The sequence below is a fragment of the Atractosteus spatula genome, chromosome 13 (assembly GCF_055471065.1).
Source record: "Atractosteus spatula isolate fAtrSpa1 chromosome 13, fAtrSpa1.hap1, whole genome shotgun sequence".
Taxonomy (NCBI): Eukaryota; Metazoa; Chordata; class Actinopteri; order Semionotiformes; family Lepisosteidae; genus Atractosteus; species Atractosteus spatula.
In genome coordinates, this window is record NC_142718.1 from 27384604 (window position 1) to 27445125 (window position 60522).

General features: G+C 36.9%; 3 protein-coding genes across 5 annotated transcripts; all 3 read right to left on the bottom strand.

Moving 5' to 3' along the window:
- Nucleotides 1-2538: 2538 nt before the first annotated feature.
- LOC148822000 (glutamate decarboxylase 1) lies at nucleotides 2539-25906 on the bottom strand. 2 transcript variants are annotated; one of them, XM_088931091.1, is made up of 17 exons: nucleotides 25600-25906; nucleotides 24149-24316; nucleotides 21798-21860; nucleotides 17797-17955; nucleotides 16604-16846; nucleotides 14148-14238; nucleotides 9719-9831; nucleotides 8499-8614; nucleotides 7839-7918; nucleotides 7683-7737; nucleotides 7434-7550; nucleotides 6350-6414; nucleotides 6181-6259; nucleotides 5610-5759; nucleotides 5136-5243; nucleotides 4306-4395; nucleotides 2539-4145 (listed from the first exon to the last, which is right to left on the bottom strand). In XM_088931091.1, the coding sequence occupies exons 2-17, from the start codon at nucleotides 24222-24224 to the stop codon at nucleotides 3972-3974; spliced, it is 1779 nt and encodes a 592-aa protein (XP_088787217.1). In that variant the 5' UTR covers nucleotides 24225-24316; nucleotides 25600-25906; the 3' UTR covers nucleotides 2539-3971. The 2 variants fall into 2 exon arrangements, with proteins under 2 accessions (XP_088787217.1, XP_088787216.1); XM_088931090.1 differs by having other exon boundaries at nucleotides 24149-24284; nucleotides 25600-25902.
- Nucleotides 25907-37695: 11789 nt separating this feature from the next.
- erich2 (glutamate-rich 2) lies at nucleotides 37696-53939 on the bottom strand. 2 transcript variants are annotated; one of them, XM_088931093.1, is made up of 15 exons: nucleotides 53695-53939; nucleotides 53552-53591; nucleotides 50552-50585; nucleotides 49130-49166; nucleotides 48642-48678; nucleotides 48444-48483; nucleotides 48150-48186; nucleotides 46114-46212; nucleotides 45349-45443; nucleotides 44933-45040; nucleotides 44644-44748; nucleotides 43326-43495; nucleotides 42308-42365; nucleotides 41576-41647; nucleotides 37696-38474 (listed from the first exon to the last, which is right to left on the bottom strand). In XM_088931093.1, exons 1-15 carry the CDS (start codon nucleotides 53715-53717, stop codon nucleotides 38308-38310), a joined length of 1122 nt encoding a protein of 373 aa, XP_088787219.1. In that variant the 5' UTR covers nucleotides 53718-53939; the 3' UTR covers nucleotides 37696-38307. The 2 variants fall into 2 exon arrangements, with proteins under 2 accessions (XP_088787219.1, XP_088787218.1); XM_088931092.1 differs by having other exon boundaries at nucleotides 43326-43498.
- A 2872-nt stretch (nucleotides 53940-56811) lies between these two features.
- Nucleotides 56812-59073, bottom strand: LOC148822002 (transcription factor Sp5-like). Its single transcript, XM_088930356.1, has 2 exons — nucleotides 58900-59073; nucleotides 56812-58437 (listed from the first exon to the last, which is right to left on the bottom strand). The coding sequence occupies exons 1-2, from the start codon at nucleotides 58948-58950 to the stop codon at nucleotides 57358-57360; spliced, it is 1131 nt and encodes a 376-aa protein (XP_088786482.1). The 5' UTR covers nucleotides 58951-59073; the 3' UTR covers nucleotides 56812-57357.
- Between the last annotated feature and the right edge of the window lie 1449 nt (nucleotides 59074-60522).

The window sequence follows — 60522 nt, forward strand, 5'->3', positions numbered from 1 at the left end:
TGCCCCAATATAGTAATATATTTCTATATATATATATGCATTATTGCCCTATGCAAAGTATAATTTTCATTAACACAAAAAGAACATCTTCATATTCCTGTTTGTGCAAATTAATTAGTATAAAGGAGCATATGTCTTTTGTATACATGAAGTACAAGTCACTGTCATTGACCACGTTTGAGAAATGCAGAAAAGACAGCTTTACAAAATGCATTCTATTCTTGATGTGAAACAGAAACATGCAGACAGGTTTTTGCCTAATCTTTAAACATTGACCAGAATACATTAACAATGACTTCATAGTAAGACTTATATCTACTGTTGGATTACAGTCATTCTATAGTTAAGCATAGAAGCACAAAAAGCTTTCAGCCCATGTTTATATTGAATTACATTTGAATTTGGATTTACACAGCAAAGGGCAAAAAATACATGTCCTGTGAAGGATGATGAAACGGACAGTATTTCTAGGTTGGTTTGCACAGTCATGAATGTAATGAAATACAGGAATGCAGCTTTTAAAATCAAGAACGCCACACAAGTTGCAGTCTTGCCAACTGAGTAATGCAGCGGATGTAGTTATAGCAGGGCCCACCTACAGTATCTTGCACTCCAAAGATGCTCCATTGCCATCTTTCCATGGGCTGGCAAAAGCAAAACAAACAAAACAGTTTGGAGAATGTTGCCTTTGCCCAAATCTCTGGCTGGCATGGACTGGTTTTACAGACAGCCCAAATCATGTACTAGCAAAATGTTTGAGCCATGCTTTAAGAAAGTAATTCACACAGTGGGCGCTTTTGTCAAGCTGAATGACGACAGTTCCTCTCGTGTATTGTTCACACACCACTTTCACGTCCTGAAATTAATTATTACAGCAGCCGCCTAAAGGTTCCAGAAAGCCACCCAGTTCTGTCGTATTAATCTTTTCTCTGAAGTCTTCAAGATGTTTCTTTCGAACAGAGTCATGTGTCTCATTTGAAGCTCTTGCTCCAGAGGCTCTAGGCAGTGACATTTCTTTGTCTTCTAGAGACAGTGCTGTAAGGTACCCCTGCAGTAGTACCGCTATCCTTGGCCGACCAAGTCTTTAAAGTGCAATCTGTCTCACAGTCCCTTTTCATTAAACAAGCCGAGTCTGTGACCGAAAACTTCTCTGTCTGCTTCAAGTGAGATTTAATGAAAGGTCATCAGTGAAGAAATGGGTGTCTTGTCTATTTTGGGAGGGTCATCAATCTTTATATTTTGCAGATGAAAGTCATATATATTAGTAAATATATACTGCAAACCAATGAATCTTTATTATAGACTTTCTATTTGACTACTACAAACGTTCTAATTTTTATTAAGATGAACACACCCAAGAACAAATTCAAATAAAATCAGTTAAGCAACAAACCCAGGTGGGTTTGCATTATTTTAGGACTGTTAAAATGAGTTAATTTTATTAAAGCTGTCATATAAGAGACATCATATAGCAAAGATAATCTCATACACACAAAGACAAAGAGTGTTGAAGAGATCCTATGTTCATTTGGTTTATTAAAAATGTTTTTCCACTGAAAACTGATATTTGTTAAGTATTGTACTCATGACTCATGTTTTTTCATTTGTTCTTAAGATGTGAATGACTAACAGTTATAAGAGCACTAAACACGTGAACGTTGTCAAATAAATTCTCTCAGTACGTTTGTTCAGAAAGCTAACAAAAGATAACTCTTCACGCTTCGCAAAGCCAAAAGATATGATAAACACTCATATGAACAAAATCAGTATGTCATCAGCTCTATCTTAATAAAGGCTCTAAGTTGTGATGGTTAAAGTTATTTGTAATTAAATGAAAACTTTTGTTAAAACATAAGCAGCAGAGAAAAGTCATCCTTCATCTGAGATGCTTTATTTGCTCATTTATTTAGAAGCTTATGGAGTTGTAGATATACAGTAACTATTGCCACCCCTTCTCTTAGCTCAACTAATACACCTGAAGTCTTTTATGCTACTTACCACGATGAATTTGAGTTCAATAACCTTTTGAAAGCTATGATTTATTTTATTTTATCTCATCAGACATTATTGTAACACTTAGAAACCTGCAACAAGTTCTCATTGTAAAATTAATTAAAACACAGATACGATATTGAAACTGTGGAAGTTATAATGACAGTAAATTTCAGGTGGGTCATGCAAAATATCTCTATCATGAATTTAGCATAAAGAATGCCTTTAATGCATGCAACGATAACTGTGGATTTCTGAATGGATGGACAACCATTAATGTTAAACAATATCTTTATTATTTAGAGAATAGATTAGCCTTTGCAACTACAGTATAAATGTAGTTTTTCATTCTGTATCTGTTTTGAGTAAATCCAGCATTCTTGGTAAAAACTGTTGTCTGACCTGGTCAAATGATAAATGTATTTTTTGCACTTCCAGTTCAGATAATTGAACAATGCACCAAAACCTTAAAAGACAACTAAATAAAACAGTGTTGTCAGACTCCTTCCCTACTTAAATCAAAGCAGATTAAAAAGGCTAAAAATAAAGAGTTTTAAATATATTTTATTATTACTGTAAATATGACAGTAGTGCTTTGTACATGGTATGATTATAAGTTCCTGTCTGAGCAGGTTGGAATCTTCCACATTTAATAAATTTAAGTATTTAAAATAGTAAAGCATTTTTTCTTAAAAATCAATTTCAAAGGCATATACACAATCTTCACTTTTGGGTGAAAAGGTCATCCTTCTTCCCTTCAGTTTGTGCTTCTTACTAAGTAAAGTTTATTTGCACAGGTAGCCTCCTAACTGCAACAGATCTCTGGTCTAGTCTCAGTTGTAGCTCCACTGTTTAGTGATTAAATAACATTCATACTTTGTGATAAACAATGAGTTATCACACCCACACAAAATACAGATTGCACTAATGTTAAAAGTGTTTTCATCACATCTCTTGTTACAATATCTTAAAATAATTTAATAAGTAGACACTAATATAATCCACATATTTGTTATATATTTTAAGGGCAGAAGAATAATATATATATTTGCAAATGTCACTAGTTATAATTTTCTTTGGCTCACAAATACACTAAAATACCTTAAACATCATTTAAAACTCATTTTGATCAGATAGTGTCATATAATACAAATAAAGATACATTACAAATGGGAGAAAATACTAGACAACTTTTCAACACTGGTCATTTCTTATTATAAATAAGCAAAGATTTCAGCATATAGCTATATATCATCATTATTATTTAAACGTCTCTTACTGTAAAACTATTACATTTATCTTTTTTTCACAAAGGCATTTAACAATAATGTACACAATCTACACAAAATTAATTATCTCTAAAAACACAGCAATAGTTTACCTCTTACAATGACTGTGTTACAGTGACCCCCTCGCTGACACCAAAGGGGACAAACAGCTAGAATATAATGTGGTGCATTTGGTTGTGTAATTACAATTATAACAAAAGCACCCATATTTCTTAGAATACAGTTAATGACAAATAATGTTGCTTATTTAAGGAGGTTTTGATGAGTCATTTACAACTCACCTCTGGGGATGATTCACAGCAGACACTGTCCACAGCACTTAACAGCTCAGGGCCTCTTACCACTCACTCGGTGTTGCACACATGCCGGAGATTACTCAAGTCAAGTACAGGACGGATAGTTTTAAACCTTAAAGAATTCTTAAATACAGTAGTTAATTCTTCTACAGAATAGTCACTGTTACGGAACAAACGTGAATACATATTGACAGAAACACTTCTGGATATTACGATTACAGTTCGTCCGTACCTAAAAAGACATACAGGCAAGTTTCACATCCTACGGAATTGCTTTACATACGACAGGATTATGAAACCTCACTCTAAGTCCTTTTAGAGCTGGCCACGTCAAAGCTGGTTAACAAAAAGCAAGGCCTCCGCCAGAACACTTTTCTGGAGAGACTGGGTCCTCTTACAAGTCCTGCCCCAGTCGCTCAATCTCATCGATCAGAAAGTCGATGTCCGACTTTGTAGCTGCAGGATTGGAGATAACCATTCGGAAGAAATTGACTTTGTCTCCCTGCGGCTGGTAACCCACCATGGTTGTCCCTGACTCCATCATCCTTGCTTTGATTTTGGGTGCCACCTGTAATAGCAAGAGCGATAATATAAAAGCCGCTACACTCTAAGAGCAGGCTTTCTGCAGTGGGCTGTATTTTGAAATTTGTTTACACCTAAAGGTTCAAAGGAGATGATGGAAGAACACGTTCAGTGCTCATGCCATGTACAAATGTCTGGTGTCGTACCTTGTGTAACCTTTCTCGTCTCTCCTCACAGTCTGGCATGACCCGTAGGCTTGGAGGAATGTACCAGAAGCAAACATTTGTGTGCTGGGGCTACAAAACGTGGAAAAAAGTGGAAAATATTTAAACAAACAGACCAAGGCATGGAGACACTTTTGGTTTTCTATTGCAATACATTAAACAAGATATGAAGTGTTTATATCTAAGAATTTATTTTCCAGGTGACTCTCCATGTCTCCTTATCATTACCGGTATTAAAAGAAGCTAAATAAATCTAATCTCAATAAGAAGTGTCAGATTGTGAAGATTGTTCCACGATAACACCCTCTGTGCTCTTATTTCTACCAGTCAAATGGGAGAGGATTTCAAACCTTAATGACTATTCTGTTGAGATACTCAATGTATGTAATATTGAGGTCAAGTGCCTCACACATTCTTCCTAATTTTTAGTTCTTTAGGAAATTTGTCATTGGGAGGTAGCCAGTACCACAATCAGGGACTTGGAGAATTCCTTTTCTCTCAAGCAGTGAACCCAGCTGAAGCCCTTTCGTAGTCCTAGCACTGTACCCTAGCTTCCAACAGATACAGGGGCTGCGATGTGATGAGTAGAAACAGAGCCAAAAGGCTTTATATTTGCTTGCCAGTACATTAAGCTACCCAATGCCAGTATTAATGATACACTGTGCTGGGTGGGAAAGATAATGGAATCTACTTTATATTCATTAGATATTTTCTGCTCTGATGTTTTATGGAGATAATCCATTGGTCACATCGGTTATCTTTAGAAGCCGAAGAATAATAAAAAAAAACGGGCAGTAAAAATCAGATCTCACCTCTCCGTCGAAAACCATTTCATATCCTTCGCGGTTCTTTATTTTTGTGTAGAGATACTCTGAGAGCTCCAAGCACTTGTTAATCTGTTGTTCAAACCCTACCGTTCCCTTTGAATAGAGAGAACAGAGCACAACATTAAAATATAGCAGCCATTTTTTTACAACTTAAGTAAAGCGATATATTTTATACCACTGAACGGCACGCAAAACCTAGCACTGGTGTGGCTATAACAACAGCATATTTGAATCTTGGAGATTAATAATTGAGCCTTTTATCAGTATAGCAATACGAGCACATTCAGTTCAATGTTTTACATGCTTTCTCCAGTAGCATTCTGACATGTATGCTGCCACATGAAAGCAATACTTTTTATACAATTCAATTGCATCTGTGTGTTTTACAATCTGTGTGATAATTTGTGTTTTATATAATAACGGTTATTTATATGATAAACACATTTCACATATTCCTACCTTTGCTTTCCACATCAGCCAGAATTTAAAGATGTCCACATGACGGCCGCACTGTATTGCTTTGTCACCTGTGTCATATGTGACATCATATTGTTTGTCCTGCTGGAAGAGGTACCCAGCACACATCTGATTACAGCCCTGGAGAATACCCTGAAAAGAAATGGAAGCACTTAAACCCAAGACCAGGTCCTGTAGGTCCACACAAGTAGGAGTCAAAGACATCCTCCAGAACTCATGTTACACAGATGTGACTAAATGCAAGTTCTGTCAGAATCAAATGATTCATTTAGGAATTAAAATGCTAAATAGAAAATGAAAACTACTTCGAGGTAGTTGCAGAGTTGACTGTTGGCTATTAAAAATCTCATTTATTGTTCCCAATATGTGATATACAGAATAATTTTATGAAAAAGGAGAAACCCACATTCATATAGGTGCAAGACTTTAAATATCTAATAGATATTACACAGCATAGCAGAACTATTTATGTTTAGTTGATGCAGAACATAAGTAAATCAATTTCCTCAACAAGCACCGGAGCTGGGAGCTTATATATGTTGGCACTGCTCACCTTTTCTCTGACCAGGATGGCAGAACACTGGAGCAACACCCCCATCATCTTGTGTGGATTCCAGGTCACTGAGTTGGCCCTACAACAACAATAACTTGGTTGGAAAAACAGGCCTGACTCACTGACTTTTTGTTTTATTGTTCTCATAAAAAGTGAACAAGGTGGTTACCTTTCAATGCCACTTAACTTATGACGGTGCTTTCTGGACATTAACAGTCCTCCTCCCCAGGCACCCTGTTATAAAAAAGTAATATTCTTTTAAAGGGATGCAAGGAGTCACAGCGCATTTCAGTGAAGGTACAGTACGACATGAGTTTAATTGTAAAGCAAATGGCCACTTCCAGAGAACACTGAAGGAGACGCACACAAGGTGTACTTCCTACAGTGGCCCGAACTGCAACAATGTTACAGAGGGTTTTATAGTCCAATGGCTGTTCTTGATGATGTTACCCTGCCTTTCAGCTATTTCTCAGGTGTCACGTACAACAACAGGTGCGTGTTTAAAACTCCCTCCAGCCAGATCAGGAGCAATGGCCCCAGGCCAGTGTCAGATTTCGACACTTAACAAAACAGAATCATACGAGAATACATCCCAACATCTAAGATGCTATAAGAATAATGATGCTTTCTGAGATGCTGAAGAGTTTCTCTACGGGGCGGTGCAGTGGCTCTGTGGCTAAGGATCTGCGCCTGTGGCTGGAAGGTTGCCAATTTGTATCCCGTGGCTGGCAGAGGAATGCTACTCCATTGGGCTCCTGAGCAAGGCTCTTAACCCCAACTGCTCCAGGGGCGCCGTATAAATGGCTGACCCTGTGCTCTGACCCCAAGCTTCTCTCCCTGTCTGTGTGTCTCATGGAGAGCAAGCTGGGGTCAGCGAAAAAGACAAATTCCTAATACAAGTAATTGTATATGGCCAATTAAGTGATCTTATCTTTCTGTTGGAATCTCATCTGCTGCTCGCAATATTAATGGGATCTGATGGGGATGCAACACTACTATGGAAGCCCCTGACAACTCGCTTGTATGTGAAGGTTTGGGTGGATGGAGAAAGAAATGGAGGTTCGCGCAAAAAACAGCCGCTCGCTGAATGTGCAGCTGCACTCTGTCCTTGCTCTGTATGTAACACAGTCTCGACTAATGGGGTGCTCAGTGAACTGTTTAATGACTGGTGACTTTCGTTTAGATGCAGGTGATCTGCAAGCTCATTTGCTAAAAGAAAAGAAGACTCCATCGGTCGATAAAAATGTGCTTACATCTACATGCAGCCACAGGTTGTACTTTTCACAGATGTCCGCAATCTCATGGATAGGATCGAACGCGCCATACACTGTGGTGCCAGCTGTGGCATTCACGAACAGGGGAACATGCCCCTGGGGAGAAACAAGAGATCCATATTAGTCACGAACGCAGCTTTTTAGGTCATTAGTTACGAGTGCAATACTCAGTGGGGCGTCCCACAGGTAAGCACCAGGGCTGAAGTGTAAATTTATAAGATCTCCCACCTTTTGTTTGGCATCAATGATCTTTGCTTCTAGATCAGCCGGAATAACTCTTCCTCTAAAATAAAATGCAAACCCACAAGTAAATGAGAAAACGTTTATTAAGCATTTAGGGGGCGTGAAAACAAAGCAAAGGATAACGGTTTCATTAACCCATACCTTTCATCGCATTTGAGCAAAATGACGTTTTCTGTTCCAAAGCCGAGAGCAGCACCAGCTTTCTTTATTGAGTAATGACTCTGCCGTAAAGGATAGAAGAAAGCAACAAGCAAATCTTGAATTCTAATAAAAAATGCATTTTAGCTAGACCTGGTTTATCATTTTCAGGTACAATATGTGTGGAAGGAGCTTACACTGTAGGTGCTAAGTCATGATAATACAATTATTTATGTACAAGCCCTTTATTGTTTCAAGATTTTAAAAGCAAATTAACAATTAGATTTGTGATACAGAGCCAATATCATTTCGATACCCCTTCAACATAAGGCCAATTGTTCCATACTGCTAAATCTGACAGCGTTTTTCAAAAACATTTATAAAGCTGTGGTAGAATTCTCAAACATTTTAGTTTCAGTTTTGGATTCATTTGGACAAGCTTAAGTACTAAAAAAAAGTACTGAGGATGTATGGTGTCATTGAGATTTTCTTGGTAAACAAATAGTAGGAGTAAGTCCCATTATGACAGAGAGAATGGATTTAAAGATGCTGGAATAGTTTCAGAACCAGGAGGGTTTTGTGTTTCTTTGTGTAGTTACACTACAGAGGGTTTAAGGAGTCTGCATTCATAATTATACTGATTTTAAAAGGGAAGGGACGTACATGTTCCGACGTAAAGAGGATTAATTTGGGAACTGCAGCCATTCCTTTGGTTTTGACTTCGGGAAAATACTTATAACGAGCTGCCATCACGCTGTACATATTAGAAATGGCGCCTCCTGTATAGGGATGTATAAAGCAAAACCTTTCAAAAAACAGCAAATTTCAACAGCAGTCCATAAGATATCTTCTGTAAATATTCTTTTGGTTTCTTAGGTTTGTCCCTTAGGATATTACAAAACAGATGCCTTTTTTTTCTATTTCACAGGAAATTAACAGTGTAAAACAAATATGAATTACTTGAGATTGTATCTGTTGCAGCACAAAGTAGCTGTCAGAGACCTCTTCAAATCTCTTTCCATTCTGATTTCTCTGGCGGTGCTTTAAATTGAAACACAAATGACAACCCTAAGGGGACTTCAATGTGTGTTTCAAGTAAACTAAAGCACACACTTCATTATTGCAAACCGTTTACTAGAACTTTTAAATATTCACAACTGTTTTCAAAATTTATTGTAATAACATACTGTACATTCATCTTGTTTTGTTGTCAATAAAAAGGCATAGATATTTGTTTGTTCAACAGAAAATAATTTTAACTGAAATTGTAAAGTAATTAACTTCAAACGTCTTGTCACTTCCTTCGTTATTTTTTTATATATCATTACTTACATTTAACTGCCTAGTTTGTTTTCAATACCAGTGTCAGTTTCAGAAAATGTTAGAGGTGGGGAGAAATTAAATGTTTTATAAACATATAGTTGTGTTTAAACGAATAGCTACAGTAGGTCTGCAGCTTTTTTTAAAATCAATTTTGGCTTCATTTGTTTAGTTTTATCTGAAAGGGACTACAAAACCATACGAGAGCCTTTGTTTGTTAACCAAGGGGATTAAAAAAATCACTAAAAATAACAGCATGCAAATCAAAGAGAAATTTCTGAAGTCTGAAATGCCTGAGAATGATTTTTTCCCAGAAAAACAAATTCTGCCAATATATACACTCGGTACATCTGACCATCGGACTGGAATTCATTAAAAGAATTCCTGAAAACAATTGTAAAAATTCAAACAATGTGTAAGATGTGCTTCTGCCCTCTTTTTCTCCCTGCATTGTGTTGTTAATTCTTTCAACAGCCTCTGGTTTTCTACTGCTTTAAATTACCTGTAAGTCAGTATCAGACCCAAGACGGTGTCCTAGTTTACTGAACAGGGAGCCTACTCACCCGGTGAAAATATCCCATCGCCTTCTCCGCCCGGCCAGCCAATCATTTCCCTCATTTTTTTCAGGGTCAGCTGCTCCATGAGCACAAACACAGGGGCAATCTCATAGGTGAACCTGAGTGACAAACAGCAGCCATTGTCATTCTGCAGGAATGCAAGTCGAACAGCCCTGCTGCTAATGGAAACCTCAGTGGGCTGCTCCCTTGCCTCACCCTTCACTTTCACCGCTGGGCCAGAAGCAAACTTTCACAATACCACGCTACCGAAGTACAAAAGAATTCAGGTACACCCATGGGAGACAATAATATATTTTTCATGTTACATAGGAGCTGAAATGATGCTGAAACAAGGGTGAAACACAGCCAGGTTATGTAAACACCAGTCCTGCAGTCTAAAAATATTGAACGCCCATGTAGACGGGATTTGCTGAATGAAATAAGTTCCAGGACAGGTGGGTAGGAACTGTGGTTTAATTTACGGTCCTTCTAATTCTGTGCCCCTCCAGAGACCTGGACTGAATACAATTTAATACAACGTCGGGGAAAACTAACCTCCAGCAGGTATTGCTATCCACTGTGGTGGTATAAATAGCATTACCTTGTGAACCAGCCAGAGGCCCAGCTTACAGTGCTGTTAACTCAGAACCCTCCACATGCTCCAAAAAACATCTAGAAAATGTTTAAAAATAACTTCAAAAAATCCCTTTTCTGAAAACCTAAATGCTATCAAAAGCTCTTAAAATTACTGTATAGTGTGGTAATCATGTTCTTCTTAAATGAACACAAACAACAACACCACCATAAATTGGGGCAAAATAGTTTTCGTTTTTTATTTATAAATCATAGGCAGAAGAAAGAACCTCACTGAAGTTTGATTTGAGTTCTGTCATGTTGTCGTTGTGGACTACGCAGCTAAATGAAATTGGAATAGCTGTATTTGACACGAGCTTGAGTGGAACATCCCTAGATAATATGCCTAGAAAAAAGAGGGTCACGGAGAGACAAGAACAAGGAGAAATTTGTCACCGGGCAAGTACTTTTCTGTATTCTGCAGGCTATCTGCTCTGAGACTGCTGGGCATCATAAGAGCCAGTACTTCACGCTGCAAAAGAGCCAAGAAATGGGTATCTTTGTTACGGCCAATTTGATTTTTTGAGCATTAGCTGAAGGAGGCTACCGGTACCACAGCACCACTGCTGATCAATCTATTGGTGTCATTTCTTTGAAAACAATCACATCACATTGGTGACTTCCTGAGAGACTCCTTTCTGTTTTTCCTGAGAAAAAGCAGAGTAACTAAACCTACACATACTGTATATGCATCAATATAAAATGAATGGGGAAAAAATCCTAGTTTAATATCTGTCTGTTTAAATGACTGAAAGATGATAGAACATGTCAAAGTACAAAAGAAAAGTCTTTTTTTTTCCTCCAACAAAAGTCTTGTCCTTTTTTACGTAATATTTAGGTTTTTCTTTATTTCTTCCTTAATCGGGTTTAGGAGATTCATCTCTAATACACACACAGAGAAGCACTCATGGACACCGAAACAAACACACATTTTCATCACCAGCTTAGAGGACACTGTCTGATTTGTATTAAGCTTTATGCTAATGTAACTCACATCCCAAGCATTATGTTAATATCCTTTGAGTCTGGTAATTCAATTTGGTCGCAACAGGAAAAGCAGCATACAGACAACTCCATTGGCTTGTGAGAATTTTAATTAAACGGGAACATTCTCTGCATTGTAGCTGCCAAAATAAAAAAAAAAGCAGTCATTCACTTTCAATAGGAAATATCAGTCAAAATCAGAAGCTTGTGGTTTTGAGAGATAAGAGCTCATTTAGATTGAAATATACTTCCTGAATAAAAGGATGGGGAGCCATTTGCTAAGCACTGTACATGCCCTCCCTCCAGGGAAATGAGGACTAAATACAAGGCGCAAAAGAAGAGTTTTCCTTCTGACAACAATACTCTCTTAAAACAAAAAAAGCTTGGAATGATTTTTCAATAACACCAAGAGATGTTGGTGTTTTAATAAATCTTTCTCCAAACCCCCATCCAGTATTTTAAACTGGGAATTCACGAAACAATAAGATGTTGTGACATTCACATTTTCCTACATTGTTAAATCGCTCTTGCCCTTATTATTACTGTTATCATCAGCATTTCTACCACTTCATTAAAGCAGACTGAATTAAAAAGTACCACAGATCCAGGAAGGCTACCATTTCTGGCCTCCTCTTGCTATCTGCTTAAAAGTCATTCAGCTTTTTTGTTTTAATCGCTGTTTGATGAATTGCGTTCAGTCTGCCCTTTCCACTAGTTGATCAGGGCAGAGTCTTCACATGGACAGGTTTTACAACAGGTTGGCTGTTTTTCCTTCCAAATGTAGCTGGAAACCAAAAACCTTTCAGACTCATAAGGCAGACGGGCAAAAATCATTAAGATTATTGAACAATGTCACAAACATCTCGATGCAATTATTCATGTGAAATTATCCTGATGATAACCCCTAAGGACAATTTTATTAGCACATTAGGTGCCAGTCAATATGTGTCAGGAGTAATTATAAATTATGATTTTCTAATTAGACATTATAAATAACAAGTGAGCAGTCAGCCCTCAGATTCAAGTGATGTCATAAAAAACATATCGCATGCCACTTTGTCTTTTCAGTCACCAGGAACTATATAGCTGCACATTAGCAGAGTCAGGGTGCTTTGATAAATCTAAAACTCCACATAAAAGGGAATACAAATTGTGATAAACCTTTTACACAGAAGCTATATCTGGGAAGTCTTAGATTTACATCACTGCAGGCTGTATTAAAAAACGATATAATCGAATCTGTGAGCTTAAAAGGTCAGTTCAAAGCTGTACTTTCATTTTTTCTTTTTCAGTTAAAAATCAAAGGAAATCCTTGACCTGTGTCATTGTTCTAAATACCACTGCAACGAAAAACTCCATTTAAACATGTGATCTTCTTTGGTCAGTTTGAATATTTTCATCATGATTGCAAAAATCTTCATGATGCGTTTCTCAAAATATACATGTTCAATATTAATATAGATTAGCAACGATTTCATTAAACACAGACAACAAACAACATTTGATCTCTTTCAATTGTTCAAAAAGATTGCATAAAGATCTTTCTTGATCCAATGCCTCAAATAAGCTAGGCAAAGAATGAAAAGGTGATAAGAGCCAGTCGCTTTTCCCTGGAGACTATCATGTCAAAACAGCACCATTGGTGGATTCTCAAGTTCAATTACACGTTTCTGTATGTGGATCTTATCCAGCCTGTCACATTTTTTTTGCCACACGTTCAGCCTGTGAAATGCCCTTGAAGTTGTGTTGTTTCCTCTGGGTTACATTTGCCAATCATTAACAATATTTAAGCTCGCAGCAGAGTTAATCAATGCACAGGAACAATGTGCTGAAAGAAAGACGAGCGATATTCACATGGTCCTCTCATATGCTCTGACTTGTTCTTTTATTGCTCTGGGGCACAGATTCAGCAGCTGCGTGGTCACATCTGGGAATCTGTTAATACCAGCTAACAATCAACCCGAGTCAATGGACCGTTACGCTGTATCTAGGACAAGTGGACTGCACATTATCATCCAGTCTCATCCTGTTCATATTTCACAAGGAAAACCAATATGCAATAATTATTGGATATATTCTACAGCTAACGATTGTTCTAACGAAAAGTCCCAGGGGATTCTGCTCATTTTTTTTATTACTATTTATATTTTCCACGAGTGTTGGTATCTCACACACTGTACACCGCATGAAATGAGATCACACCATTATTCGATAAACAAAAATATTAACAACAACAGATCTTTAATGGCAGTCTTTAGTTTTTAGACTGGTTACTCGTTACAAAATGATTCAAATGTGCCAATTTTTTTTTTATCATTTCCCAGTAAACAGAATCTGTCAGAGAAATTAAGAAATTTGAGATGTCCATTCCACTTGTATTATGCACCACCAATATTACTGAAGTACATGACTTCACCTAACTCAGATGAGAAATACAGTATATCTAAGCCACAGTGTCAAACAAACAACAAACCAGGTTCTTCTTTACTGCCTTTTTCTACTTATGGGACCACTTGAGTTACATCACTTTAGAATCACATACCGTACTGTAAAAGAGCTTTCATTGGTTGTCCCCATTTAATTCCCTAAAAGGGTGTATTGTGTAATCTGAACCTAGATAAATGGCTGTAGGCCCTAGTTTTGCAGCATTCCTGAGCTTTTTAAAAAGATATCTGAACTGTGAAACACTTAGGATGGTACAAACACTAATGCATTTTCCATTGTTTAAATGATGGCACAACACAATGCAAGCAACAAGAAATCTTTTTATCCCTCGTTGTTCCACACACAACAAGCGAATAGTGAATAAATAACTTACATATTAGTGTTGGCAGTTGAGGTAAGCCATTCTCCAGCTAGCCCAATTATATCCAGTCCACTGGAAAGTTGATTGAAAAACCTAGGATGACCTAAAAGAAACAGGATTATATAAGGTTTTCTTACGTTTTAGGACCAGTGTCCTTTCACAAAATTCTTTGGCTGGCTTTATAATGGCTCTATAGTCTGGAGGCTAACAAACTGTGCCTAATTACCTCCCTTCTCTCATATTCTCACTGCTTTTAGGTATTAGTCTTAACATCTTAATTGTAACAGCTCCTAAGATAAATCAGCATAGCAGGTTGAAATGGCTCAGTAACTAGCAGGTTATAATATGGCTGAACAACAGACTACCAAATATTATACTCACTTTTTTTCTATGATTATAAATGAGTTGGGTTAGAAGCTTTTTTCTGTATATGAAATTAATTCACCACAATTTCACAATTTTATCAATTTAAATTTTCTAGAAAGGAGCTGCTTTTCTTGCTTGGTGCTTTAAATCATTCCACATAATCTCAGACTGCTTTTGAGTGAATACCGAATGTTCTTTTTAGAAAATCGCTTAAATGTGTATAGACGATGGTTATATTTTACTCAAGACCAAATTTACATAGATAATACGTGCATTCAAGATAATTCAGTCTTTTAGTTAAGTCATAGCAATGTGTGTTCTGTATGTGCACCTTTGGTTTTTGATGAAAATGCAGAAAATGCGTTTGCTATGTTTGTGCATTGACACGGATTCACAACCACACCCCTTTAAAAAAATGAAATCAGTATTTCCTCGGTTTCTGGGAGCTTGATAAAAGCTGCAGTCATATTTCAGGTCTATGCTATTGCCGTGGTAATATAAATCTGAGAGAGCAATGTTATGGAAAACATTAAGGGACACCTAGATGAAGAATAATTCAGAAATATACAAATCACTTTACTTATCTGCAATTGAAATAAATATATTCAAACTAATAGAAAATGTTTGAACGTTTCTTCTTTCGAGCCTTCAACCAACACTGTTTGTGGTAGCTTTTTTTACAGCACGAAGAAATACACATACATTAGACTGACACATTAAACTGGAACGACAAAGCATCTAGTTACGTTTTTAAAGTACAATTCTCCTTAGAATAGGTAAACCGATCAGATGACTTAGCTCCGACTGCGTCCTAATGCTTTTAGTCTTGCGCGGCACGTAATTTCAGCACCACGGACAGATACCAGATCAACCACCAGCGATCTCTAAAACACAGCAGAATGACGTGTAGTTACAACACTCTGCTTTCACACCGTCATATTATCTGCATATTGAAAACAAATGGTTCTGTTTTTCGCTTTGTAGCGTTAACGTTAAGAATTTTGATGAAACACAATTATTGTTTTGCTCATTAACTCGTATCTAGTGTTCCACCCAAACCATAAATTTGTATCCCAGATTCCTAAAGGCCAGACTAGAGTTACATACAACAGGAGATAAATAGCCTGATACAATGGAATACAAGCGATTATCAGAGAGCTTTAGCTCAAAACTGCAACATTACCAAAACGCTATTGAAAAAAAAAACCTATATGTTATGTATGTACAGCCAACATATTATACAGTCTGTGGATAGGATCAGAAGGTGACTAAGAAAATCCGCTAACGTAGTAAACTATGCTGATTAAGCATAACACAGTATTTTACTCGTCGTTCCATTTTGCTTAAATCGTGTTTTGTTAGGGTAGACTATAAACATTAGGTTTTACACGTGTTTACTGTCTTGGTAACAAAAAGGGCAAGAAAATTCCTTAAATGCCTTCCTACAACCTTTTACTCTTTTCTTCCTGGTCAATGACAATAGCTCGTCTGTGTCGTAAGTAATGTGAGCTCGCTAGAAGTAATTAGGAATTTCTTGTCTGTCGTTTAAAAATGGGTTAAGGTTACACGGCTTATTACTTTCCGAATAACTGGACTGCTTCTTAGCCCTGACAAACTCTTTAATCCCTCCGCGTTTTTGCTTTTACATTACTATGCTGTGGGGATGATGGGAAATCGAGTATTCTCTTTTTTTTAATCGAAAGACTTAGAACATATTTTTTTATAATTGGGCTGTCTACATTAAATTAATATTGATATCTTTAGAAATGGATCAGCACACAATTAAGCTTTCGATCCCAGCCATAAGTCACTTTGGGATCCCTTCGGAATGAAAGGTGCTTTATAGAAGGCAAGGGATTGTTAATTATAAGTTAATTATGACAATTAGCGACATATAATGTGATTCAGTGCGGTAATAATACACTTTACAAGCAATGCTATTCTTAAAATAGCTTACCGACTTCTCTTGTACATCTGAACATATTTCCTTCTAATACAGACGGATTATAGAAAGCATTAACCTCGAAAGGTGGAGTTGTTACAGAGCTGCTCATTTGTCACTTAGTTAAGTGAATGTGTTAAGGAGATTGCGTCTACAGTACCTGTTCTTACGCCATATTTCAGGGTGTCTCTGCAGTCCACCAGAATCTGCTCCAAGGACTCGGGTTGATCGGAAAGCTCCAGGTTGAAGCCCTCCATTCCCTCTAACAGCTGGTGGGGATGGTGGAAATCCAGGACTTTTGTGGATCTCTCGAAGGTCTTCCTGACATAGTTCAAGAGAATGTCAACCACCTCCAACAAAAACTGCATGGTCGGTTCTTCTCCATTTTTGGCTGGTAACAAATCTGCAGGAGAAAAACAGGGGAATCCAGGATTTCAATCATCAACGCTGGCATGTGCGCTGGAGGTACGCCAAAGAAAGCCAGCACGACTTTCGTACCAAAACAAATTAAACAACAGTAAGAATGGAAAAAAACGAATATTCTTAAAATAACACGAAAGATGTTTTTAAAAAACTCGAAATAGATCTTGTGTGGGAGTTTGCAATCACTTTTGCAACGATATGACCTGTAACCCCACCGTCCTCTCCTGTAGAATTACATGTTCAGGTAGGATACACAAGCATAGACTGATACGCATTTGTCGCGAATCATCTTAGTTTCTCAGTGTCTTTTAGATAGCTTCATGAACCAATATTACAGAATGACATTAAATTTGAACTGAATGGCCACTTATGGTATTCTAGTGAGTTTAAAAATGAATTTATTCCATTTTGAAAATGCTTGGTGCGATCGGATACCGCAACCAATGTAATGGAAATATTCGATAACTTCACCAAAAGAGCTAACGTTTATACAATTTACAAAGTGAGAAAATTACTTCTCCCAGCTGCCTGAGTTCCAATAGGCTTTCTTAAACAGCTGGCAGGGAGCCACGAGAAAATAAAGCAGCAAAAACAATTTTGCTGTGTCCACATTAAAGTCGCTTTATGTTAGCTTGCAAATTAAAACCTTTAAACATAAAAGATCAGAGACCCCTGAATAATAACCATAAAAACAGACCTTCACTAATGTTATGGCTGGCTGGAGATTCACATGGCTTACTAATGATACAGAAGATGGTCTTGTACAACAGAAACAAATGATAAAAAAACATCATAAAATAATTGTTTTCTTTATTTCCGCTGCAGCATATACTGAAAGTAATTTAAACGGACAAGCAGAAATAATTTCCACGAACTGGGTCTGAGACTATCGACAATTGCTTACTTTAAAAACAAAGTCGGCACACTAACCTCTTGCGAAGAGATTCGAGAAGTCAGTCTCAGCGCGTCTAAACCTCGAGTCCTTGTCAGTGTTCTCGCAACTCAAGAGATTCTTGGAAGACTGGCGTTCCTTCAGTGAGCTCACAATTCGGCTCTTATCCTCCAGACTGTTGTTCCTCTGCAAAAACCCTAGGTTGTTACATGGGGTAGAAGCGGGGTGAGACGACCTGTTAGAACTGCCCAACATTGTTTCTAATGCTATTTGTTGTTTTTTTTAAACAGGGTGCAAACAACGCTTCCCACCACACCTTTTGCACGGACACAACAGTTATTTTGTTCGGAGATCCCCCCACCAATGTTGTTGAGGGAAAGTGTATTTATGGAGACGGTTTGCCTGTAGGAGGTTGAACCCAGTGACATCAGCCTCAAAACCCAGCCATGCAAAAATAAATATTCGTCATTTTGTGCAGTGGTAAATTCTTATTAAGTCCATCGGACAGATTCCACTTCGATAAGCAGCCTTTTGGTAGGAACTAAAATGAGTCAATGGAAGTCGAGCCTGCAGGCAGAGTTTATAGACTGAGCGAAGAAGGGCAATGATGTATGATCGCATCGTGAGCCATTTCATTTAATCTCCTCATACTAATATTGCACAGAAAAGTACATCACAAAATGCCACTCAAAATCCTTTCTCATTCTTCATCTTCAGATAGAATGATAAGGTGGAAATTGCATGTTAGTTTTGGGAGAGCTAGGAAGTCCTAACCGTAGTTAGAAATGTGTAAATAACGTTATTTTTTTTGTACTACATATAAACATCATATTAGCATAAAATTAACACCATACAAATGTCATGTTAATGCGAATGTTAATTTAACAAAAACGATCATGTATTAAATATGGGCGGTTTAGTTTTAAATTCCACGTACACCTTGTATCGTACATGATAGCAACACAAGGCATTTGGAACCTGAAGTCTACACAGCATCAATATGCTGTTTGCTTTCTGATAGAAATTAGATCTTTTAAAGGGTAGATCGAACTTAGTTTTTCATGTAGAGATTACACACTCACTTTAAGTCCACCCGGTCTCTGGCTATCATGATACGCCGAAAACGTTCACAGGCACCTCGTAATGTGTTGTTATGCCCAAAGACTGAGAACAAAGAGCTAATTCAACCAACCGTTACTGTATCTATTCAGGGAGGAAAATGAAAGTAAGGATTTCTATTACAAAAGCCACGTCTCTGTGGACATCACTGAGAGGGGCACCAAATGGATCATTAAATTCGTGTCATTTATTTCAGAGGATTTGGATAGCAAAAGTCCTTAATGCAGTTTTAGTCTAAATATGCAATATAATAGGCAGGCTTAAGTTGTGGAAGAATATTTGTTTGTATGTCTGTTTGTTTGTTTGAAGCAAACAATAAAAAGCTAAATTGCGAAAATTAAACAATACTCTTTTGGTAACAGTCCGGTTTAGTCGTGGCTTGGGTACCGCACATTTCACTAATTCCAGCTCAAAATGCTACACTTAATGTTACAGGGTGCCACAACAACCAATTCAATTACATATTTAATACTATGTTATTTAATTAAGAAACTGTGCATGTATAATTGATCAAAAATCATTTCAACTAAAAAAATAACTAATTTCGACGGTTTGAAATTATTCACATTAGTATAACTAGCCCAATGACCAATGTAATCAGTGTTTGCGCAGCGCGGTATACAAACCGGACTCTAATCTGATTATAAATAAATTTCCTTAGTTTTTCCACTTCTACGATGTCTGCTATCTCAGAAAAACAGGACCCTGACGAATTACCATTTAATAAGTTTCTCGTTAATCTTTTTTTTTTAGAGAGAAACGTTTTCTGGCCGATAAGGGCTGATGAATTCTAAGCTGCAAATCCATGATATACCAGAAAGCATTATTTTATTTCTGGCTACAATATGGATTTTTCTGTTTGCTCGGTCCTACGCAGTGTCTGCTGAACCCTGAAAGCAAAACGATTTCACATAGGCGTGTGGGATTGTAATGGCGGCTATAAATTAAACTAGCAAGAGGTTTTTGCGTTTCTCTAGAAATGCTTTTTCGTCAGCCAAATACATAACAAAAAATAAATTTAAAATTCTTGTATTACAAATTCAAGTATTTTCCATAGTATGTAGTCTAAAATGTATATTTAGGGATTTCTTTCTAAAATATTATTTTAAAGCATCTGTGCCTCGGAAAACAGTGCATCATTTAACAAGCGAGCAGACAACACAGTCCCAACTGTCAAATTTTGCATGTCATCAATCAATCCGGCAGGTGACGGAAATTCCATTAGCCTAAAGTCGTGTCCGTTTCGCCACCAGGTGGCGCAGTGACCGTGAGCAATTGAAAACGTCGAGTGAATTTTCTGACAAGTACCTGCAACTCACCTACTTATCGCTTCTCTAGAACAAAAAAAAAAACAAATCGCCATAAATTCAATTATTAGGAAAACGACAGCGAAGTTAGCTTTATACTAAAACTTTTTTTAAGTATAAAAAAACATTATATTGTTATATCCGGGATAATGATAACGCAGCACTGGGAGAGATGTCAGAAATGCCAAAAGTCTATATGCTCAAGAAAGGAGGAGGGAGTTCTCAGTTTAATTTGACATGAAGCACAAGCATTCAGAATGAATTACTTATAACCTTACGAACATTCAACATTCTTTAACGACTGGCAATCATTAACAGAATAGTTATTATATCGTATTACATTATTCTACGAAACATTATATTCCATGAAGTCTTCGTGTGATACATAAGTGTTATAAAACCGGAGAAAAAACGGTGTTAGAGGACTAACTAGACAGCTTATAATATTACAGACCGAGGGTGGGGTGGTGTATATCTCATTGGGTTGGTCACAGTCATGTGACTTTGAGACTCCCTGGCGCTCTGTTCTACTTAATTGGCGCTGTTAGTCCGAGGGATCCGGCTACGAGAGTAGCGCCATAAAATGTATAGGCTTCTCTGAAAAGAAAATTATCTGATTTGAAAGCCTGCAAACGATTATTTGATTTTGGACTATCCGTCATCCAATGCTTCACAGCAAAGGGAAGACACTGCAGTACTATTATGCTCGCTCAAGTAACTTCTCCTTCATTGTTTTCGTGGTATTGAAAATGGTAATCAGTCAGGAGTCTAACTGTGTGTTTAATTAGCATCTCCTTCGGTATTCAGTTCATCCATATTTTTTTATAACAGGCTGCACATATCGAAAGATTGCACTTGGGCATAGCACATAAACAAAACGCTGGTATTCAACCACCAAAAATCGACTCAATTGAACAGAGTAATAATGATCTTTTAAAACGGCATTCTTCAACATCACTGTCATTGTGTCTATACGAGACATAACTGCAAATGGTCAAATACTTTAATGAACTCCGAGGGTTTTGATATATTTTTAAACTTCTTTTTTCCCCAATGGGAGCATACAATTAAATTCCGCCAACAATCCACTTTCAATTGAAACACTCAATGGGCCCAGAGATATCGGCTTGTTAGGCGCAAACAAAATGTCCTTCTCACCGTTAAAAAGTTAAAAAAAATACTTAAATGGCGAAAATGCAGTTCTGTGTTTGAAACAATGTGATCATTAATAACCCCCCATTAAAAATCCATTCAAAATCTATACTATGCCAAAATACCAGCTCTAAAAAAACCCAAAGCATTAGCTTCTCAGAACACTTACAATTTGCTTAAGGCAGTTCCTTTACAACCAGTGTCAGGTCCATTGAGCCACGCATTTCCTCTGAAGCTCCGTTATATTGCATTGTTATTTTGATCATATGATTTGGAAAACATCAATAAGTAATTATCAGTTTCACATAAGATGATCTGGATGATACATACATGTACAACGTGGTTCAGGCTTACTCGTTTACAGTGGTAAACGTTCTTTTTTCGACATTTTATTATACGGAATAGATAATAATCTGAAAGCAATGGTAAAGAATATTGTCAAATATTGTCAAAAAACTTACCACAAATCTTCATTCCAAGTTTTCTTGTGCATCCGTGAGCAACACCACACCACGTATCATACGCTAAAACAGAACATTTTGGAAAAGAAAACTACTGAATGTCCAAGTCATACAGTTTCATTTATTTAAAATATAAAGAAGGTTCTCGTCTTGTGAAAAATATTTTGCAGCTGACTGAAAGAACGAATTAGCCATTTTCGATCTTGATTTTAGTTGCCGAGTGTGTGGGGTGTATTTTCGCACGTTTATAAAAGGTTCTGGTCTCATCGGGCCATCAATAAAAGCCGTCTGAAACTTGAATGCCTAATAAACGTTGGCACACATCCTGCAGTTTAAAATAAACTGGCATGAAATGGGGTCGGGGAAGAGTTCAGGAATTAATTGGGTGAAAAATAGTATTTGACTAGATCGGGCTTGCATGACTAGCCGTCGGCCAGCCAGAGATGAGGCTGATCCAAAAACACAATAGTGCGTTAAACATTTTCTTCCTAAAGTGATGCTATTCCATTTATATAGTGCTATTAACAAGAATATTAACTTATGAATATGTCCTCTCCTGATGGACACAAGCACATGGCGTTCACTTAACGTTTTTTTTCTGTTTCTCTTTGGTATATGCGATATGGATATTTAAATAAATCAATATCACATCACTAAAACCGAAAATAAAATATCTATTTTTAAACGGCATTTTTTAAAATTGCATAAAGAGAATGCGTACCAGCAAGCAATATTCACATTGCGATGGAGCCATAACACAAAAATGATGCAGAAATAAATTCTCAAACGATATACAAAGGCGCGAAATAATGGAAATCCGAAAAAATACATAATAGACTTAATTTGATCACGTAACGCTTAATTGCGATGGCGATTGTAATCAGTAATAAGTAACCACAGCAATATTTCGTTGAATGGTATATGATTCTAAACTTAGCAACAAGATTCCACTTTGTGTCTATAATGTTGTTGTGTCGATTTATTTTAATATCAGCGTCCTCATACAGTACATTATTGTGCCTAGAATGGAACAGCGGTAATGCCCGTGTCTACCTTTCACCGTGCGTTCGTGTTCTTGCTTTGCAGTCCCTAGCAAAAGGTTGGGTGGCGACAATGTGATGCCCTGGCCAGCCTCAGGTCAGCGATAAAGCGTGATAAAGTAAGATAATGACAGACTACGAGAGGCAGCAGACAGAAACACGCACACACACACACACAAAACCACAGATTCTTCATTTTAAGAGAGTAAACAAACGGAACAAAAACAAAATATTAATTTACACCCGATTTGATGCATTAACTAAATCCTTAAAGGAGTCCTTTACTCGGTATCATTATATTCTGTATTTTAAATAGCTGTGTTTTGTAGACTTATATTTTTGGATAGAAGCTCAGAAAGCACTCTCTAGACGGGTCTATAACGATATGTAGACGTGACACACTTTCGTCTTTTTCCTATTAGGAAGAAACAGGGAGATTTTTGCTTCGATTTTTTTCCGTCTAGAAAGGCAGCATTTATCAAGCTGATGCGGACCGTCTCTTTTATTCTGCCATTGTGTGAGGTAATTATGTCATCGAACCTTTTTTTCCCTTTGCTGTAGCTGATTGTGAAAATTGTTGAGGCAGAACTGTTAGCCGTTTATTACTATCTTCTGCATCCGCTCCATTCCAGTGACACTTCAATAACTCAGCGCAAACCCGGAGCCATTAGGGGCAATTCAGTGCAGCTATAATTAGCGCCACTTTTCACATAATTACACTTTGAACCACTCACTCAAATGTTTTAAGATACCAAGCAAAGAGCAGAAGCAGGGCTAGAGAATACTTACTAAAAATATTAATTTTATTTCCGGACCGTGTGCGTTCACATATACAAAACTGCACAACAAGAGCAGAAATGATGGAGAGAATTGAAATCATGAAGGAAATAACATAAATCAAATAAGACCCACTAGCCATTTCTCCCAAATGTATAGCACCGAAAAAAAGGAAACAATTGTGAACATGCATCCAATTCAACCTACATCTGTTTGTAGCACATACAGGCTACAATATTTCTAGACTAACAATTCTGGCTTGACAGTTTGGTCGGATGACTGGATTTTTACTTCACTTTTCATTCTGTTCTAGAATTTTCCATGTTATTTTATGGTTTTTAGTTGTATTAGCACATCGTCTGTTCTGAGACCAGAGTTAGTGTCGAGTCTGCTCTCTACTGGCTCTGGTGTCGCGATTTGTCAGATAGGAGGGATTTCGAATTTCGCTCTTTTTATTTTCGGTCCGTGATTAATGACACTGACTAGGGAGTAAATAGCACAAGTGAAATAGCGTTTTATCTGCGATAGACCTACTTGTGGATGGCGGTCGTAAATTAGTCGAGTTGGGATCCGGAGCGCCGCCAGAGGAAGAAGGTGCAGACGACGCCATCAGTCCTCAGATACAAAAGTCCTGGCTCCAGTACGTGCTGTCACTTTCTCCGAAACCTGTCTTAATTCACCAAGACGAAAAGTTGCGGTTAACTGCAAGGAGAGGACAGGACATTTTTAAAACCGCTGGAACAGAGCATAGGAATATAGACGATTACACAGAATATCTATTACTACGATTGTCTACATTAATGTAACATGAAACAAAACGTGTGAAATAAATTGCTTTTAGTTTCAAACGGTTGCATTGCAGCTAGTCCGACGGAAAATCCAAAAAAAAAAAACGCATAACTCCTCAGCAGTCGTGGTCATACTTCGCTGAAACGGGCTCATTTATTTCCACCTAATAGAAACTCAGGTGGTTCTGACGTGACCAACTAGACTGCTGTGTAGTCTTCGCGTCTAACCCCACATAGTTCACCTTCCAAGGCTGAGCAAAACATTGAGATGCATACTGACATGTTGCTATAACAGCCTCTATAAATGTTGATGTTCAGACTGATTATGTGGAATCCCAACCAGAATGCCCGCATATTTGATCAACGAATACTCCCCAGTACAGCCATGATATCAGTAGTGTATTTCGGCGAGACAGACTAAATTAATCCCCCTGCCTTCTTTAAAATACTGTACGTCCTGTCTGTAGAAAATGGAGCTGGTGCAGCAGACCGTAAAATCAATCTTAATTATAGCAATATGCTAAATGCAAGTCAAATCTAACCTTTTGTAGCACTGTTCTTGAAAAATTTGAAAATGCCATAAATTAAGGTTAAGTTTTTTAAACTTTCCGCAATCTTTGAATTACTTATTTTTTCCATCAAGCACACATTGACTTATTATTATTATTTGGTTCGATAGATCAGAGGAAAATTGTTTCTGCGCAACACAAATGAAGAATGAGTTAATTGATGTCGTGGTTAATGCTGTCCAGAAATGCAGACTTCATAAAGATATGGGGAAAATAGCACGTTTATGTATGATTACGATTAAATTCTGTCAATAATTACCACAGCATGACAAATTATCAGTCATTGCTTACCCCAAAACAAATAAATAATGCACCTCAGAGTTTAAGAAATTTGTTCCAGACTTGTCTAAATACTCCAGTAATTTAATGTGTTATACTAATTAAGATCTTAGACTACTTCATGTCTGTCGAGATGCTGGTGACTATTTGTCCGTTATTAGATTTTTTACTCCCATTTCACAAATCTATAATGAGCAGTTGATTTAGCATTATGTGATGGATGCTTATTTCCCACAGAGCTTTTAATCATGCAAGAGTCGTAAATCATAGATATGATACTTTTTAAAAGAGTATTCTCAGACTCATTAAATGTGATGCGATAACAGATAATCTTAAAGCTGTATCTTACCTTTTTCTGCGTCCAGGCAGGTACACAGGTAGCAGAGTCCAAGAAACTCTCTCAAAACAACCAAATTACAGCCTTATAGCCATGCAACGTTAAGGGCGTTTATAACACTCCAAGGAAAACGACGTCTGAATATCAATAGACTGCAAAAATTCCATTCACTATGACCTTTTTTGCTGAAGTACGTTTGATTTGCTGTTTTAAAGCGTGAATCGCCTATTTATCCGTTACTACGCACGCATGAGTCACACCAACACCTCCTCTGGTGCTGAATGGGGTTCTTCCAATATCGAACAGATCCGCTTTGTCTGCTAAAATCACGGAAAGCTGTGTCGCTATTCGGTGATAACGTGACTTTTTTTGCAGGTGTTTGATTGCCTTTGGGGCTTTATACCTCGATTATGAATCCCGATCACGAAGATGGACTTTGGAAGTTTGACCCTGTGAGTAACACAGTACGTAGCCAACACGTCTCGTTTATTTGTGAGAGGAAGGACCGAAGGTTCAGACACCAAAGTGTTTGGTCATCACGAAGACGATCCTAACAACAGAACACCAACAAAACTATTATGATCAAATAATGATTTAAAGCTGTGCCACGGACGAGAAAAAAATATTGTAGACCAAATTCGTCATGATATCAATAAACTTTTGATGTGTTATTTTGGATATTGTGAAATTTCTCCCAGGAAAATAGGTTGAATTCTTTACAGGCGTCAGACATTACTGTTGGGACAAGATATTTAATACAGACTGTTGCTTTTTCATCTGGGATGAGTGTACCAGTTAGAAATTGTGCGTCTCGCCATAAGACACAGAGACTGTAAAAATGTCCGCAGGATGGCACTAGAGATTCACTTAACCCAGGCTTGGCGGCGTTTCTTACAAAAACAGTGATCTCTAGTCTTTCAGCATAGATTTTTCTGACACTCAGCAAACATAATTGTTATAAACAAAGAACGAATATGATTCGTGCACTGGAAGTCAGGTAAGATTATGTTTTATTGTTGTTGAAGGGATTATAATGCAGCAGATAAATGACAAACCATAAAATGCTGAAAGGGCAACGTAATTTCAAGAATAATAATTAAGTTAAGGAGATCCCTCCCATACATCTGGTTCACTGTTTTAATTATTATTATATATTTAAAATATTTCAATACACAGAAAATGCAAAAATACTGAAAGGGAAATGAACGAAAATACGATTTTGGTAAACCACCAGACCCTCAATCTGCAGCATCGAAAGTTCGTGACTAAGAAGCTAAACCAAACATTCCCAGTGATTAGAACAATGACTTAGATCAAGTTACTAACGGCATTTCTATTTCTCTCAAAAGTAGGTGTTGTGTATCATGACATGCTTTCGACTGTACGTTTTGCCTAAATAATTGTAGTACTGAGTTTATAGACAATTAATTGAAGCGTTGAATGCAATTAAATATTAAATAAACTAATTTGGACGGCACGGCAGCCTTTAGGGGTTTAAAACAAAGAGTTTGCACTGACACATACACAATAAAACAGCCCTTGACCATGGCTGTAATAAATATTCAGACGCTCTTTTTGTGGTCATGGGAGGAGCGCTGTTCGTAATGTGTTCAGCACTTGGACAGCTCCCCACAAGTTTGACTAGATGAAAACAGCCGTTTGTATCGTCGCAAACGGTTAGCGTACATAGGCAGCAACCTGTGAAATAACCGTATTCCTTATATCGCCTATAAACTGTAGGAAAACGTATAATGGGTTTGAGGCAAGAATTTCGACTACTATTTAAATGAGGGAAAGACAATTGTAGCTAACCGTCATAATTATTGTATCCCTGTTTTGAAAACGGCTCATTTTCCTTTTAATATCCCTTGGGCCACGCAGGACGAAACACAGGGTCTCGGCGACGTTACTATAGATTGTGGACGGGTTTCTGGCTTGTGGCTACTTATTCATGTAAAATATTACTCTGATGCGACTTCTATGTAAAAATATTCGTCTTTCAGAATACAAAAACCATTGTGTGGATGCAATTCGTGCTCTGTATTATAAGCACAATTCAGTTTGTGGACTAGCACTCCAGTAGATGGTGCTCGTTCATGTTTTAATTTTTAAATCAACCAATACACTTTCAGAGTACAAAAAAATACAAACCAAGCAGGCCTGATTTATTGTTCCAGACAATAATAGGCTCGGTCACATGGAGCCATGTGCTGATATGAACCCAAGAGAACTGGGTTAACGTGATGAGCATGAAGCACCACACTTTTCCAAGGCAACAAACAACTAATCTAAAATGCTGCACTGGGTCCAAAAGGGATCTAATAGCTGGGATGGATATACTGCTCAAAGCAAAAAAAAAAATCCACAAAAACCCTGCAGACAGTTCACAATAATTTCTGAAACATTTAAAGTAGGTTTTAATGATCTATAATTCTGTATTAGAACTGAGCAAAAACAGACCAAATTGTTATTAGTCTTTTGTATGAGAACATAGGAAAGGTTACATTAGATCCATCTAGCCTGTTTGGTAGTTCAGTGGTTAATTAATTTGAGGATCTCACACAGTTGTTCTTAGAATAAAAAACAGGGTATTGGCTTCAGCAACATGGCTGGGTAGTTTCTAACATTGTAAAATCCCTTGATTTAAATTTGGCTTTTTAAACTATATATCCTAACATTTTGTTTGCTTTTTAATTGCTTCCCCACATTGCTGATGCAACATTTACATTTCCTAGACATAAACACTTAAGTACCTTTCATCAGAAGCCACGTTTCTATCATTGTTTCTCATTTAGTATTTATGTTACAGTTTTAGGACCTACATGCGGTATCCTTACACAAATCTACATTAAAGGTCATCTGAGAGTCGTAAATTTCATCAGTTCTTCTTGAATTTCATCTGCTACTTCTACAGTGTTTGCTGTTGTTCCTAATTTTGTATAATCGGCAAACTTGCTCAGATAATTATTCTGGAATCTAGATCGTTGAAATTAATTAAGATCAGCAGTGGTCCTTGTACAGATCCCTGTGGTACTCCACTAATTACACCATCCCAATCTGAGTACCCATCCCTTATTTATACCCTCTGTGTGGTATTTAATAACCAATTCTCAGCTCACACCCTCACTATGCTCTGAATACCTACCACCTACAATTTGAGAATTAATCTTCTATGGGAAGTTTATCAAAACACTTCTAAAAATCAAAATATCATATGCTCCACATATGTCCATTACGGTCATTTCTTGCTCAAATGAACAAAATGGCTACCTTTTCCAAATCCATACTATTTTTTTCCTTGGATATTACTCTCATATAGTTGATCCTCTAGTTTAGTTCTTACAATTGTTTCCTTACTAAACATGTAACCTTACATGTAATCTGATGTATTGGTCTGTAGTTACTTGGTTCAATTGTTCATACCCTTTTATGACTGGACACTATATTAGCAATTCTCCAGTCCCTGGGTACTACCCCTGTCTTGAGCAACTGTTGGTTCCATCAATGGCTTCTGGATAACTCTTGTTTCCTTGATTACAATAGGTAAAATACCATAAAGCCCTGGCAATTTATTAATATTGGGTGCTTCTAGTACCCAAATCACTTCTCCTTCTTCTATTGATACTATTGAATACAGAATGTTGTCCTTCCTCTGCCTGACTTCCTTAGTAAATACAGTACCAGAATTATTCAATACATCAGCATTTCCCTTTCATTGTCTAGAAGTTTACCATTTTTTCTATATAAATTTGTTTTGGCTTCTTCTGAAGTTGTGTCACAGAAATACCTTATTTGAGCCTCAATTCAAACATGCATTTCAATGCCTCTCTTGCCCTTTCAAATATCGCTTTTGACCTGGGGTTGGAATACATGGTACTCTTTTTCCTTTACCTGGAGCCTGTTGGTTTTAATATCATACCATTGTGATACCTTTGGTTAGAGTGTTTTTTTTTCTCTAATTGCTTTCTCCTCTTTTTCCAGGTGTTGCCAATTAATTAATTAAGTAGATGGTGGGAGCATTTAAAAGGGGAAGACGAGTGCAAACAAGGGGGGGGGGGCCTGGGAGATCGGATATGGGGAACAGAGATAGTGGAGCGGTGTGTGGTTTTTGGGATGGGGAAAGAGGTGTTGTACATTTCCTTTTGTTTTCATTTTGGTTTGGTTAGTTAGTGTAGATAAGTGTAGAATGCAGAATACTTTTTTTTGGGGGGTACAGCCTTATTGTTTAGGCACGACCACCTTTTTTCCCCCCTATTGAGTTTATTTTTCTTTTATTATCAGCTTTGTTTGGTTTTTTTCCCTTTTTTGTCTTTCCCCTCCCTATTTGAATATGAACATTGACTTCTGGTTCCCTGGATTTGCGATAAGAAAATTGATTTGTTTTCCCAGGGGAATCCGATCTCTCGGGTGTTCTCTTTATGTTGTGGCTTTTGGTCAAACCCTAGACATTTTTAAGGTCATAACAACCATGTCACCCTGCGACTCACAACTGGCAACCCTCTGAAACACAGCAGGGGTGAGCCTGGTCAGTACCTGGATGGGAGACCTCCTGGGAAAAACTAAGTTTGCTGCTGGAAGAGGTGTTAGAGGGGCCAGTAGGGGGGAGCTCACCCCACATGATACCTAATGCCCCAGTATAAAATAAAGGATAAAATCCTTAAGGAAAATGGGAGTTATTCAAACCGGCTCAGTACACAGAGCATCGTTTAGTGCCTGAAAAGCACTCCCAGTCCCTGGAGACCACTTTACCATCAAGGGATTCTTTGCCCTAATTAAATCTGTTACCGGGGCTGCAACTGTAGCAATCCTACAAATAAACCGTTGATAGTACCTGGTGAAATGCCCTCACCCATTTCTTATTTACTGGTCTTGGCCAGGTTTTGATTGCAACTGGCTTACGAGCCTGAGATCTAATCATACCCATACTGAGGATATAGCCTAGATATTGTGCTTCTCCAGCCCCTTTGCTGCATTTCGACAGGATGGTTGTTAATCCAGCCTCTTGTAGGGAATCAAGAACGGCGTGTACACAGGGCAAGTGAGAGTGCCAGTCAGTACTATGTATCACCATGTTATCTAGATATGCAGATGTATACTGTTTGTGGGGGCTTAGTATCTTATTCATCATTCTCTGGAAGGTTGCAGAGGCTCCTAGAGAGCAAATGGTAAATCCTTATATTGATAGAGACTCTCAGGCATTGCAAATGCCATTCTGTCTTTTGTCTCCTGTGTCGATGGTATCTGCCAATACCCCTTTGTAAGATCTAATGTGGTGATATATCTGGCTGAAACTCACTTATTAGCTCATCAACTCTAGGCATGGGATATGCGTCAAACTTAGAAATCCTGTTAAGTTTCCTATAATCATCACAAAAACATATAGAACCATCTGGTTTTGAGGCCAACACTGTGGGGGTAGACCACTAACTTTGGGATTCTTCAAACACCCCCCACCTGTAGCATTTTCCATACCTCTGTATCAATCGCCTCTTGTCTAGCCTCCATTACTCTATAGGGTTTTAAGCACATCTTTTTCCCTGGCTCCATGACTATGTCATGTTCAATAACTAGGGTTTATCCAGGTGTCTTAGAGAATACTGCCTTGTTTTTAAATAGAAGACTCTTTGCTGCTAGTTTTTGGTTGACAAAGTCTCAGCCACTTATACATCAGGTACCATCCTTCTCAATGACCTTGGGTAACTTAGATGTGAGAGTCTTATTAAGCCTTTCCACCAGACAATCTGTCTGAGGATGATACACTGATGTCCTGGTGTGCCTGACATAAGAACTCCTTCATTATCTTGGACTTGAAAGGAGTTCCCTGGTCAGGGAGTATTTCTTTAGGGGAACCCACCCAAATAAATGACATCAACTACTCAGCTATAGTCTTAGAACAGGTGTAAGGCGAATGAATTGCTTCTAGATACTGTGTGGCATAATCAACAATTACCAGGTTGTGCTGATGGCCCCTTTCCAACTTAACTAGTGGGACCACTAAATCCATCATTATCCTTTCAAAATCTCAATTATTGGGAGTGGAATTAAAGGGCTTCTAAAACCCAGGAAAAGAGCTGTTCTTTGACATTCTGGGCAGAAAACAGAATTTTGCCACGTCAGCTACTACACAAAACCAAAAAAACTTTTTTTTTTAATTCTCTTTAGTTTTTTTTCCCACCACAACATGGCCACCTAACACATGGTTATGTGCTATGTCTTAGGTAGCCTATACCTATAAGGCAGTGGGGTGGGCAAGTGTTCCTCTTGACATGATACAAGAGGTCATTTTTCAAAGCAAAATAGGGATAGGTCAACAGGACAGTCATATCTACAGGAGTCCTATTAACTACCTTTACTTTAGCCTATATATTTGCAAGGGTAGGGTCCCTTAACTGAGCAGAACCAGAATCTGTGCTGGTTCCCCAAAAAATCGGGAACCTCCTCTAGCCCTGCCAAGGATCCAGCTTCTTCTATATTTGTTTAATCTCCTACCAAGACCAGAACGAAGGTTTTTTCCAAAGCTTTCATCACGAAACTGATCTACTGTATGGCTTAACCAGGAAAAGAGTCAGAGGTCTTCATCTGGCTACTAGTTGGATACATACTACTCTTCTTCCAATGCCATTGTTTCTGAAAAACAGGGAAATCTCTCCCCAATATCCCAGGTTCAGGTAAGGATGGTACAACACCCACCTGGCAAATCCCTGAGCCAGTCCTTTTATCAACTTTGGCAATTGGATACTGGTATACACCACCAAGTTATGCTTACCTTTGTATGTTCCTCAATTTGAGAAGGATCAGCTGAATCTCTCAACACCTGGGTAACCATACCCAGAGCCTAACAAAGCAGTAACTTGATGTTCAGCAATCTTTACTGCACACAGAAGTTTACAGTCACTATCCCCCCCCCCCAAAAAAAAATCTGACCCCTTAAAACAATTATGTGTTCCCCTTTCAACACTATCCTCCAGATTACAGTCCAGATCTCCTTCCCCTAGGTGACAATCGCTGTAATTCACATTCTCCCAGGGAATACCCCTACTTTGTCCTTTGCTCCCAAATCTTCCATCTCCTCCACATTCATCTTTCTTGAGCCCGTCATAGTTCTGTGGCTTTGGCTTAAAGTGAAGTTCCGGTATCCCACTCCTCAGCATGTCTGTTGTGGCAAGAAAGCATTCCACCGGGATAATGACCCGAGTAGCATCCTTTGGGTCCCCCCCCCCGAGTAACCCATCAAAGGCACACTCCTCAGAAACCAGTGCAGGACTATTAATCCTATCACCCGGGCTGCACTGTGGACCTCAGGCCAGAGCCATTTCCTTGCCAGATGAATGAGGTCAAACGTTTGAGATCTGGATACCAGTCCAGGTTAGAAGTTCCAAGCATGTAATCTTTGGTCCTGTCTGGCTGTAACCCCCAAACAGTCCACAATCTTGGCCTTTAATTTCTGGTAATCACAGGCATCAGGGCCTTGAGGTTAGGGTAGGCTTTCTGTACCTCACCTCTTAAAAACGGGGCTAATAGCCCTGCCCACTGGGCCAGAGGTCATTGTTCTCTTTCTGCAGTTCATTCAAAAGATAGTAAATATGCCTCTACATCCTCTGTAGCACTCATTGTCTGTAAGAAGAGGATAGCGCAGATGCGATAGGGCTCCTCCATTGTCCCTGCTGCTAGATCACTATTTTTGTCAGCAATACTCTGCATCTCCCATTGTAAACAATGGCTGGTGTGCATTAGGTCTTCTCTAAGTAACTGAGTCTATTAATTTTGTATTGCAGCCACCTGCTAGAGTGTTGTCATGGTCTGTATCATGGCCTTAATGTAATCTTCCATCTTTTTTTTTTTACATCCAGGCTTTTAACAAATTGCCCACATTCTGCAACAAAATACGATGTTTCCAGGATTTTCTGGGACACAACCGACCAGGATGTCAACGTTTTACTCCCATAGAAAAGCCAGCAAAATACTTCATCCCCAACTCTTTTACAAAAACAGTATCCAAAAATACAACCAAGTTCCCTCTTTTTAGGGAGAAATAATATAAGCAAATAGAATCTAAGATAACTACTACACTTCAGTATTATTCACTTTTTCCTCTCAAGAGTTCAAAATAAACCAACACCAAGAGCCAAACTCTCTCTCAGGTCCCTGTTTAAAAAAAAAGACTCTAACTTGTGTTTGCCACACCCTTTTGAAGCCAGCAAGAAAGTAGCTAATCCCTCACAGCTGAGACTCTTTCGACAGGAAATTAACAAGCCATTCCCCAAGGCATCTTGGGACATGTAGTTCTCCACCTCTCCTACACGTAAGGAACTATTTTTTTTTAAAAAGACAGGGTAGTAAAGGTTAGAGGCTTCTCAAAACTCTAGGCCCAAAGTACACTCCCTGCCCCACCTTTTGTCCCAAGTGCATTTCTCTTGCACATAAAAATTAATTTCATTATATAGTGTTGTTATAATCATCATCTGCATTTGGTGGTCGGCAGTATACTCTTAACACTATACATTTGGAATGTATTTTTTAATTAGTCTAACCCACATAGGTTTAGAGATTCTTGTAATTTAAGTTCCTGAGCCTGAACACTCTTTCTGATATACAGCTCCTCACCTCCTCCTCTTCTATCTTTCCTGTCTCTCCGGAACAGGGTGTATCTGCTAATGTTACATTCCTCTCCATCATTTTCAGTTAGCCAGGTTTCTGTGATTTCAATAACATCATAATTGCCCGCTAATGTGCTAGCTTCTATCTCATCTCATTTGTTTCAGATACTCCTCACATTTAGGTACCAGCACATAATTACCTCATCATTTGTCTTGTTTATCCCTTTGTCTTTGTTCCGCATGTACTGTAACTTCCTTTTTGGTTATCTTTGGTGTCTTTCCCCTTCCAATCTAGTTTAAATTGAACAATATAGATAATCTTGGCACGCAAATGGTCATTATTGTTCACTGTGGGAAACCCATGGGCAATTCGCCCATCACACATAAATTAATTAAATGGGCAGCTGGCCCACAACTTTCTCATAATGGAAAAATATGATAAAAAATAGTTTCATGAGTAAAGCGTAGTTTTAGAAAAAAATATGTAATAATAGCTCTTTAATTACAAACCTAGAACTAATTATAAAGCGTAACAGTGGCACTGATATTGTTGCCACTAGTGTCAGTGCCATTAGTGATACTAATTTAATACTAGGACATGTTTCTTGAAATATTCAGTATTAATAACTTTACTATAATATGATTATTGTAGTAACTACACTGACATTATAATCCATATTGAATTAACCATATTCTTTGCGGGTAGAGGTAGTCTTTTGTTCATAAAAGACGTGATGAAATATGCAATCAGATTTTAAAAAAAAGGATTACACAACTTTTTTGGAGGTGGACATTTAGGTTAAAATTTAGACTCAACAACAACAGTTTTGTGAAACAATGCCTCCTCCAAAATGAGCCCCTGGCCTCTAATCAAAAGGAAACGGACAACATATCATCAAAGAGAGAGAAAAGCACAGAAGGAATGGACAACCTGTTGAACAGATAAGGAGGAAAACCAAACAGACATAAAGTGAAAATATGCCCATTCCAGCCCATGGAATTGGGCCACACATAACAATGGCTGGACAAGCCTTATCAGAGAGTAGCAAATTAGACTGATGGAGAAATACTGGAATTGAGATTAAAAATAAACAACTTTGAATGAAACACAAAGCAAAGGACAAAGACCTATTGAAAGAAATGACAGGATGCTGGAAAGGATTTCTTCAAACAGAGGATCTATAATGGCCAGTGATTATAGTAAGTACATTTTAACTTATCAACTCCGGCAGGGGTTATAACATACAAGAGAAGTGCTTTTATCAGCTGCTTCTATTTGTATCATGCTATATTCTCTATGGTGCTTTCATTACTTACGTACGAGATTCAGCAGTTTTTTTTAAAACAGTTCTATAGCGCAGCCGGCCTTTCTACCATTCAAACGTGAAGTTTTGCCTTGGCATAATTTAGAAGAGACAGGTGCAACAATTTCCTAATTATGTCAACGATTTGATTTTTACATAACTTTCCATGGGCAACTGAAGTTTCTATGGCATTTTACTGTGCGATGAGGTGATCCTGTCATGTTGCAGCTAATTTATTCTTCTGATCATGTAGGTGCTGTTTATTGGTCATATGTTCGTTTTAGAAACCAGGTGTGAACAGATAACAAAAATTGCTATTGTGAATTTCAATTTAGTCATTTAAAAAAACTGCTGAGCGTCCGTCAGTTATGGTCCAGGTGCTCACGCACATCGCGAACCTGAATCTCTTTCTTCAGTGAGATATAATTTTACAGGCGCCAAAGCAAGCACTCCTCTTTCACAGGGGAAGAAACTATCCTTTATCAGAGAGCTGCCTACGCCTTGTAATTATCACAGCAATTTGGAGCACACATGGGCTACAGGACATAAGGTGGGACAATTGTCCATTGCAGGACAGGAGGTACAATTCTGAGGGACCAATTAATCTAACCAGCAGGTCTTTGGAGTGTAGGAAGGAATTGGAACCCCCAGTAAAAGCCAGCCTTGGCTTGTCTTAGCTGTAAAGCAGCAGTGCCAACTTCATTCCACCTTGCTGCCTACAAATAAACTAACGTGGGCCTCAATTCAAACCTGTGCAGATGGGCTGAGGAATATGTTAGAATATTCCCCTTAAGTTAATGGAAATCTTTAATAACACAGGTCTATTTATAAGGAATGCAAAAGCCATTCGAAATGGAATGCAATAGCATCCTTTTCCCACAGAAGATCACTTATTGTAAGTAGTGCATAATGAATTTTAATGAAGCAAAATGCATGCTTAAACATGTCAAATGTTGTTAATATTGCATTAAATTCAGTTGAAGGTATTTTGCATGAAGCCTTTTTAAATGTCTCTGCAGAAAATGTTTGTATTTACTTCTTTCATTAGATTATTAAAGTGGTTTTTTTCCTGATTGGAAATTATACATATACATTTTTTTAAAATATCTCTCACCCCAACCAGGAAAAACACTAAAAACATACCGAAGAGAGATGAGTCATAAATCGCACAACAGTCATTGCAGAAGAAAAAACAGTGTGCATAGGGGATAATACGCAAAGCGAAAAATGCCTGTGGCAACAACACCCTATGGTGCACGGTTGCTCTGCAAATATCAATTTTTGCAATTGAAAATGACGTGCAACTTAAACAAAAAGGCAGGTATGACATTTAAAATGTGTAATTGCTCAACACAACTTTCTCTTTGCTGTTAACAAATATGCTACAAGCATTCTAAACGTGTATAGCATCAGACAAAGAATCAATAGACATTACTTTTCAAAGCTCCCATATTTGGTTACAACCCTTTAACTTTTGCTTTTCAGTCGGACAAAAACAATATCAACCAGGCAATGTGTGATGATGAAAAGGCACCTTGTGTATATGTTTTCCTGGAATTTCATTTACCATCCCAGGTGATTTTAATTAGCAGCATGACAAAGGGGTGGTGAAATGAGCCTCATTGTGTTATTTTTCCTTTTTGAATTTCAGACTAATTCCATATTTATTTCTATTAGTTAGCATTCGGATTGATTTTGAAATTTAAAGCACGAATCAATGTTGCAGCTACTCAGTAGACCCTTGGAATCAGAAAAATAAAAATAAAAAAGCCACCTGATTTTGGTGATGTGTTCTTGTTACTGTGCCCTCCAAAAGTATTGGGACAACGAAGTCAAAACTGTTCTTTTTGTTTTCTTTTAACTTGTGACCATATGCTTAATATGAATGATAACTACAATGTAAACTTTATTTTTTATTTTCCATTTTATGTTTGAACAAAAACGCAACTATCCAAGTGACAATAAGCACTGGAAACATTCAATATAAGATCAGAGCTGTGAAGTTGTGAAGTCAGTTTGGTTGCATATTGCTTTGAGGCAATAACTACATGAAGTCTGCAACCCACTGAACTCGCCATACCCTTTGTAGAATTTTGCGAGATGTTCTGCTGCAGCCACTTTCATTTCATGGCTTATCTTGGGATTTTCTGACTTCATTTTTTTTTCTGTATGTCCACGTTAAATAAATTTCATGAGTTACAACTGAATGTTGATTTCTGTTTTTATTTTATAAGATAACAAATAAGAGAAGATCACTTTATTGGCCATATACAATTTCTTGCATTAGGAATTTGTCTTTTCGTATACCCCAAATTGCTCTCCATGAGACACACAGTCAGGGAGAGAAGCTTGGGGTCAGAGCACAGGGTCAGCCATTTATACAGCACCCCTGGAGCAGTTGGGGTTAAGGGCCTTGCTCAGGGGCCCAACGGAGTAGGATTGCTCTGCCGGCCGCGGGATATGAACCGACAACCTTCCAGCCACAGGCGCAGATCCTTAGCCACAGAGCCACGGCACAAATATTGACTGATATTTAAAACTATATGAGAGCTTTTTAGACATCATTCCTTATAAAATAAAAAATATTTCCTCATGCTCACAACTGTCATGCAGAATTAAAAAAATATGTAATGACATGATTAGAAATGGTTTCAGTTACATATGTACTTAACAGTCCATTAAAATCAAAGTATTAGGAAAAAGACAATTAAACAGCTTTTGTGCGTATTGTAAGAATACACATAATCAAGATAATAGCATACACATTTTGGATAGCCAACAAAAAGTGTTTTACTACCCTTCTGTAAAAACAAATTTGCTTATAAGCTTTCTTTGTTGAATCCTTCATCTTCTTCTGAGGAAGATGAGCAGTCAGATTCTCCAGAGGAATGGTCCTCGCTCTCACTGAGATCGCTGGTCTCATCCGTACTGTCTTCATCACTATCGTCAGTACCTTCTTCCTCGTCACTCTGCTCTTCTGCTTGCTCTAATATAACATTTCACAACAAGGGCTTAGCAATATTTTGAGACTCAGAATATAATATGAAGTTCAGGCTTTCTCTTAAATGGACATTTTCAGAACAGCAAGTTGTACTGGAAATCAGTATGATTGAAATCTCATTTTTAAGACTGAAGAACACGTCATAAACCATTTGTACGTACCATGTGGAAATAGGATTAAAACAGGCAGTCTAAAAAGGAACAAAACTGGAAATCCTCAGTGGCACAATGAACCTTTACAACACAAGCAAAGTAAATAGAAGTGTACAGCAATAGGTGCTGAGAACTGGGACTCACCTGGACTTCAGTATAATAGGAGCTGTGACCAGTGTGCATTCTGTTTGACGTTCTATCAAATTAATTCTTAAAACCAAGAACTTTGTCAGAAATGAGAAATAAAACACACTACATATGTAAGACCATTAAGTTTTCTTACAACTTTTCAAGGAAAGCAAGGAAATAATGCAGTGTATAGCCATAGGATGGACCATGGAAGATTCTTATAGGCAGGATTTCCAAGGACAGGAATGTCACACACAACAGGAGAATTATTATTAACAGCAGCAAAGAAAATCCTGAATGCCAGGCTAGGAGAGAAGGCTTGCCAAGCAAATGAAAATAGCCTTGCTGTCAAATAAGACACATAGAATATTAACAATCAGCTGATAGCAAGAATAGGCTAGATTTGCTTTTATGCTGCACCACATACTGTTTATAAATTCACAGATAATGCAAAACTTTCAAAGCTTTTTTATATCTGGTGAATATGAGTGGAGAGGTGAATGAGGACATCCTGCTGAGAAGAAAGAAACTGTTTGGTCAAAATGCATCAGGGTTAGGAATGACAGGCCAACAGTGGAGACATTACATCTTAGTGCTGTGGAACCATGTATCTTCATATGGCTTAAAATAGTTTCCTTAGTTAGCTAAATTGCCATAATAGATGTGTTTTCAGCAATCCTAAATGGGCCTCTATATCTGTCCACGTTCAAGACAAAGTATCAGCTATGATCGAAAAATGACATATGTGGTCCTATCTACTTGATAAATTGCAATTCAGGTCTAAATCTTACAGAATTTTTGATCATATTGGAAATACAGATTTCAGACCAAGTTAAACGTGACAATAAGACATTATCTCTTTAAAGCGGGCCTTCACACAAAAGCAAATAAACACTGGTTGGAGTAAACAGAAATGTCTGATAAAGGGTTGAAGTACCCAAAGCCTTTTGCCACAACATTTATTTGTAAAAGTGGATTTTCCATGCATGCAGCATTAAAATCAAAGTGATGAAGAGGCTGGATATGGAATCAGATCTAAGGCTAAAACTGTCAGTGCCCCAACCTGACATCATGCCTTTGAAGTCAGAGAACAAGCACTGTCCTTCTCACTAAGTTCCTCAAAATGCGGGTTCTCACACATGTACAGTACTGCTACATTCCGCAAATGTTATGAGTAAGAATTCCATGTAATGTCAGATTTGTACATTACATACGATTTTGGAGTGCACTTTAGAAATAGCTGCAGATTTACATCATTTTGAAACAATATTGTTAACAAAATAGGACTGTCCGATGTGCAACTAAAAGGTATAATGTGAATAATTATATTATTAAAATAAGGGGCTTTTTAAAAACATGCTTTTGAAAGTTGTACAGTCAAGATAGAGAAATTCCTATCCGACAGCACTGTAAGATGTATAATGACAGCCATATTACTAGACTTACATAATTATTTTTTTCAATGTTTATTTTATAACCCACCCACTGCAGAACTGCCTATCACTTTACTCCTACAAACCCTGTAAAGCATGGAGGGAACAAGGACCTAAAGACATGCTCCCGCAACTTGCAAACCTGTTGGAGCCATTTGTCATTTGAAACACTGCAACCTCCTTAGTGCCTGATAGGAGAGTTAAGAGTACTGTCTCTCTTTCAATTCACTCCAAACTCATAGGAACCTGGCAGGACTGCAGGATTGCACACTAAGATGAGGACATCTTAAATCTCAACAACCCCAAGTTGCGTTCAGCTAACCTTGAGTTGTCATCTGACAATCCCCATCACAGTCATCCAATGACATGGATCAAATCCTAATCAAATCAAATCCATGAGGCTTGAACAAATGCTCTCCAAACCAGTGATATAAGATAAAAGGTTTTTAAAATTCTAATGTCAACTATTATAATCTTCACACTAAACAGTAATGCAGAATGGAAAATGGTAGTTTAGTAATAGAAAAGTCTGACAGGTTAGAAAATAAAACTCTCATTTGAGAGAAGGGAAGTGGACTAGGATTTCATTTTGCCAATCAATTTCCCAGACAAATCATCTGTTTAGATTAAGCTCATCTTAATCCTTGCTTTTGTGATAATTCATTTACCTCATATATAAAACTGATAATGTGACTATAAAATTCATTTTTCAGTCCTTTCATTGTAAACTGAAATCTGAAATAAAAATCTTATATAAATGCTTTTGCTTGATGAAAAGAAATTTGTGATTTGTATTATTTGAGAGAGAATTTCAAAATAATATAATATCCAATATAAACCTGAGTGAATACATTATGTAATTTAAAGAACATCCATTTTGTTTTATATTTTTTATTGTATTCTTTTAGAATTTTGTACTGGATTACGATTACTAAAGTATTCTGTTCATAACTTTTCAATTTGGAGTCACCTTTTTTTACACATAAGAATAGGATAAAGTACTTACTTGACCACAAACATTACTTTTTTATCTTCTTACAACTAGTCAAATTTAGAAACCAATTAAAAATTTTGCATGGTTAAGTACCATGAACATTTTTTTTCCTGAAAAGCCAATTAAAATATGCAAAAACATAATCTTTTAATTTTCTCATAAAAATGTAAATGACTCCATTTCAGGGTGTAAAATGCAGCAAAAGACAGTGGATAACAAACCCTTTTCATGATAGAGGAATTATAAAAATTAAACAATAAAAAATTAAAAACACTTTCTGCATTAAGTTAAAAGCATTCACACAATAGAGCAAATCTTTAAAACTAAAGATTATTCGATCTAAGAGGGAAAAGATAATAAACAGTTATGCAGGCTTACCTATCAGCAACTTCTCTTCAATAAGGGGAATAAATTGTCTGGCCTCTGGGTTGTCAGGCTCATAAATAAGAACTGAAAGGATAATAAGAGAAATGTGAAATTCATCTTTCTGTAAACCCTATAGCGGTGAAAAAAGGGCATTTTAAAAGAGCATTAGAAAATGTACAAAGCATATTAGGAGTGAACAATCCAATAAAAAGGTTTTTTTAGGAAAAACTTACTTAAACTCATAAACCTGTAAACCCAACCTATAGATCAGAAGGTAGTTACTATACTCCTTATAAGTGAAAATGATAGTTTGTGTAAGATGACAGTCAGTACAATACATTAGACTGACTGATTTTCTGTAGTTACATAGGTTGTCTATTATTATTACCCAGATTAATTTATTTACCTAGGAATGCAAATACTGTTGTTAGAGAGTGATTGATGAATAGTATCTATGAAGATCTGAAATAGCAGGAAAGCTGTTTTTTATTGGTGCGTTTTTCAGATGATCACTGCTCTGTCAAAAACAGATAGATGGTTTGAAAAAGGCTCTTCCTTCAGTCCTGAACATGTTTTACCAATGTCCACGCAATACATTAATGAATCCATCAAAGTGTGATTTTAATTCTGATAAACATGGTTTATGTGGTAGTGTATGGGAGCTGTGGTATAACAGGGCAAGCTAAAATACATCTGCCAAATGCACAAGCAATTAGGCATCTAATAAAATGTATAGAATCTTACTCATCTGACAGAGTTTGCTTGCCAGGGTGTAATTTCTATCCATCACTGACTGTAGGAACTGAAATGGAAAGAAAAGAACAAAGGATTTAAATTATATATAATCATCTTCAAAACTGAGTCTTGATGAAATTATCCACATTTTGTTCTTAGCCCATCTTAGTTGTGTCATACAAGCAGAACAACATTTTCACACCCTTTTCAAATATAGGGTACACAGACCTTTGTCCTCTCACATTAAAACCTGTTATGTACATTCTTTAATGCTGACTTCCATCTCAGTTTTTCCAATGTCATACTGCACCCATGAGAAAATCTTATTCAGGATAATTATTACATGTTATGTGAATCTATAATGAAACAACATCTATACATCTATATTATACATAATAAACCACAATGATGTCAAAAGATCAGTGACAAGTCTAGTATTAGAAAAGTATTTTTTATGAAGTCTATTATGGGTATATGTTATAAGATTTCATACACATTTCTGTTAACAGAGTTCATTTAAGATGTATTGACAGACAGCAATAATCGCAACAAAATAAAAAAAAGACATACCAACATTTAACAGAGAACACAAATGCAGCATAATTTTCTCCATGTAGAATTAAAAAAACAGAAGTATGAAAAATTATACTTTTTTTCCCAGATGTGAGAAGTAAATTACATGAATTTTCTACAACACTAAAAACTACCACTGAGCACACTCAATTTCAAAGTGTAAACACTTTTATGTGAATTTTAGTAACAGCATACAGATTTCTGTTCTGAAAAACTAAAAGACATAAATGGAGAAATCTTTGGAATCTTTAGGATGCTAAGCAATATCTGGAGTTTCTGGTCACACTTGGCAAAATGCAAAAGCATAATAAATCCATCTTAAATTAATTCCATCTTAAATAACAGTAATAAAGCTTTCAACATCACTTTATAAAACCCATTGTTACTGACAAACTTCCAAGTGTTACTGTACAAACTATACAGAAAATAACTTAGTTTCCAAGAACATTCTTACCTCTCCAAGCAGTTCAATTGGTGCCTTATTTCCTTCATCTTCACTGTCTTTATCATAATCACTGTCTTCCCCACCCTCTTCAGCCTTTGAATCCAGACATTCGTGGGAATTCTGGAGAACACCACACCCATAAACGGAGGCCTTCACAGAACCTGTATCATTATTCTCTGCTTCTTTTTAAAAAAGAAAAGAAAACAAAGGACTTCTAAGTTTCACTTTTTTCTTTTAAATAATTGCGTTCATCAACACAACAAAATGTAAAAATGCATTAAATATTTACAGTGTGAACTGCGTTTAGTTTAGAGTTCCACATTCAAATACCTTATAATTGTTTAAAACTAATGAGGTCAGTAATGCTCATCTAAAGAATTTATTACAAGTTATATGATGTGATATATATGAGTAGCTCAACAATGTTAAGGCAACAGCTAAGGCTCTTCCCACTAAGAGAAAGATGATTAGGAAATCATACAGTGACTTTTTTAAAACAAAATAGACAGCCAAAGCTTACAAGAATTTGATCAAGAAAAAAGTTTAAAAAATAAACTTTACATGACATGCCTTAAAATAAAAAATCCCAGGGTTCAAAGAACAATTACATTTACAAATATACTGTAATATGATGTCTGTATAATATCCAGGCCTTTTATGTATACCCAACTAATCATGTCAATTAGAGTTTTAGAAAATTACTAAGTTATCTTACTTTTTTATTCATACACAACCTGCACAGACACATGTACGAGTTCAGAAATGTTTTGATGTACGTCATGTGTAATTCAACAATATGGGATATCACTGGAATACTTTTTTCAAAGCACCGTATGATTATTTTCCTTTAAATCCTTGAGAGATTGTTTTGCTACGAAACCAATGGAGCTTACAAAGATGTGCATAATATATTTTCTGTGACTGAACTTTGTGGCATTCTAAGTTAAAATAACATCATTGAGTCTCTGCCTTGTGTTCTCTTCCAAATTCATCAGATTAAAAACTGCTGGGTCAACAGGGATAATTAAAGATATCAGAAAAAATAAGATTCTCTTGGTGGTACAGTATAAGAATGATATACTAATACTATACTACAATTTTCCAGATGTGAAATGCTCAGCATTGAATTGAATTGAAAGTAAAATACCCTTACATGTTTGCTCAGGAATAAGTAGGCATTTTTTTTTTAATATTTCCAAAGTTTTTTCTCATTATTGCATTACATTTTTACTTTTGTACTCTATTGAATCAAACAAAAACGGAACAGTAAATTATATCAATATTATTCAGACTATAAAATAATAAACAATAGGACAGAAAAAACTACCGTGAGCCTCCAGTTCAAAGTGCTGGTTTTTGGTTCCTGAACACATCTCCAGAGAATGAAATGATATTTTCTCACTGGCGTTTCTTTGTTTTTCAGAATCAAGAACTACTTAAGAAGAAGTTAGAAGAAATTACAATAAAGAAACAAAGCTCATAAAATAGCAAAGTTAGTCACTTCATGTGTAAATGTTTACTTCAGGACTCTATTTAATAAAACAAAAATGGATCAGTAAATTATATCAATATTATTCAGACTGTAAAATAACAAACAATAGGTCAGAAAAAACTACCGTGAGCCTCCAGTTCAAAGTGCTGGTTTTTGGTTCCTGAACACATCTCCAGAGGATGAAATGATATTTTCTCACTGGCCGTTCTTTGTTTTTCAGAATCAAAAACTACTTAAGAAGAAGTTAGAAGAAATTACAAAAAAGATATAAAGCTCATAAAATAGCAAAGTTGGTCACTTCATGTGTACATTTCTGTCCTATATTACAGACAAAATACTAAGAAAACGGATGAAAATTTTTGTTTCTATTGTCTGCCTTAAACATGGAAACAAAATGGTACCATTTGTACTTTAACAGATCAGATGAAATGTGTGGTAGCACTGCAAATGGCTGAAAAGAGTTAAATAACGAAAAGACAAAAGAAAGGTCACACTCGCAATACTCTCATATATCTTGATGAAAATGTAAAAAACTAGCACCTGTAATATCAGGAGGGCAGCGTTTTGGTTTGATATTAACATCCACCATTAAAGGCTGACTGTCAGCAGCTGAAAGACCTGTGTATTCCCCATTCCTGGAATGATATTCAATAAAAGATCATTTATAGTAGGCTACTGATGAATTTTAAGCCTAATGCTGGTACATGCTTTATGCAGTTACATATCGTATAATGGGCATTACACACCAAATCCAAAGTGTCCACTGTACCTCACTCTCAATACACTCCCTCTCCACATCACCAGTTTCGTGAATCACTTAATAATGATCAGATTCTCCATGCATACATCAAAATACTCTTCCAAGAGCGAATACGATTACATACGAGGTCTACTACAAAACAGAATACCTCTGTCAAAGGAGCATGTTTAACTTTCACTGTAGTATAAATCTAATGTTTTAAAAAGTACACAGTAAAAGAATAAAAATATAAAGTTAATTTGTTAAATGCTAATTTGTGACCAGTTAATACACAGACCAATTTAAATTACTTTAGTTTCCCAACTTAAAATTCAAAAGGTTTTGGAAGTATAAATCAAATGCATTACTTTTGTTTCAGTCATTGATCAGTGTGGTATATACAGAATATTAGTAAAGGTAAATACAATTAAGTATTAACTAAAATATTAATACATAATGTCACCATTTAGAAACATATTGTAACTTTTCATCTTGCTGTGATATGGGAAACAAACAAAGTGCAAACACACTTCTCTTTCATATGCTTGGTGCAGAATTGTCCCTACCTCTTTGGACAGATTTTTGGTGTGCTCAGGATGATTTGTTTGGTTGGAGTGATACTTCTCCTTCCGGCTGAACTTTGTCTAATTCCAAAACTACCAGGCCTAAAAGAAAGTTTGCAGAATCAACAAAACAGAACTGTAAGGGACTCTCTCCAATACAGTTTCTTCTGTTCCTTACATTACATTAACTAAACCTGAACTTTACAAATATTTATTTTTTGTAAAGTTTTTTTAATGATCATCTTAGTATTCTAAAAACCTTCATTTGAACTGTGAGTTTTAAGACAGGGACTTGGTTTTATACAAAATAAAATGCAAAGTGGTTTGTATTTAAAAGAGCCTGAAGCAAATCTCTCTTTATATGTTTAACATTCTCCTTCTTTGTTGCTCTTTCTAGACATGAGATATGTTTAAATGGTTTTCTTGGCTAATTTTTTTAAAAAGTGACTAAGTATTATCAATGTAAAAAATGTTCATTTGCAATCAGGTATTTGTATAGTGCTGATCCATATCCCTGTCCTTGAAGCTCATACTGTTTTAAAAAAGGACTGAAATACTGCTCTGTAAAACATTTCCGTATTCGTAACGCACTTGTTATTTATAGCCATGCTTAAACTTTCAACAGCTTCCATAATTCCAGAGATGTAAAGTATTTAATAACCAAGGGTTTCTGGAAAGGTTTAAAGCCAATCAGTCGCTGACAAAGCCTATGTCTAGTATTTAGTAGTTTCCATGGTTGCTTTCCACATATCACTGAAAGTTTCAGTTTTTGAAAAAGATAATCTTTCATCACAATAGGATAATAAAACTGTGGCCTGAATTTAAAAGTTCAAATACTGAATGCTTTCTTAAAAAATAGCTCCATTTTCATTGGCATTTCTTACTCTTTTTCTTTAATTACTTTTTACTCCATATACAGGACAAATGTTCAAACACAGGCATTCCTAGGAGTAACGTTCTTTTTATCTCTTGATAAAAAAAAGGCTTGGATTCTCCATTAAAGAATTTCACAATTAACCTCTTTACTTAGACAGTAAGTCTAGTGACAAACACCACTGAATTCCCAGTATAGTTCTTCTCTAAAGAGACCAGGAGCAGTGTGGATATTCATGATGGATATGAATACTGTTAAATTAACTTAACAGAATTTATCTCAGTTGGTACTGTACAATGATTTTCCAACATAGATTTCCTCATTTTGTCTTCTGGACTTTTCTGGGCTAGTGATCCCATAGGTAATGGAGAAGATTATGTAGAATCATCATACCAGTTTTTTATACTGTTGGTTTGGGCAAGAAAGATAATGGAATTACCATTTTGAATATTGGGAGCACACACAGCTGTCATCTGCTTTTGAGGAAATAACAGGCCACTTGAAACTGACGCACTAAACAACTACCTCTTTTCAAAAATCATCCCTGCAGCATTTACATAATTACAAAAGACATTTCTAGGTCTTTTACTATTGAATTGTAACAGATTATAATACTTTAGAATGGCTTGCTATAGGAATCCTAACCTCTCTTCTGCCTTGGAACCTCACCTAAAAGAAACCATTTTTTATAATGAATAGCTGTCTTCAAAACCATTAAACCATTTTTCACGCACTTTGAAATATTTGATCTGATATATCTTTGTAAATTAAAACTAAACTATTTTAAAACTGTTTTTTAAAATAGGAGTTTTTAATAATTGATTAATATAAATACGGGAAAACTGCATAAAGCTAAAACAAATAAAGAAAAGAAAAACATTGGTGTTGGTGACAGGAACTTAAAGACTCCAAAAAAGAAGTCAATGAAGCTATCTTATAAAATAAGTGTACCTCTCGAATACTTCAGTTTGTCGAGAATGACATGGATCATTGCTCATCTACAGTATATTCATGTACATTTCATTCTTAAGACTCCTATGGTCCCATAAATTGAAACAGATAACTTACTCCTTCTGAATGACATTATAAGCAAGTGAAAGGTTAGCTTATTACACTTATATTTTTAGTCTTAAAAAAAGCCGAATGTAGTAAAAAATTCTCGTACCGTGATATCGTTTCAATAGGCACAACTGGAACCACTTCTGTAAATTAGAAAAGAACAGCTTACGTGGGTAGCCTACATACTTCTCTTTCTTTGGATTTTGTAATTTAAATGTTAGTTAAGGAATATATAGGTACCACAAGTTTCTTCACTGCAGGATGCATCCCAAAGAGAACATTTATTTCATAGTTTGAACCACACAAAGACCTTGAGAATTATTTGAAGGATTTTTAATTTTTTTTTTTAATTAGCGACAGCCTTAATAGTATTGAAAAGTACAGATTTAAAGATATTTACCTCCATCTTTAAGCACTTGTAGCTTTCCATTTGCATGCTCCTACAAAGGAATCATGGACATAAATTTTCTTCAACTGCTAATTTAATCATAAAGCATATCTTAATGAAAAAAAAACTATTCATAGACATTTCTCAGGAGCAATGACAGAAAAAGACTGAGAGTATAGTATTCTCCGTCCACATTCAGAGTATTCTTACCTTAGGCAGACATGTGACTTGGTCAGTGAGGTTCATTCTAATAGGAATAAAAGGAAACAGATGACATTTCCAAAACATTTTCAATGTCAAAAGGCTTGACAGAAAAGACTAATTCTAACAGTGTCTTCACATAACCAGGTTTCTATCCTTACTGACTGTAAAAGGCTTAGTTGTTTAATTAACACCATCATGACAATGTCTGAGGCTTAGTTGTTTAATTAACACTATCATGACAATGTCTTTATATGCAGTTTAAATATTTAGGAATAAAAGATCTGTGAATAATGGTAACTTCTGATAAGAGTACAAGCATAATATAGAAACTGCATGTAAAACACAATTTAATCAAAATTTTTATTTACAGTTAAAGATATTTTTCTACACATTACACAACTGTAAAGTTGTTTTTTTCCTTCTGAACCACTATAGTTAGATTTTTATTCACCTCCAAATGTTTTAGAGTATATACTTTAAAAAATCTTTCTTACCGTGACTTGTTTCCAAATTGTTCCACGATGATTCCACCTAAGATTAAACCAGGACAAACTGTAAGGTTTTGTACAAATTTAATCTAATAAACTAAAATTAAACATTAGATTGATTTTTGCCATGACAAATAGGGTGTTAATTGATTTGTATTATTTTTAGAAATACAAACTGGGCAGGCAGACATCCTCTTAACCTCTGATACTAAAGCAAGGGTTAAATTATGACCTTTTCAACAGTTCTCTAGTCTTAAACTCAAGGCTTCTCAGCCTAAAAACTCCAGCCTGGAAAATTCCAACCATTCTCCCTCTCCTTGTATTCACCCACTGAAAAGTGGAGCTCCTGCTCTTTTTCAATTTCAGAAACAGTAAATGTTAGAGGTTTAAAATGCTCCTTACAAAGTCTTAGGGACACTCTGATCACAAATCCCCATGAACTAAATCACCTGAAATACAAATTATCTTCCATACATTTAGAGAGGACTAAATTCCAACACACAGAGGCTTTTTTTAAAGGAACTGCAGAATCTTTTTAAAGAAGCGAGTTGAGAGAAGCTTAAAAATAAAGATTTGAAAGAGACTATATTGCTCAGCTTGGTCAGCACAACAGTACAATGAACAGGAAAGTGCCCGACAGAAACCAGAAATGATAATTACTTTATGTTACAGTTGCCACAGAGGTTTTGATACCTTTTCACAAGGCCCAATGCCCACAGCAAAAACTTCATTAAACACATGGAGGCATAAACATGCATAGAGACATGTTTTAGAATACTATACATTTTCGCCCTGTTATTCTGTTGTAGCATAGTAAATTTAAATCTTGAAATCGAAAAAAGCACAAGTGGTGTAAATTTACTATTGTTCAGAAAGATAAAATATGACAAATAGTGCAGCAATTCTGAAACAAGAGACAACTGAACACACTTGATGGAAAGTGGGATTTCCATTTGCTGCTTGGGATTACAGTAGTGTATTATCACATACACATCTGCCTAATTGTCATCATGCCAGGGTGAAAAAAAGAAATATTAGTCCGTTGTTCTCAAAGGAAGAGAAAGGAGGAGTATAGGTTTCACCTCACTGCACCATCAGTCTTGGTCGTCATTACCTGCAATATATTTCACTGTCTACTGTACAGAAACTCACTTCAACCCACCTGCAGGAATAAACAGATAACCGGGGGCAGTACAGTCTTAAGGGGGGCACTCAGTTCTCTGAGGTCAGATTCAGGTTCCAATAGTAAAATTATTTTAAGTCAGAGAAGAGATTTCAAATGAGAGAGGACTCCATAGCAGATTTCTATACTCAAGTGGTAAGCTGTCCTGTATGAGGAATTACCATATTAGAGTGCCATCAGTACTATTTCATTGCATAGAGTATATTAAGAAATTCAAGAAGACATAGGGAAAAAGGCCAACAAACCTTCTGGACCAAGAATCTCAAGCTGACCTGAAACCTACAAAATGTAAATATATAAATAAAAATACATTTAGGCAAAGGTTATTTTCATGAGTCAAAAAGAGAATCTTAAACAGAAATTAATCCCTGGTAAATATAAGCAAAACTTCACTATAATGCAATTTTAGATCTACTTGATTTAACAAAAGAGACAACAGTATTGGTACATTAATGGAAATACAACAGATTCTGACTACTGCATCTTACATGACCAACATAACATAAAAATAGATGTGCTTGCACTGTTTTTCTGTCATGCAAGGAGAACTATAAATCACAGCCTAAGAAAACATTTAATAAAACCAAACTGCACAACTTTAATCAGCTTCAATGGAAAACACCATACAGGATTACATATCTTATAAAACTTGACAAGCATCAAAGTGAAAAGCAACTGAAATGTGTCACTGTCTTTCAAGGTGTACATGCAATATAATTACAGCAATTCTTTTCAAAATATGGGATGCCACTGTCTTATGTTTGTCAACACATCCAATATGGTTGGAATTCATACATATTTACACTCTGGTGTTTACCTAGAAGAAACTGTCAGCATGCGACATACGAAGGAAAGGAGGTTCTGTATTAAATATTAGCCTTCTAGAGGCAGAAGTATTAAAGGTATTAAAAGAGCTTAAGATAAACAAATCTCCTGGGCCTGATGATATACTAACCACAGAACTTAGGGAAATGAGAGAGGTTATTCATAGGCTGTTAACCAAACTATTTTCAGCAGTCAGTCTAAGACGGTAAAATTCCAGGGGTAGTCAACATGTACTTAGAAAATGTAGGTCTTACTTAATAAATCGTATTTGAACAAGCAACAGCAGTATTGGATACAAACAGAATATGGGTAATTCCATACCTCAATCCCACACCACCCACCAGTTATGGTGGGTTATCCACTATGCACTATGCTTGTCCACTGTGCCACGCTGACCTCACAAACAGAGCACATGATAAAAGTGTATTTCCAATAGTAGAAGGCTTCTGTAAAAGGTTTGTCATACAATGAGGCAGATAATGCAGCATTTGGACTGAGAATTGGTTAGTGGATAAGAAGTAAATGCTCAAATAAGGGCAATATAATCAGTGGAGTACCACAGGGATCTCCATTAGACCCACAGCACTTCCTAATTTATATTTATGATTTAGAATCTGGTATAGCTAATAACCTACTCAAGATTGTTTAACAAAAACCAAATCAAATCTGTGCAAACACCTTTCAAATTATATGGTGACTACATTAAAAGCCCAATTATTGTAATCTAAAGCAGGGTTGAACAAGCAAGTAAAAACTCTTAGGTATAGTATAGTTAGTTATGGGAAACACTGAACTTGAAAAACATTACTGTTTATGTTGACATGCCATTTACATCTTTTAAATCAGTGACTCTCACCTTGCCCTGAAAGACTCCTGTACCTTCTGTTTTTTTAGTCCAAATGAGCTCTTAATCTAATTGACTGATAATTTTGTATAATTGTACCTATAATTTAATAATATTCTAAATTTGTGATTTTGTAAGATCTTGTATTAGGTTATCATGAAGTAATTTCTGGTGTTCACAGCTGCCCTCATTGAGTTCTGTAGAATGTAAGTAACTGAACCTCTACAGAACGCGGTCTGGCTTTGTTTGGTGGGAGGGTTTGACACACAGTCATTCCAGCCTTGTATTAAAAATGACATCTTACTGAGGGCTGTTAGGCAGAAACATGCAGAAATTACATATTAAGCAAACTGACTAAAAGAATAGAAGAGTTTGATCCAATGCTAAATAACACTACAATAGCTGATTATTTTTTAAACTAAATTCTGAGCGCAGAAAAGGAATAGATTAATTAAGCAAGACATTCAATTAATGGGGTGAGTTAGCCTCAGGTTACAAGCTGGAACAAAAACTAAAAGAGACATGGGTTAAGAATCGCTGTTTTGGACAATGTGGGAATGCAATAAAAAAACAAAGTCTGAATATATAGTTAAAAGCTCAGAATTTTAATCAATGGATTAAAATTGGACAGTGCACTGGGAAGTCTTTTACGACTGCATTCAATTTTGAAAATTAAAAAATAAGATACAGTTCTCTGGAATCTGTCAAACAGGGAAAAGAGTGACCAGACACATTCCTGGAAATACACAGGAATGTTATCCACCGCCAGGCTAAAAGAATTGAGCTTTTGCGGTCTTCCACAAAGAAGACTGATGATGTACAAGATTCAAGTATTCAAAGTCAAAGTCTCAATAGACTTCTTTAGAATCAACAGAAGATCAATTAACCACTAGCAGCTAATAGGCATAATGGGCAAAATGGTCACCTATCATTTGATAACTTCATATTTATTAATATTTGTTTAGTGATGTATGCCACTGTTTTTATTTAAAGCAATCAATTTAAAGGAAAATACTTATCAGATATTTAAGGACGTCATGCTCTGGAAAATCGATGAATATAACATGCTGATTATTTGGAACTATTTATGCGCAAAGGAACTTTCTAGAAACAGAATATTTAAGAGTAGATGTGCAATTTAAAATTGTATTTAAAATAATCTTAATGCACTTGTAATACACTTTCAAAAAATACATTCCTGGTGAAACTACATTGTATTCTAACGCAGTATTTAGCTACAATGACTGAAATGACCATCCTGCTGATTACACTGTAAGTAATTCTTCTATTTTTAAAGCACCATCATAATGTACTATTCCATCGACTTAATAAGAACTGTTCAACTGAACCGTTATCGGGTTTTCACCGAATATCATCAAATACAATGCAGTTAGTGTATTAGTAATAACTAGAAGAAATCTGACTTTCTGCCTCAGCGTTTTAAGGGCATGCATTATAATTAAAAGGGTTAAAGAAATATTTAAAAAAAAATTAAAAAATCACATAAAATTAGCGACTTTCAACTCCCCAAAAAACGATTAGAAAACCGTTTCGGTGCCATAGAGAAGGAACTTACCTTGAGGGGATTTCTTGGCGACTTCCCAATGCATTGTAACCTAAACACAACAAGAAATAAAACGTTTTAAAACTATACATTGATACAGTTCTGAAATGTTTCAACTAGGCTGAGAAAGCACTATGTAGGGACATTGAATACACCTGTTAATTTCCCTGTGATGCATGATCAACTGTTGACGAAAGCACGCCTGCGCAAACCACAACTGAAAAATTAATGGGATTTAGAAGTTTGTAAAGTAACGCGTAATATCATCGATGGACAGAAGGAAATCAAACAGCTGAAACCCAAATCCTGAATCTTTGCTGCGGATTTGATCCTTTGCGAAACAAGTGAAACCTGAAACGGCCAAACTTCCGTCTCCATGGTAACAGCGCTGCCTCACTCAGCGCGCTTGTAAAAAGAAACCGGGGAGAACAAAAATCCGCATTAAATCGCCCCCCTTTTACTTTATTCTTTTTTGAGTTTATTAAAACCTCACACTTAAAAGAGAAAGGAAGACGTATATTGGTAAAAACGAACCATTGACTATTGTTAGAATTTCTTTCTTCCGTTTGTAACACGATGTAGTGGAAGAATTCCCTGTAATGAAATAAACATCAAATTATCTAATTTTGCATTAACAACAAAAGGAAACCGATGTAGTATTCAAGATTGTGGTATAGTCCGATGATGATTTATATAAGATACCACTGTTTATTAAGGAGTCCCCTGGTTTTACTAACTGGTAAATGGTAAACCTGAGCATACTAAACGGATTATTAATACATACCCTCTATTTTAGCTTGTGTCACTATTAGCTTTCTTACATGTTTTTAAATAAACAATGTACTATAATATATGTTGAATAGTGCAGTGGTATATTTTTGTGTTTTAAAGATGCCATAGGCAACTGTTTGGAAAGCAACCTTTCCGGGCCTCTGATGACTGGCAAATGAATTCAGCTCTGAATTTGGCTACAATATTGGGTTAAGGCGAAGTTTCATCCTGTCCCAAGGTCTCTGAATGGACGTTTTAGTACTTACACGTAAACACTGAGTTATAAAAAAGAACGCATCCATTTAGACTAAAACTGACCATTTTAAGACTTTTCTAACAAGATTAGCGTGTAGTTCTTGATTCCTGATTATGCCTTTGGTAGCATGTAAACAGAAAATCCACCGTCTCTAAAGCGTGTAATTCCAAGGCAACGTGATAGTACTACCAACGACTGGCGTCAAGTCCGGTGTGAAGAACCCCCAAGTGTCCGCGACCATAACCAAGCATAAGCGGCTTTCTGAGAACGAATGAATGGTCGGAAAACTACACCCGAAGAATTAGAATTCAAATCTGAAGAGCATGCTACTCTTCAGTTTTGAAAAGCTATTGTTTTTTTTCAATAGGGGGCGCTGTTGAGAGAGATAGCAGACGCTTGGTATGCGTTATGTCACTAGTTTTCAATGCATAAAAATAACACGCTGAATGAAAACACCTTCCACACACAATTACCATTCACCGGTACTATGTGTATTACAGCAGGGAGAAATGCCTGCATCGATTATCTGCACCGAGGCAATACCCTATTGTTTTAATGTACTTTTTATGTACTTGTTGACATAAAAAAGACTTTTCTATTTATCGCAGAAAAGTTTGCAAACCGCTTCCTTTAATGATCATCCAACTGGACAGTTTCATAGTTGCAATATTTCAAAAAGAAGTTGAAAAGACCTGTATGCTACATTAATGGAATGCCACCACATATTTAAGGAGATAACGCGTTTTTTTTTCTTTCCTCAAAGTAGAAAGTGTTTAGCAGTCGGGACCAGGACAGACAGGTGAAGATTGATCGGTTAAATGAAAAATAAAAGAAGCGCAAGCCACTTCACCAGCTTAACCAAATATTTAGTAGAATTTGCATAGTCGGTATATAGGTGGTGAAGGAGGAGAGTCACAGGAGAAGGAAGAGACGGGAACAAAAACTTTTATTCTTATAATGCTCAAAAACCCACTGGTCCTGTGGTGGCGGTTACTCAAACATGCTAATATCTGTCTCATCCAAACGTTTATACTCTCCTTTTACAACTAAATGGAGTAAACACTGATCGCGAAACTAGAATCGTGAAATGTACGTATACATATACATATTGTATACGTATACAATACATATACTGTTGCGTATTTGGATGTATTTGTAATTAGATATTATGTTGCATTTTCTATGGCACACTGCAGGTGAAATGCAGTTGACGGTTACAACAAAAGTATTCCAAACAGGAATACTGTTCTAAAACACTAGTAATAGCACTACTACTATTGAAAGAAATGACCATATCAAAATTGAATTATTTAAGTTTATTCAATATAATTCATTTTAAACCTTTGTAGAAAAGGCCCATTTACTTCAAAAGTTTCAAATACACGAATACAAACAATAACTAGTCTACGTGAGGTTAATGCACTCTCTCAGTTCTGTTACAACAATAGGGATGGAAACTACGTCCAGAAGAATTTGCAAACTTTACAAACTATGGTGGCGGTTTGGATGAGAGGTTTTAGTGCAAAAAGAAATACAATCTTAAAATATTAATACAATAGATATGCATGTTGACACTATATTTGTTAGGTTAATTTCTATAATCACAGTGCTTATTTTCCAATTAGTCATTGAATAAAAAGTTAGAAATAAACATCGGTTTCTGTTCATTAAGTGGGATTCTTGGGCTCTTGGCAAGAGAAATATGGTTTCTTTAAGACCCGCACTTATACTGCACTTCTGAACTCGTGCAGCAGACAGGTGCCCGGGATTACTGATATTGGAACTACAAAGAAAAATCAAACACAGAAACTACCCTACCGCACTTCACAGGATTGCCAGTGTGTAGTTGGTGACTTAAAATGACAGAATCTTGTGTTCACGCCCACTCGGCAAATTTAACAATGACCATGAAGTCAAAAAGAACAGGTGACTCTTAGTCGTATTTCCCCAAGACAGTTTTTGCCTCCTTTAAACGTAAAAAAACCAGGCTATAAGCATTCAAATTCTGAGACTCAGGGCGTTTGGAGAATCAGTGCGGGCATGTCCTTCATAATTACAGCATTTCGTGTTTTTACAGTAATTCAAACTGATATTCGGTAAAAGACAATTCAGTATTTTTTTCTGTATAGTAAAAGTAAACCCCCCGTCCCTCATTTCCATCTCTTCCAACAAACTAAAAACCTGTTGTCATTAGTACTAGTGCATCTGTAACTCCACTTGGAAATCATTACACTCAGCGGGGTGGTTTCCAGTAGGGGAATAGATAAATTCTTTATTTTCACACAGTTTTTGGGTCATTGTAACATAAGCATTTCTTTTCAAGAGCATGCTAGCGCACCCCGGACGGAGCGAAAAACAATTAGAACACTTTCATTCAACAAAAGCTATTAAATAATATTTACAGAAAAGTTTCAATCTTCCACCGAAGACAATGGTCATAAACACAAGTTCAAAAACTTGTTTTACTTAACGTAATATATACAGGGAACACGAAAATAAGCGGTAAAACTTTTTTTTTTGGAAAGCCCCAATAAGTGGTTGTTTGAAAAGTGAATGCAAAACTTTAAAAGCAATATTTACATAAAAATACTACCTCGATGAGATAAAAAAATATGTTCACTTATCAGGAATCGACTGGAAAGCTTTACCGAAAGAAAAAAGTACGTATCCGATACCGCACGCCTTTGTACTATAAAGGTTTTATTTGGAAATTATATTGCACTGTTGGTCCATTTTGTTTTGTAGAAATGGGCGTGATTGATAAGAAGACGGGGTTTGCCTGACTGTGTTATTAGATATTTCTTATGTCTTCTTTCTTAACGTGTTCCATACTCTTTTCGCCCATTTTGTTCTTCTTGTTCTGGTGTGTTTTGACGTGTTTGGCCAGATGGTCGCTCCTCATGAACCGCTTCCCACACTCGGGACACACAAAGCGTTTCTCTCCAGTGTGCGTCCTCAGGTGCCTCTGGAGTTCGTCCGACCTGGTGAAGCTCTTGCCGCAAAACAGCCAGTTACACACAAACGGCCTTTCCCCCGAATGCCACCTGAGGTGAGCCTTGAGATGCGAGGTTTTGCCATAAACTTTCCCACACCCCGGAATGTGACAAATGTGCTGTTTTTTCTTTCCAGGCTCGTCACCGGAATTCGAAGATTGGCAGTTTGGGCACCTGCATCGCCGGCACCTGCGGGCAGTGGCTAGAGGGGACTTTGTGTGAAGGAGGGCAGCGATTTGAGTCTGGTATTGCGCGAAGTCCGAATGTCCCAGCACCAGGCTTCGCTGCAGAGGGAAACGGTGGGATGCCAGGGGCGAAGGGTGGCTGACGGGGTTTCCCTGCTGAAGGCTCCACCAAGGGATGTCTTCCCCGGGATTTGGGGACAATTGTTTCGGTTGCTGATGAATAAGGCCGGAGTGTCCCGGAACAAAGCCTGGCATCGCAGGTGCAATGGGCGCTGTGGCTGCGTAGGTCACAGCGGGGACGTAGGTGGGTGGGCAACTTGATTGCAGGGACTGCATGGACGAAGGCAGCATCTTCACTGGTGAAAAATCATAGGGGTAGGACGGGTCCGCTGGCGGGGTAAGAGGCAGCTCGTGGTGAGAGCTGAAGGAGGATTGAAGGTGAGCGGCGAGTTGGGATTTTGGGGACAGTCCCAAAGCAGAATTGGTGGGGAGAGCGCCCGGTGGGTTCCCTGGTCCTTCGTTAGTCCATGGATGGAAAAGTCGTGTTGGAGAGCCAAGAGACGGGTCATAGGGGACTTGGAGGAAATCTGCTGGACTTGAACCGTGGTGATGTCCAATCCTGTTACAAGTGGCTGCTAGCAGGGCCAGTGGAGAATGCTTGGCTGTCTCGGGTGACGAGTTAGGAGTACGATCCTGCGGAATAATTCAAAATAGGTTGTTTATACAGATATACAGTGATATATATCTAAACATCTGAAACAAATGGAAGCAGACTGTAATGCATCTAACGTAAGGAAAACATCAAATACTCCATTCAAGCGAAGCCGAAGTGCTTTATTTATAAGAAATAAAAGTTCACGTCCTCCAAAACCAAAACAAAACATAGGCTCTGCCAAGGAGGGTGTCCAAGTTCGGTAACCTAATTTTCGTCAATACATCATAAAATCAAAAGTAATCGGTACAAGAAGGCTTTTAAATAACGTTAATTTAAAAAAATAAAAGTAGTGTTCAGTAGCTCAAAGCCCATTACGATAGACTCGGAAACCGAAAACTTACAGAGCTGACTGCGTAAACTTCGTAATGCAATATAGTTTGATTTGCAGAGATGAATGGCCCTACAGAATGAAATGCTGAAAAGAAACAGAAGGTACTAACCTGGAGAAAAGCTTGCAGAGTGTCGTTCCGCAGAACAGCCACAGCAGCCATGGCTAACTTTATTTTAAAAACACAATAACTATGTCGGAGAAATATGTAGGGAAAGAAGTATCCTCATGCAGAAAAGTCGCTCTTTTCTCCGCTCCTTCTCCTAGAGATATCCTTGGACTATCTGAAGAGTGAGGGATCACTTCTTAGAATTTGATAAGGACTTTGGTGGGCCGCCAGCCAGTCAGAAATAAGATTTATTACTTTGAAGTTTGCCGCTGCCCAATCATCAAAGAATAGCGGCTCTTTGAGAAGGGAAAGCAAATCCTTTGAATCCACAAAGCTCCTATGGTGTGTTTGTTGGTCTGGATAAAAGAACTGATTATTAGGGGGGATGGGAAGGGAGGAGATAAAGGCGGGACAATTAATGAAGTAATCACTATGTGGGAAATGTATATACACAAATAATTGGATTTTCTTGATCAAAGACCCCCATGCCGCCTGGAGACCCCAGTATTGGATGCATAAGTCATCTGATCCCCCCCTTTTGTAATTAAGGATTTGTATCAGAGCCTTAAGTGACAATGTGACATTGTTATCTCTAGAGAAATCGCTTAGTGCGTTGCTGTTTGATAACTTTAAGCAATGAGGGATGATGGGTAGATAAAAATGACTCAACATAAAAGAAACAAAGTTTATCCCGTTTGTTTAAATCCTGTAACTCCTCTATGTATCTTTTTAGCGCTGAAGAGTTGTCTAAGTGCCCGCAGTTTCAGTAAAGTTTTGTAAATAATAAATACAAAACTGCACTGATATATACATTTTTGTGGGGTCACTCGCTTTTAGAATGGGTGTTTTTTTATGTAATGGTGAACATGCAAATTTGCATTTCATTTTTCCTAGCGCTTAAGTGTTACATCTCGAATGGGGAGCTAAATCTTTAATGATGCCTTTGATCTAAAAACTGTTTACTTCCTCCTTCTATAGTCTCCATTAGAGCCATTCAACTGTAAATCAGGTCTTAAAATGAAAATCATACAGCTTTAAGAGCAAGCTTGTTTTATCTTCTTCCAGTTTTTTTTTAACCAATTTCTGTCTGGATTGAGCCAAAACAGTTTGGTCGACTTTTAGAATATATGCAATTTATAATGATATTCAAATATTAGAGTGAAAAGAGAGATATATTTGATATGTTTACAGCTCCCCGATATATTTTTAAGGCTAAAACTGTAATGTTCTTAAAATACAATTCGCATGAGGGTACCGAGTCTGTACAGGAAACATAAGATCCGAACGAAACTCAAGCTGTTGTATAATTGTGATGATTGATATATGGTAATGAAGCTTTGATAGCATATAAGACCTCTTGTAAAAGGTGTGGAAGTGCCTGATAGCGTTTGATGGCTCTGTTAAGCTTCCAAAAGTTCAGCCAACGCAAAAGGCTGTAGAAGGAGGAGTTTCTCTCTTCAAGAAAGTGGAAACAATTTCCAACTCCCCGCCTGCTGCTCCGCCTTAAGCAGCTTCTAGACCTCCTCCAGCTGGACAACTGAATCCCAGCGACCCTCGAGGCACTTCCAAACACAGAAAAACATCATTTTAAAACACGAAACTACGACTAGGAACCTTGACGTAGCT

Bases quoted from the DNA above. Each gene is read 5' to 3' on its own strand.
- LOC148822002 (XM_088930356.1), bottom strand. From the start codon at position 58,950: ATGGCTGCTGTGGCTGTTCTGCGGAACGACACTCTGCAAGCTTTTCTC. The intron at 58,438-58,899 runs GTTAGTACCTTC...ATTATTCCGCAG, and splicing joins CTCTGCAAGCTTTTCTCCAG to GATCGTACTCCTAACTCGTC.
- LOC148822000 (XM_088931091.1), bottom strand. From the start codon at position 24,224: ATGGCGTCGTCTGCACCTTCTTCCTCTGGCGGCGCTCCGGATCCCAAC. The intron at 9,832-14,147 runs GTAAGTTATTTA...TTTGTCACTCAG, and splicing joins TCAACTGCCAACACTAATAT to GTTCACCTATGAGATTGCCC. The intron at 5,244-5,609 runs GTAGGAATATGT...CTCTATTCAAAG, and splicing joins GGCTGATGTGGAAAGCAAAG to GGAACGGTAGGGTTTGAACA.
- erich2 (XM_088931092.1), bottom strand. From the start codon at position 53,717: ATGCATCACAGGGAAATTAACAG. The intron at 48,187-48,443 runs GTAAATATCTTT...TCTAATTTACAG, and splicing joins ACAAGTGCTTAAAGATGGAG to AAGTGGTTCCAGTTGTGCCT. The intron at 43,499-44,643 runs GTAGTTTTTTCT...TTTTTTAAAAAG, and splicing joins CTTTGAACTGGAGGCTCACG to AAGCAGAGAATAATGATACA.